Source organism: Gorilla gorilla, chromosome 1, assembly GCF_029281585.2.
Source record: "Gorilla gorilla gorilla isolate KB3781 chromosome 1, NHGRI_mGorGor1-v2.1_pri, whole genome shotgun sequence".
Classification (NCBI taxonomy): domain Eukaryota; kingdom Metazoa; phylum Chordata; class Mammalia; order Primates; family Hominidae; genus Gorilla; species Gorilla gorilla.
The window spans coordinates 98,653,784-98,714,731 of record NC_073224.2 but is presented as its reverse complement, the minus strand read 5'-3'; the positions used below and the strand labels follow the sequence as shown (position 1 = coordinate 98,714,731).

The 60,948-nt window shown below is 44.3% G+C and overlaps 1 protein-coding gene and 2 long non-coding RNA genes across 3 annotated transcripts; 1 reads left to right on the top strand and 2 right to left on the bottom strand.

Annotated features, from left to right (window-relative positions):
• Nucleotides 1-20,473: 20,473 nt before the first annotated feature.
• Nucleotides 20,474-21,872, bottom strand: SMIM42 (small integral membrane protein 42). The gene has a single exon (XM_055362986.2). It carries the CDS (start codon nucleotides 21,297-21,299, stop codon nucleotides 21,087-21,089), a length of 213 nt encoding a protein of 70 aa, XP_055218961.1. The 5' UTR covers nucleotides 21,300-21,872; the 3' UTR covers nucleotides 20,474-21,086.
• Nucleotides 21,873-25,298: 3,426 nt separating this feature from the next.
• Nucleotides 25,299-33,822, bottom strand: LOC109029191 (uncharacterized). The gene is made up of 3 exons (XR_010133585.1): nucleotides 33,680-33,822; nucleotides 26,331-26,409; nucleotides 25,299-25,617 (listed from the first exon to the last, which is right to left on the bottom strand). It is a non-coding gene; the product is annotated as an uncharacterized lncRNA (long non-coding RNA).
• Nucleotides 33,823-49,132: 15,310 nt separating this feature from the next.
• Nucleotides 49,133-56,158, top strand: LOC129526964 (uncharacterized). The gene is made up of 3 exons (XR_008671786.2): nucleotides 49,133-49,364; nucleotides 53,592-53,708; nucleotides 55,932-56,158. It is a non-coding gene; the product is annotated as an uncharacterized lncRNA (long non-coding RNA).
• The last annotated feature ends 4,790 nt before the right edge of the window (nucleotides 56,159-60,948 follow it).

Here is a 60,948-nt window from a genome sequence, read left to right as displayed (position 1 = left end):
TCTGCTTCCAGTCTTTGTGCCCCAGGGGTCTGTTCTCCACAGCAGGGCATTGGTAGCAATCCCCTACCTATTGTTAGTTTCATTATCAATACTAAAATTCATTAGGTTTTGTCTTAGTCTGTTTGAGCTGCTATAACAAAATACCAGAAGCTAGGTGTCTTATAAACAGTAGAAATTACTTCTCACAGTTCTGGAAGCTACAAAGTCCAAGACACTGATGGCAGCATCAGTGTTTTCACATGGTGGAAGGGAGATGGCAGCTCTATAGGGCCACTTTTTTTGTTGTTGTTTGAGATGGAGTCTCGCTCTGTCACCAGGCTGGAGTGCAGTGGCACGATCTCAGCTCACTGCAGCCTCTGCCTCCCGGGTTCAAGCGATTCTCCTGCCTCAGCCTCCCAATTAGCTGGGATTACAGGTGTGCACCACCATTCCCAGCTAATTTTTGTATTTTTAGTAGAGACGGGGTTTCACCATGTTGGCCAGGATGGTCTCAGTCTCTTGACCTTGTGATCCACCCACCTTGGCCTCCCAAAGTGCCGGGATTACAGGCGTGAGCCACCGCGTATAGGGCCTCTTTTATAAGAGCACTAATCCTATTCATGAGGGCTCCGACCTCATGACCTATTCATCTCCCAAAAGGCCTCTCCTAATACCATCACCTTGGAGTTAGGATTTCAACATAGAAACTTTGGGCAGACACAAGCATTCAAACCATAGAAGGCTTTAACAACAATAAAATACAACCTTTTTGTATGACAACAACGGAGTAATCCTTTTAAACTGTAAATCACATCACATCACTCCTCTGCTTCAGACCTTATGGTTTCCTATCCCACTTAGAATAAAATCCATACTTCTTTTGTTTCCTATAAGCCCTACCTTAGCTGGCCCCTGCCCACCTTCTCTCCATTCTTACTTTGTCACCTGCCATTCCAGCTTCACTGACCTTGCTGTCTGTGACATTCTATCATGGGATAAAATGCCAAACCCTCTTATGGAGATGCTCAGGTTGGGGGCTTGCAATAGGGAAAGAGTTAATATTTAATAAGTGAGCCAGGCATTTTCATATATGTGATTACATGCAATTTTCAGTATAATGGGCCTCTGAAGTTAGACCTTACAGGGAATTCCCCTATCCTCCATCCCCAGTACTCAGTGAGCCAGCTAGAAGAAAAGCTCAGCAAATAAACCTGAGAGGCTTCCAGCCTCAGGGCCCCTGAAGCTCCAACTTTCTCCTCCTCATAACCTAAAGGGCTATTAACAGTCTCTTCACTTATTAACACAATTTTTTTTGTAGACTGTCCCTTAGGTCTTGGCTACATGCCAAAAAAAAGCTTGAAATCCCAGATCCTCCTTTTGAAAGGACAGCCCCTCATCAGGGTACGAAAAGAAAAACAGACCTCATTGTTCAAGAATCAGTCTCTTTCTGATGGGAGGACACAGACCCTCACCTTTGGGCACGGGTTCCTCTCGCATTTAAAATCTTCAGAGGGGTAAAAGATCTTAAAGGCAAGTGTAGACCCACTGGGATTTTGGTAGACTGAAGAGAAAAAACAAACTAGTATTCAAGTTTAGGCCAATGGGCTGGTTACACATGTCTAATTCAGGTGTGTGGGGTCCATCAATAACACTGAAGCACTCTCAGGGCAGGGAAACACCTGCATGTCTTTTTATCTGTAACAAATTGGGGGTCTGAAATTTAAAGGACTAGAATTGCATTTTTAAAAGGGAATTGGATCAGTGATTTCTAATTTCTCTCTAAACACTAACATGTAGGATTCCATGATTCTGGTCTCTTTTAGGGATGTCAAAGTGGTGGCAACTAAGCCACTTGAATTTTCAGAAAAGTACAATTCCAAATGTCCTGCACCAATTTTCCATTCAGAACTCAGTTTCTGTATCTACAGTGTTGATGGCAAATCAGTGGCAAGAGCAAGGATCTAGATCTTTTGGCACTAAGGCTTTCCCTCCACAGCTTGATTTCTTCATAATACGGACTAGTCTGTTCTCATACTGCTATAAGGAAATACCTGTGCCTGGGTAATTTATAAAGAAAAGAGATTTAATTGGCTCATGGTTCTACAGGCTAGCTTCTGCTCTGCTTCTGGGGAGGCCTCAGGAAACTTACAATCATAGCAGAAGGTGAAGGGGAAGCAGGTATGTCTTACATGGCTGGAGCAGGAGGAAGCAAGAGAGGGGAAAGTGCCACACACTTTTAAACAACCAGATCTCGTGAGAACTCACTGTCATAAGAACAGCCCCCGGGGGGAAATCCACCCACATGATCCAATCACCTCCCACCAGGTCACACCTCCAACACTGGGGATTACAATTCAACCTCAGATTTGGGCAGCGACACAGATCCAAACTTTATCATTTGGTACTGACTTTGTGCAATATCTTTTGACTGTTTTTGAGCCTCCATAACTGTCTTTTAAAAAGACAACTAGGCTCATTCTTTTTTCTTTCTTTCTTTTTTTGAGACATGGTCTTGCTCTGTCACCCAGGCTTGAGTGCTGTGGCACTATCATGGCTCACTCACTGCAGCCTCGGCTCCCTCGGCCCAGGTGATCCTCCCACTTTAGCCTCCTGAGTACATGGGACTACAGGTATGTGCCACCATGCCTGGCTTGGCTCATTCTTATTTAAAGACTCAAATCAGGCATTATCTCCTATCTCCTCACAGAAGGTCTGCGCCCCACCATGCCAAATTAAGTGTCCCTCCTTTGTCGTCTCATAGTGCCACTCCCTATGGCCTCATGTGCCTCTGTTACTGTTTTTATACCCAGCACAGCTTACTAAGTTATTCACAATTTAAAGAGGAGTTGTAGTGCCAGCTGTCATCTACATCATGAAGTCATGCCCGTTTTTTTAAAAAAAATCTTGGCTGGGTGCAGTGGCTCACAGCTGTAATCCCAACACTTTGGGAGCCTGAGGTGGGCAGATCACTTGAGGTCAGGTGTTTAAGACCAGCCTGTACAACATGGTGAAACCCTGTCTCTACTAAAATACAAAAATCAGCCCAGCATAGTGGCATGCCTGTAATTCCAGCTACTGGGGAGGCTGTGGCAGGAGAATTGCTTGAAACTGGGAGGCAAAGTTTGCACTGAGCTGAAATGGTGCCACTGTACCCCAGCCTGGGCGACAGAGTGAGACTTCGCCTCAAAAAAAAAAAAAAAAAAATTCCTGTTTAAAAGAAAGAAGAAAATGCCCTACAGCTAAGGCCCAATTTCTCTCCTTTCCTCCACATCTAAGCTTTTGGAAAGCCATTGTCTTTACTTGCTCATTTCATTCTCTCCATTCTCGACACAGTACAATCTGCCTTCTGCTCATCTCAACCTTCCCAAAAAGATATTGTTCCAGTGGTCAAATTCAATGGTCACTTTTCAGTTATTTTCTTCTGTTATGGAATTTTTTAAACTTTTTTTTTTTTTTTTTGAGATGGAGTCTCACTCTGTCACCTGAGCTAGAGTGCAGTGGCGTGATCTTGGCTCACTGCAACCTCCGCCTCCCAGGTTCAAGCAATTCTCCTGCCTCAGCCTCCTGAGTAGCTGGGATTGCAGGTGCATGCCACCACACCCAGCTAATTTTTGTATTTTTAGTAGAAACGGGGTTTCACCATGTTGGCCAGGATGGTCTGGAACTCCTGACCTCGTGATCCGCCCGCCTTGGCCTCCCAAAGTGCTGGGATTACAGGCATGAGCCACCGTGCACAGCTAAACAAATTTTAAATCACAACTTTCATACAGATATAAAATGAACACGTCAAAAACTGCATTTGATCCATTAATTAATGAGGGTTCCAGTAACATATTCCAGCTGATTTCAAAGGAAAATTCAAAGTACCACGCTTATATAGGTCAACCAGGAATTTTGAAATGAATTTACAAATAGTCATAAAACTGGTTTATCCACAGGGCACTAATCAATTGCATTCCACTAGACACAACTAATTAGCATTTATTTGGGCAAAAATAATCTGCATTATTATCAGTTTCTCCAACTTAAAGAGTTGTAAAATAGCTCATAGACAATGTAAGGCAGAGATAACCCTGATGGGTAAATTAGACCGGACACTCAATAATCTTTTTCGGTCCATTTTAAAGTCTTTCCTGACAATTTTTCCTGACACTTCCTTGACCTATCTTCAGCATTTCACACTAATTACCATTCCTTCAAACTCCTCCTTTGCTCCGTGGTATCACCTCAGATTCTCCCCTCACCTCTCTATCCATTCTTAGCAGAAGTGGACTCCTCTTCTTCTGTCTGTCTCTCTCTTTTTTTTTTTTGAGATGGATTTTCGCTCTTGTTTCCCAGGCTGGAGTGCAATGGCACGGTCTTGGCTCACTGCAACCTCTGCCTCCCAGGTTCAAGAAATTCTCGTGCCTCAGCCTCCTGAGTAGCTGGGATTACAGGCATGTGCCACCATGCCTGGCTAATTTTTGTATTTTTAGTAGAGATGGGGCTTCACCATGTTGGTCACACTGGTCTTGAACTCCTGACTTCAGGTGATCCAACTGCCTTGGCCTCCCAAAGAGCTGAGATTACAGGTGTGAAACACCGCACTCAGCCAGTCTATCTCTTAAATATAAATATTTTCCAGTGTTTTCTCCTGGGCTCTCTCTCCTTGTACTCATACTTTTGAGGGTAATCTCATCTATTTTTCTGTCTTCAAACCACCAAAATCATGCTGATAACTCTTAAACTTCTATCTCCAGCACAGCTTCCTTCTGAGCTCAGAACCACATTTAATTTTTTTATATCCCTGCAGTACCTCAAAACAACATGCCTTACCTACAAAACACACTTTTTCTTCCCTGGGGTGATATGACCTTTTACCCAGGTCCTTTGTTTTCTGTTTTTTTTTTTTTTTTTTTTTTAAGAGACAGGGTCTTGTTCTGTCACCGAAGCTGGAGTGCAGTGGCCATTACAGCTCATGGCAGCCTCAAGTGAGCTCATGGCAGTCTCAAGTGATCCTCTAACCTCAGCCTCCTGAGTAGCTGGGAATGCAGGCATGAGCCACCATGCTCGGCTAATTTTTTTTTTTTTTAGAGACAGGGTCTTGCTATGTTGCCCAGGTTGGTGTTAAACTCTTGGTCTCAAATGATTCTCCTACTTCAGCTTCCCAAAGTGTTGGGATTACAGGTGTGAGCCACCATAACCACATATCCTTAATCTAAACTCTTCGCAGCAGGCTTATTTCTTTCCCCTTCCTCACCCCTCATGTCCAATCAGTCACCTTCTGGTACCTGCCAATTCTGTCTTCTTGCTCACACTTCAGCCTGGCTGCTTCTCTCCATTTCTATTATGGCTGCCTTGGTTCAGGCTTTCTTCACTTCTCGTCTGGATTAATACCAGAACCTCCTATCTGATCTTTCTGTCTCCAGCCTGACCCCATGTAATCCGTACTTGACTCTGCTGCTTCTGAAATAATCCTAAAATGCAAATCTGATATGATACTCTCATCTCTGAAATCATTCCATGGCTCTCTGTCAAGGTCGGGATAAAATTAAGCCCACTAACAAGTTGGTTGAAGGCCTCCTTAAACTGACCTCAGTACCCCTTTCTGTGGCCTCACCTCTTGTTGAATCCCTTCAGAGGGTTTTAGGAAGCCACCTGAGTCTACTTATGGTTCTCCATGATAGGGCCCATGCCATTTCTTGCCTTTCTCAGCTCCTTGGAATGGATCCTCGAAACACTTTTATCCACCCCCATTTATCTCTTCCTGACTCATGATCATCCTACAAAACTATATTGGGCTTCACCTCCTCCCAGATTTCCTTCTCTCCTGCTCCTGTCCGGATTGTCGGCTTGTCCTAGGTGCTACCCCCATCCTTGCACCCAAGTCACACACAAGTTTGTGGTTGTTGGCTTATCTCAGGAACAGCTGTGGTCCCTTGTTTTTCTCTTTCTATGCACTTAGCATACTGGGTTGTCACTGTCTACTTGCCTGGCTTCCTTATGAGAGTAGGAGCTCCTTGAAGGCAGGCACTGGGCTCAATATATACCCCCCTCTGCCCTCTTCAATGTTCTCCTTCTACACAGTTCCTGAGAATGTCTAAATCTCCTGAGGAGGCTTCACCCAAAGACCCTCAACCGTATATAGTATCTTAGGGGAGACCAGGAATTGCAAGAAGGGTATAATCGTAGGTGGAGGAGACAAACCTGTGATGGGTTGGTGATTCGAGAGGCTAGGTTCTTCTTTTAAAACTCATTCATTCATGCATTCGGTACTGGACACCGTGCTAAGTCTCTGGGGTATGGACAGAAGTAAATTATGGTTTCTGTCCTTTAGGAATGTGTAGTCCAATAGCAGAGACGTACCTGTATGCAAATAACTATAAACGTGATGTCATCGCTAAATACTAGGAGTCTGAACAAAGTGCTACCTTAGCAGGAAGAGGAAGCGATTACTTCTGATGGTCGAATTCAAAGTGAGGAGACTGTAACTTCCGAGAAGGATGAGAAGGGCAGCCGGCTTTTTCTCATGAAGAAAGGCATCCCGGGCAAAGGCACCGAGCTCTTGGTGTGGTTCTCCTGGGATAAGCCCACAGTCACAAACTTGTGCAGGAATGGGGGTACCGGGAAGCAGCCCGGTGTTCCAAGCCTTTTGAGATTCTCCGGACCTGCGCGCCGCCCGCTCGGCAGGCGGCTCGGCAGGCGCGGGCGGCGGGTGGGGGCGGGAGGCTCTGCCCCTTCGGTGGCTGCCGCGGCCTCCTCCGCGCTGCTCTCCACGCCTGGCTTATTATGCACGAGGCAGGCAATTTGCCTTCCTCCCCGGGGACCCATCTCGGAGACAAGAAGGTAGTTTGTTCTCTGTAATGGCTTCTGCTGGAGTGCGGCGGGGCCCAGGCGCGAGCGGGGGCACGGGCGGGGAGTTGGCAGCGAAGGATGCGCCCGGCGCCCCCCGGCGGCCGCCCGGAGCCCGAGGTCGGCGCGGGAGGAGCGCTGACTCCGCGGGCCGAGCCCTCCCCTGCCCTCCTCTGCTCCTCCGTAACTCCTGAGCTGTGGCCCGCCTTTCTGCTGCCTCCACGTCTCTACTCTTCCTTTCTGCCACCCCGTTTGCTTCTTAAAGGTTGTCCTTTGTTTCTGCCATTTCCCCGGTCTTTCAGCTTCATATTCGTTGGGTGCCCCCATCCATTTCTCCACATCACTCTCTTCTTAGTGCTGGGGACCTGGGGGTGAGGAAGGAGGCAGGAGGGATACAGGGATGACTAAAATAGCCATCTCTTCCTTCACGGAACTCAGCCTGGCGGAAACTTAGCTGGCTCGCTGCCTGTCCTAGGCCATCTCTCCTTTTCCTTCTGGTCTCTTCATCGTCTGTTTCTCAGTCGACCCTGGCCTCTGTCCCTATGCCCACAGAAAGACACCCCCATCACCCCTCCCATCGTTTCCGGGTGATGAAGATTGTCTGAGACAGATTCCTAGAATGAACAACCTTGTCTCCTGAGGTCTCGCCCGTTGCCTCCTCATTCACCAGAAATGTTTCCTTCCCTGAAGCAGAGAGAGGGAGAGAGAGACAGAGAGAGACAGAGATCCAAAGACAGCCAAGCTGGGCCAACATCTCCTGGGGAGTTCTTTGGAGTGTGGGGTGACTGATTCATCCAGTTGGCCGGTTGACTATCTTCCCAACTGTAAGATTCCCAGAATGGCTCAGAAAGAAACTGAGGATTGCACACAAAAATTTAAAAAATTGGCCAGTCGTGGTAGCTCACGCTTGTAATTCCAGCGCTTTGGGAGGCCGAGGCAGGCAGATCATGAGGTCAGGAGTTCGAGACCAGCCTGGCCAACACAGTGAAACCCCATCTCTACTAAAAATACAAAAATTAGCCAGGCATGGTGGCAGGCACCTGTAGTTCCAGCTACTTGGGAGGATGAGGCAGGAGAATCGCTTGAACCTGGGAAGCAGAGGTTGTAGTGAGCCGAAATCGTGCCATTGCACTCCAGCACGGGCAACAGAGCAAGACTCCGTCTCAAAAAAAAAAAAAGTAAAAAAATTTAAAAAGGGGGCCAAGGGCCGGGCACAGTGGCTCACTCCTGTCATCCCAACACATTTGGGAGGCCGAGGCTGGCAGATAATCTGAGGCGAAGAGTTCGAGACCAGCCTAGCCAACATGGAGAAACCCCATCTCTACTAAAAGTACAAACATTAGCCGGGCGTGGTGGCAGGCACCTGTAATCCCAGCTACTCTGGAGGCTGAGGTAGGAGAATCACTGGAACTCGGGAGGTGGAGGTTGCAGTGAGTCGAGACTGCAGTCTAGCCTGAGTGACAGAGCGAGACTCTATCTCAAAAAATGAACAAATAAATGAAAATTAAAAAGAACTGAGGAGACCTGGCCTGTCTCCCAGGGGTCCCGTGTAGAATTATTCCCAGCTCTCACCCCAACCCATACCCTCACCATCACACCAGGCCATGGATGATGTGTCCGTGCAGATGTCTGTATAGAGGTGTATGAGCACTGAATGGAGTGAGTGGCGGCATGCCATTTACATACAGATGACTGAGCTGTGGGCCCTTGGTTACTTACCTCATCTCTGGAGTCTCAGGTCTCTTTTCTGTAAAATAAGGAGGTTGTATTCCATGGACTCAGAAGTCTACAACTATGTTAATCTATGACTATGTTAGGGGTAGAGACCAAGGAGAATATCCCAACAAGAGAGTGTCCTCTGTGTCTTTGTGGACTTAGGAAGATTCTTTATAGAAGAGAGTGGCTGAGTAGGCCGGGGGTAGGAAAGGAAAAGGAGCAGGTAAGGCTTGGGGTAGGTGTGTATCTAACAGATCTGGGCAAGAGGCGTTGGGCTGGAATGTCAGGGGAGCCACAAGAAGAATATGGGGACTGGGCTGGGCGTTGATGTCCAGAGCTTCAGGACACCCCAGAGGTGATATGCTCAATGCGGAAGAAGTCGAAAGGCTCTCAGGGAGCAAGGAGCTGGGAGGGAGTGTCAGGCAGAATCAGAAGGACCTGTGCTGGTTGGAAGAAAGACATCTGAGGAGCAGTGACCAGGCCAAGACTTGACCAGGGACCACTAGACCAGGAGCCTCCAGGACACATGGCTTTCAATGTAGGGAAGAGCTGTATTGTGGGGGACCTTGTCCTCCTGTGCTGAATCTCCTCCAAACCTGTTGACATGTGAGGACCCTGTTCCTTGAGGTTTGCTGGAATTTTCAATAGTACAGGGAGTGTCCTCCAAAGAACTTGTGGGTTTATCCTCAAGGTATCCATGTCCTTTATCCCTTTTTAGGAGTGCAAAAGTGGCTCCTCACTGAAAGGCTGGCAGTCCCCAGGTATGTATGTTTGGGTGGGGGCATGTGTGTGCACAGTGACATCTGTGTTAGCGAATGGGCATATGTGTGGACTCGGCTGTGCCTGGATGGGAATTTGTGGGTGGGGGCCTGTGCAGGAATGGAGTTGCTGCTGAGGCTGAGTGGGGCTTGGGAACACCTGTGAAAGCTCAGCCCTTAGCTCTGGGGAAAGAGGGAGGAGCCAAGAGAAGACACAGGACCACAGCGAGAGAAGTGTTTCAAAGGGAGCCGGCCCAGGCAAGAGAGGAGAACGAATGGGCCCGACAAGGAGCTAGAATCTTTCCTCAGTTACAGATCTTAACGAGAACAAAGGAGCAGGGAGGAGGCGCGGCAGAGAGGGAGAGAGAGGAGGGTGAGCAGAAGCCCAATGGAGAAGGAGGACAGAGCGGGGAGGGAGAGCAGGAAGGACAGGGCCAGAGGAGATTGATCCAAGGAGAGGCCCGGTCAGTTCAGCTGTGGTTGTGAACCTGGTCTGTGCTGGGGGGGGGCTGCAGCTGGGGAAGGAGGAACCCATCCCTGCCCTTAGGTCCAGGGGTCCTGTAGGGAACCGCATACAACCCCAGGTAATTTCACTATGAGCTAAAGGTCGGTGTGTGGGGTTGCGAGAGCAGAGATGTGTTGCTAATCTTGCCTGGGGTTTCAGAGAAAGCCGGAGGGGAGGATGAGCGAGAGACTGAGATACATTATATAGATATAGTGAGAGAGGTAGTCTGGCAGGGAGCAATCTATTTTGAGGGACTAGAAGAGGCCAAGCTCTGGGCTAAAGAAAATGGCCCAAGAGATAAGTATTGATCACAAAGCCTCCTCACTGAAGCTCTCCCTGACCCCCTCAGTGGATGACATCAATCACTCCTGCCTTGGTGGCTCCTCCCAGAGGACTCTTACATATTCAGCTCTTCTCTTTGATGATACAGACTAAATTATGTCATGCCCAGTGCCAGGCATTCCGTTGGTGCTTACCAGACGCTCCATGAATAAATGAGTAAATGAACTAGTATGCCTTGCACCCAGGAAGAGCCCTCCCTCCAAGGAAGATGGTATTTTTTCCACTTAATTGATGAGGAAGCTGAGGCTGTCCTTCAGCTTTGGGAGGATTTAAAACTAAAATCTTAGCATCCCTGGGCTCCTCGAACAGTCTGTTTTTCTAAAAAAAAAAAAAAAAGAAAAGCTGAATATGCTTATAGGCTTGATTTATTTTTATTAGCTTCTATGTTGGTCAACATAAAATAATTATAAATTAAAAATTACTGTGAAGGCCTGGCACGGTGGCTCATGCCTGTAATCCCAGCACTTTGGGAGGCCGAAGCGGGCGGATCACCTGAGGTCAGGAGTTGGAGACCAGCTTGGCCAACATGGTGAAACCTCATCTCTACTAAAAATACAAAAATTAGCCAGGCGTGGTGCCACGCGACTGTAATCCTAACTACTCTGGAGGCTGAGGCAGGAGAATCACTTGAGCCCAGGAGGCAGAGGTTGCAGTGAGCCAAGATCCACCACTGCACTCCAGCCTGGGTGACAGAGTGAGACTCTGTCTCAAAAAAAAAAAAAAAAAAATTACAGTGAAAATTACTACCATTTAAATTTCTGTTTTAAAAGGTAGATTTGCAGGCTGTATATACCATCTTTCAGGTTTTCGCCCAGGAACATTTTTAAAAAATCTTACAAGGCAACAATAACAAAAATGGGGAGGATCAGGGAGAAGAGAGTAGGAGTGGAAAGAGTCTGGGCAGGAATCTAGGGCATGAGAGAAACCCGGTGAGAACTAGAATTCTGTCAGCTCCTAGATCAGAACCAGGAGCGGGGTTGGTCTCCTCCACCCTCTGCACTGCTTCTCCCCCAGGGGGAGCTGCAGAGAATCCCGTGCCGGGGCAGCGCAGCCCTGAGTGGTCTGTTTCTGGTTCTGGCTTCCCACAAAGCAAACAATTTTGAACCAGGCACCAGAGCCCCCTGCGTCTGTCATCCTTTAAGGGAGCCACTACTCAGTCCCGAGAAGTGTTTGTGCCTCAGTTAGAGCTCGCCCCAGTTCTTCCCGGCTCCTTAGTCTGCCCCAGCTTGCTGCCAGCTTGGCCCAGCCCCTCCCCTCTCGCAGTTCAGCAACCGCTGCCTTCCATATCCCCCACCCCCAGCCCCAACACACGCAGTCTGGAGGTTGCCATACTGGGAGAAGGGTAAGGCAGGGCACAATTTGTCTTCGTGTAATTATCTGTCAGGTACAGCTTGTGAAACCTCAGCCACCTCCCTGCAACCATGCAGGAAAATAAATTACACACGAGCACGCAGAGACACGGCGGCACCATCTTCCCCGGGGACCCCAGCGAGCTTGGGGGAAAAAACTCTGCTCAGCCGAGCCCAGGGTGCTGATACCTGCACTGGAGTCGGCCACCCATCTTCCCCTCTTCGAGACCCTGCCGCTGAAGCTTTCATCTTTCAGCGTGTTCCTTGCTGTGGAGGAGGGGAAGTCCATCTGGCTTCTAAGAAGTCATGAATGCCCAGAGAGAAAGAAAACAAACTCTTGGCTATTTCTGATGAGAGTTGTTGGAGGTGGGAGAGAGGCCTTAGGATTGCCTATAATTTCTAAAATGGACTGTAATGCAGCTACACATGCAATATACTGAGTCCCTGCTCTGTGATAGTGATAGTGATGACAGCCACTTTTTAGGAGCCAGCCTGTGGGTCCCAGGCACCACGCTGAGCACTTTACACATGCTTTCTTGTTGGACCCACACAATAAAACCCTGTGGAATGGATGTTTATCCTCATTGTGGTGATGAGGACTTAGAGGCTCAGAGACGTCGACTGACTTGCTCCCAGTCACACAGCTGGTTGTACCTATCTCGCAGTCCAGTTTTTCACCATTAGCAGATGGGGCTCTATGGGGGAGTGGTAGGGTGGTGGAGGTGGTGGTGAATGGGAGGCGGGGCCCTTGACTGCAGAGTGGGAGGGGGTGGGCTGGGGTAGCTGTTGCTCACTTCCTTGTGAGCTTCAGTTTCTTCTCCTGAGATCTTTTTGGATCTTTGTGAGAATTAAACGAAATAGCAACTCTTGGTACTTATTGGAGCTCAATAAATTAGGTGACTCATCCTTCAGACCTCCGTTGTCCCACTGCACAGAGAGGAGCTTGGTTCTGGGAGCTTGGTTGGCCCCTGAGGACTCAGAGGAGCATTTTGGGTCAGGGGGTCCTGACTTTTTCTGTGTCCAGGTCCCCTTTGGCAGTCTGGTGAAGCCTGTGGACTCCTTACAGTGTTTCCAAATACAGAAGCTGAAATATATAGGATTACAAAGGAAGCCAATCTTACTGAAATACATTATTGAAAGCATCAAAAAACAAATTTGTGACATAGTAATCTACTGCCTTCTTTAATAATGCATTCAATAACCAGATCTAGTGGCAGACCTAATAACTACTATAATTTCCAAGTTGTGATGAGTATAAACAATATTTCAAGAGACTACAACAACTGATAGAATATGGAAACATTTTGATTTCTATTAGTGACAGAGACACAGGTATTGCTAATACTATTGGGGCTTGTAATAAACACCTACTAAGTTCACTCAGAGGTTAGTGAAAATCTAGTCATCCTCCCATCCAAGTACTAAGAACCCTCAAAACGTATCCATGGATCCCAGGTTAAGAGTAGAAGTAACTGGTTGAAATCCATGTTAATGTAAATTTTTAAAGTACAAGCTAGAGGTATTTTTTAAAGGAATAGATAATTGGGGAGATCAAGTAAAGCCTTTCTTCGGACAGAGGGGATTTGACAGTACGAGTGCCTACCTTTTGCTTTGTTCTACCCCAAAGAGATTTTTGGAATATACAGGGCATTTTTATGGACCTGGGACCATTTTTATGGACCAGGCCGGTGAACTGTTCAAGAGCCCTAAGGAGTAAGCATTGGAAGCAGGGCGCAAACCCTTTAGTGCCCCTGACTCCGATCCTCTGTGAGCTCTGCCTCCCTGGGCAGGGTGTCTCAGGTCCCCCTCTTCCTCTGCCCACTCGGTTGAGCCCTGCTCCCCTACTCCTGCACGCTGTGCGGTTCCTCCTGTGTGGCTCACTGTGACACAGCTGTGAGGAAACCTTGCTTGAGATATTTGTCTGGGTGGCAGTGGGGAGCTGGCCTCAGAGGAGCTGTGGCAGCCCCTTCAAGCTGCAGAGAAAGGCAGGGTTACCATTCATTTGGGACCAAAAAAACAGTGGCATTTACTGGGGATGAGGGAGTGGGGGTCAGAGGCCCTCTTGATTCTCCTCTGGCAGATTGGGTAAATTGGGTTGAACAAAGCCACTCCCGCAGTTCAGCACCCGCTGCCTTCCAGCTGTGCTTCCAGTGACCAGAGCTGCCCACATGATCTCACTGGGAATTGAGGTGGTGTCTTCTGGGGTCAGACAGTGGAAAGAATGCAAACCTTAGACTCAGCAGATCTGGCTGCACCTCTGACTTGCTTTGAAACCTTCAGCAGGTTACTTTACTTCTCTCAGCCTGTTCTTGTAGAAAGAAGACTAGCTTCCTCTCAGTATTCTTAGGAGGACTTGGGATAATGTAGGTAAAATCATTTTTAAACTCTAAAGTGTTAAATAGGCACTCATTAACAGGAAAGTACAGTTTTTCCCAAATCACATTTGTATGGCTGTCTTCTAGAACCATTTCACTCAGATTGAGCATTAATTGAATCAAGGAGACCAACTAAACTCCAAGGAACATGCTCTTGCTAAATCACTGCTCCTTTCTGAACCCAAGCCAGGCATATTGGTTTTTCTGCATATATTAAAAAGGATCTACCGATGTATGAAAAGGATGTAACTATTTAGCTTTTGCTGCCTGAGACAGTTACAGTAAGAAATACTGAAGGGCACTTTAGACTTCACAAAGATCCTTTCTGTCTCTTTCCTTAGCTCCTTACAATCCTATGAGATGTGTGTATTTTTTTTTCCTCTCCATTTTACACAGGAGGAAACTGAAGCTCACTTACACAGGGAATTAGTGACCAGGTCAGTCTAGGAGTCCATCTTCTGACTCCTTCCAGTATCTAATTAGAATTAAGACAGACTCATTTGGCTGGGGGGCATTGGCTCATGCCTGTAATCCCAGCACTTTGGGAGGCCGAGGTGAGTGGATCGCTTGAGGTCAGGAGTTTGAGACCAGCCTGGCCAACATGGCAAAACCCTGTCTCTTACCAAAAATGCCAAAAATTAGCCTGGCATGGTAGCACGTGCCTGTAATCCCAGCTACTCAAGAGGCGGAGGCAGGAGAATCGCTTGAACCCGGGAGGTAAATGTTGCAGTGAGCCGAGATCGCACCACTGCACTTCAGCCTGGGCAACAGAAAGAGACTCCGTCTCAAAAAAAAAAAAAAAAAAAAAAGACAGCCTCATTCGGGAGATTCGGGGGGTGGAGGTAGCAGTGATTAAAAAAAAAAAAAAAGCCTAGGCAGGCATTACAATATGAAAATCATTCTTGCTTAAAGGAAGACTGGTAACTGGGACTCTGCATGGATGTGTCCCCTATTCCCCTATTCTTGGTGTTTATCATCCCCATGGCCGGGTCAGCTGCCCCATTTACTCACGGTTGGAAAATGTTACAGCTCCTAAAACAGCTGTTTAAGGGACACATCATCTGAAGTGACTTTTCCTGTTCTGGAAGTGCCCATTTTAAGAGCTTAATTTGGTTTTTGTCCTGAGCCCACTCTGCTGTTCTATTTGTGTGGGGTTTCTGCCCTCAGATGGTGAGAGAGGTGAGCTACAGGTGTGCTAACAGGTTCTGGGAACTCAGCTGTTGCCGATGGGCACCTTACTGTGATGTGTCTAGTTGGACTGTCACTCACTGTGTGGTGCTCTTGACACAGGGGTCTTCCCCAGGTACAGATGGGACCTTGTGTACCCAGATCTTGGCTTCCGGCAGGAAAGCATCTTTGTACTCCCCAAAGTTTTGTTTCCCAGACACTAGATCTTGACTGAATGCCAGAGAAAGCCAAGAACTGCTCTGAGCTGATGTTGGAGAAAGCAGTGTTTCAAAAACCTTGCCTAGGCATTTTATATGGGGTGTCTTTTTAAAGCCTCAGCTATCCTGTGAAGTAAGTGTTGTGTCCATTTTACAGATAAAGAGATGGATAAGATAAGGAAATTTAAACTAAAGAGTTTAAAGCAGTGGTTCTCAAACTTTTTAAGTCTGCCTTTACAATCTTAAAAATTATGGAGGATCCCAGGCCAGGCGTGGTGGCTTACGCCTGTAATCACAGCACTTTGGGAGGCTGGGCAGGTGGATCATGAGGTCAGGAGTTCGAGACCAGCCTGTCCAATATGGTGAAACCTCGTCTCTACTAAAAAATACAAAAATTAGCCAGGCGTGGTGGCGTGCACCTGTGGTCCCAGCTACTTGGGAGGCTGAGGCAGGAGAATCACTTGAACCCAGGAGGCGGAGGTTGCAGTGAGCTGAGATCATGCCACTGCACTCCAGCCTGGGCAACAGAGTGAGACTCCATCTCAAAAAAAAAAAAAAATTATGGAGGACCCCAAGGAACTTCAGTTTGTTAGAAACTAACACTAAACTTTTAAAAAATACTTATTTTATGTAAAAATAACTATGATAAACTTATTACATATTAACAGAAATAACATATTTGGAAAGAAGAATAACAGTGTTTTACATGTTTGCAAATCCCTTTAAAATTCAACATGTAGTCTTTCAAAAGCTCTTCTGTACACTCATGAAAGAGAGTGAAAAAAATTAATATTTTTATTAAAATAGTTTCCACTTCATGGATCCCTTGAAAGCGTCTTGGGGTATCCTTAGGGATCCCAGAACCATACATTGAGAACCACTGGCTTAGGTAATTTGCTGTGGATGCACAGCTGGTATGAATGAAGGGTGGAGCCAGCATTCCACTCCCAGTTTCTCTGAAACACACCTCCACACTCAGGCCTCCCGGACTTACCCCTGGGCACCAGAGGCCGCTGTAAAGTGAGAGTGAAGTTCTGGGTGGGCCAAGGAGCTTCTGGCTCTGGCACTCCATGAGTCTGTCTGGATGATGGCAGCTCTGGGCAGTGCTGATTCTATGGCTGCTGCCCCTGCCCACTTAGGGAATCCACAGTTTTTGAGCTTCAGTGGGCTGGAACAGTTAGAGAGCATCTCACAATCGCTTGAGAAGACAGCTCTGTGACTCCCAAACTTTTCTAGGTTTCTCACCCCACCCCCAATTTGTGGCATCACCTGTTTCAGCTACTGACCCAGCCAGCTGATGCTCCAAGTTAGGAAGATGGGAGTCAGCAAAGGTCCTTATTGGTATCGCCTGCTTTTTGACAAAGTTCTGAAGATGGACCCCTTTGAATTCAACTTCTACCTCTCCACACACACTCTTAAAAAACCGTTGAACAGGCTGGGCGCAGTGTCTCATTCTTGTAATCCCAGCATTTTGGGGGGCCAAGGTGGGTGGATCGCCTGAGATCAGGAGTTCAAGACCAGCCTGGCCAACATGGCAAAACCCCATCTGTACTAAAAATACAAAAATTAACCAGGCGTTTTGGTGCACGCCTGTAATCCCAGCTACTTGGGAGGCTGAGACATTAGAATCACTGGAACCCAGGAGGTGGAGGTTGCAGTGAGCCCAGATGGCACCACTGTACTCCAGCCTGGGCAACAGAGTGAGACTCTGTCTCAAAAAACAAAAACAAAACAAAACAAAAAACGAAAAACTGAGCAGAGAAATGTTTACAAAAGGGCAGTTCAGGTGGAAAATATACAACAGGCAAAGTCAGAGAAACAGGAAAGAACCAGGAACTATGGAACATTTTATTATAAAACTATAGCATTTTAACTTATCTTCTTGACTTAATTTCTCCCTATTTCTTACCAAAGGGTAATTAGGGAACTTTGGAAAGTTTTTGATAAAACTTTGGAAACCTTTATGATAAAACTATAGCATTGTAGCCTATCTTCTTAATTTTTCCCTATTCCTATTCATCAACCATGCCAGATTAACCTTGAGTGTTTATTTCATGTGTCACTTTCCTTCCCTGGCTCCCTCTAGCTTGAAATTGAACACCTTAGCCTGATATTCAAGGTCTCTACCATGGGCGAGTGCTATTTTCTCACCTGACTCCCCATTGTTTCCCTGCATGCGTCATGCAGCTGTCTCACTGCCCCCCTGTCATGCCTCATGAACTCCCTTCCACTCTTAAGTCTATGCTAGCTGTTTCCCTAACATTGCAGCTGCTTCTGGATGCTTTCCCTAGCCCACAAGGACCCTTCAGGCTTTAGAATGCCAACACCCCATCCTTGGCCTGTCTCAGAAATCACCTGTGGCTGCTGTTAGTCCAAGGGAAGCCCTTAGCCACATCTGGAACTAAAGCTCCTCAAAGAAGGAATTAACATCTCATTGCTTTTCACCACTTTCTCTCTGCCACTCACTGCTCACTGGCTGCTTTATGATGGTCAGTGCTTGTTGACTTGATGCCTACAGGTGCAGGAGCTGGAGCTGCCGACAGACCTCTCGGAGGGTGTTGGAGAAAAGCCATAGGAGGCAAGGGAGGCAGACACAAGGCACCCCTGGCAGAGCATCTCCCTAAAGAGAATACTATAAATTAATGCCAGCAGCATTTTAGAGCAAAATGATTTCTGATAGAGAAAGAAGAGCTTCCTCGAAGCTGAAAATGTCTTATTCCATGATGAATGCAGGGAGCAGCATGGGAGGGGAAAAGAATTCGGGCTCTGCTATGAGCCTTTGAACAGATAACCAGCCTCCCTGATGCTCTGAGCCTCAATTTTCCTTGTATAGGAGGGATAATGCCCTTTTCACAGCATAGCTAGGTAGCAAAAAGATACCATATGTTAAGAACCAGTGTATAATTGATGCTTAATATATAACACATGTTTTTAAAATTCTGAAATTTCCAGCCCTGGAGATCTTCTGGAAAAGAGATTCCCATTATTGTGGATGACTTGATTATAGGCCTTTATGGAGGTGGAGGGAGGGACTGACTATCCAGCTGAGTCCCTTTGCCTTTGCGGGTGCTACAAGGACCAGGTTTGCTGATCTTTTGCTGCCATCTGATGGCCATAAGCTTACAGTGCAGCCTGGCCGGTTTGTCATTAAGTCTGAATAATAGAAACAGAAGAATGTAGGCGGGGCTTGAGGAGTTTGGGGAGTAACTAAATCCTGGAGGATGGAAGGAAATGGCTTTGAGTTCCATGGGAGGAGGGGAACTCTGAGTCTCTGGGAAGTGTGAAACAATCTGGGCCAGGAGTCTTTTTTTTTTTTTTTTTTTTCTTGAGACGGAGTCTTGCTCTGTTGCCAGGCTGGAGTGCAGCGGTGCGATTTCGGCTCACTGCAACCTCCGCCTCCCGGGTTCAAGAGATTCTCCTGCCTCAGCCTCCAGAGTAGCTGGGATTACAGGCATGCACCACCACGCCCAGCTAATTTTTGTATTTTTAGTAGAGACTGGGTTTCACCATGTTGGCCAGGATGGTCTCAATCTCTTGACCTCATGATCCACCCACCTCGGCCTCCCAGAGTGCTGGGGTTACAGGCATAAGCCACCGCGCCCGCCTGGCCAGGAGTCTTTTAATACATGCACCTAACTAGTAAGTGCAGAAATGCACCAGCTGGAAGGAGCCTTAGAGATCTATCCCCATCCCCCCTCCACAGCTCAGTCACCAGTGATTACTGCCCACCAGGGTTCTGTGAGAAACAGTCCCACCTATGTCTCCAGCCTCATAATGCTTTATTTTTGTGTTCAATTTCTGTGTTCCAGCCTCATAATGCTTTATTTTTGTGTTCAATTTCTGTGTTCCAGAACTGCTGACCATCTTTCTATCCCATTGACTTCTCCCTTCACAGGCCTTGGCCGGTGCTGTCTCTCTATCCGGGGGGCCTGGCCCTTCTTTTGCCCCTCACCTGTTTCTCATCCACTCACCCTTCAGTTCTCAGCCCAAGCATTACTTCCTCAGGTAAACTCTCTGTCTAGGTCAGATTCCTTTCATATATACTCTCATAAAGCCAGATTCCTTTTTCAGAGCACTTTTCTCCATTTATAATTAAAAAATCATGTATGCAATTATTTCGTTAACATCTGTCTCTCTCACTGTGCTGTATGGGCTCTAGGAGAGAGAAGATGGGCACCTTTCTGCTATTCTTGTATCCCAGCATCCAGGACAGGGTCTGGTGCACAGTGAGAGCTCAGTAAATATCTGCTGGGTGAATAGAGGCATCTGTATGATAGGAAAGAAAGATTTGAAGAGTGTTAGGAGTGCTGAAGATCTTTCTGCCAATTCTAAGACATGCACAGACCTTTGGTGGAACTCCTCCCCAACAAGGAAAGGCATGGAACCCATGCCCACTCATGTCAAGACACCACTCCCCATCCCACCCCTAGCATGCACTATTTTCCAAGCACACCATGCTTGGGAGGAATGCTGGTGGCTTTTAATAAAGAGGGCCTCAGCTGTCAGAGGCAACCGGGCTATGTCTTTCTCAGTCATGAGGCTTTTCAGTTTCGTCCGCCAGCTACTTGGTGGTTTGTTTCTGCCAAAGCTGGTCAACCACAGAAACAAATACCCACCACCACCATTGGCAACAGGCACTCCAGGAGGCAGGTGAGAGCCCTCACTGGGGTGGACTCCCCTTGGGTCTGGTAGCAACCCTAGCCTCTCTACAGCACCAAAGGACCAAGCTTCCAAATTTCTATGGGCTAAAGTGGAGGTGAAAGAGTGACCCATGCTTTGAGATGCAGAGTGCATGGCCACATACCCCGAGTGACTTATTCTTCCAGTGGCCAAACACAGTTCCATGATTGTAAGCAATGGGGGAAAGGTTTAGAGGGAAGGGGCCCTGGTTTAAGACTTCCAGAGTCAAATGCATGTGAGGGTTGAAGCAAGGGGACACCTGATATGATGCTTCTAAAAGGAAGGGTTAACAATAGACTGGGCAAAGAGGTTCTTCTCCTAGAAAAATATTCATTCATTTCAGGCAAGTAGTAAAATTCTCCCTAGGGTTACCCAAACCGAATTGAATAAGAGTTTGGTTTTTCAAAAAAACTGCCTCTTTAATTTGGATTTCATTTGAAAAAGGAGTTAACTTGCTCCAAATTCTGAAAGGACAAAAAAAGAAAAAGAAAAATTATCATTTTAGGATATGATATTTTAAAATTTTGTCAACCCACTAAGTTGGAGGGTGAGAGAGAAGAGGAGATAAAAATGTATGGTACTTCAAATCATTTCTTAATAAAAAAAAATACATTTTACTCCCAGCATTAAGTGAAGAGGAGGAAGGAGTGTACCTACAATTCAGCATAGAGTGAGCCATTTCATTTTAAGGATCTTCTGGAAATGAGCTTCCAGAATAGCTTCATTATATAACTTGAGATGCTGTGAGCTCCCAATAATTTCAATATCCCACAGTCAGCACATGCCCAATTTATAGAGGAAAATTTAGGCTTTGTAATCAATTTTTACTTTTCCATGTACTTGTTTCTTTCCTCTGTTAGTGCAGAAATCAAGAGCCATTTACTATTTCAGTCTTGAAGATCCACAAAAAAAAAAAAAAAAAAAAAAAAGACATTCAAACTCAGAAGCTGGGACAAGCCAAAGAACCGCAGGAGGAGTGCATTATAAGAGGGATGGTGGCAGAGGAAGGAAATGAGGCCTGGGGGGACATCTGGCAATGGAGGAACAGGGTGGCTAAAGCAGCTCTGGCCCCCCTGGCTCTGGGCTCTGAGACAGCTCCAGTGGCCGTGCCTCTTGTACAATCAGGTCTTCACCTCAGTGGAGTCCCCACCAAGAGATCCAGATCTTTATGGCAGCCATGTTGCCTCCTTTCTTGGGTGTGTCTCTCTGTTCTTGTTGCTTTTGTCTTTGGTTACTTTCCAGACCAGGATGAGTAGAGTGACCAGAGTCATCAGGGGTGTAAAGAAGAAGAGAACATTTACCAGGCAAGCAGGATTAGATACGGCAGTGGTGAGTGTACCCTTGTCCCATAAGAAAGCTGGAAGTTGTGGGGAGGACATAAGCTTCCAAAAAGAGCCGAGATAGGTACGTGGTGCAAGCCGACTGCCCACACCACCATAAGAATTGGGCTTGCTCTTGTTATATCCTAGGAGTGAATATGGTACAGCGACCAAACATCTACTGATTCCGTTCTTCACATGGAGCTATTCTCCTTCGGATGTAATGGAAAAGGCATAGACGTTTGCTCAGCAAGGCCAAACAACCGCTTCCAATACAAACACGATGATAGTTCCGTTAGCAAAACTGCTGCGTGGTCGGCGGGGCTTCTGAGGCTTTGTGATGTCACTGGAGGGTGAGACCAGGGCCTGAGCCAAAGGTTCCAGGCCGGAAACCTGTGCTCTCTGAGCACCATCTCCCCTCACGTATGGCCTCCAGATTGAAAAGGGGGTTCCCCAGTTGCCTGTGATGATGCCCCTTCAGTTCTCTTTTATTCTTTTTTTTGTCCTCTTTTTAAAAACCTTTTTGATTTTAAAATAATTTTAGACATACAGGAAGTTGCAAAGATACTAAAAAAAGGTCCTGTGTACTCTTCACTTAATGTTGCCCTATAGTACACAATCAAAACCAGTGAATTGACATTGGTACAATGTGTAGTCTATGCCGTTTTATCATACCTGTAGATTCTTGCAGCCACCGCTGCAATCAAGATAACAGAACTATTTTATCACCACAAAGATCTGGCCGGGCCCAGTGGCTCACGCCTGTAATCCCAGCACTTTGGCAGGCGGAGGTGGGTGGATCACCTGAGGTCAGGAGTTTGAGACCCGTCTGGCCAACATGGTGAAACCCCATCTCTACTAAAAATACAAAAAAATTAGCCGGACGTGGTGGCAGGCGACTGTAATCCCAGCTACTCGGAAGGCTGAGGCAGGGGAATTGCTTGAACCAGGGAGGTGGAGGTTGCAGTGAGCCAAGATGGCGCCACTGCACTACTGGGCAACAGAGTGAGACTCCGTTTCAAAAAAAAAAAAAAAAGATCAGCTGATGTCCATATTCTGTCACTTCAATACAAAAGTAGAAACCTTACCTTCTTGTAAGTCCCTTGTTTTTTCCACTTATGATATAATTGTATTAAATATTTCATCTATATACATTGAGATCCACATTCAGGCCATGTTATACTTTTTGCTTCAGCCATCAAACAATTTAGAAAACTCAGGAAGATAAGGAAAGTCTGTGTATTTACACAATTTAAAGTTATTCAGCTTGGGTCATTTCTTTTTTTATTTTTTATTTTTTTTTATGAAGTCTCATTCTTCTCCCCCAGGCTGGAGTGCGATGGCGCAATCTTGGCTCACTGCAACCTCCACCTCCCGGATTCAAGGGATTCTCCTGCCTCAGCCTGCCAAGTAGCTGGGATTACAGGCATCCGCCACCATGCCCAGTTAATTTTTGTATTTTTAGTAGAGACAGGGTTTCATCGTGTTGGCCAGGCTGGTCTTGAACTCCTGACCTCAAGTGATCCACCCACCTCGGCCTCCCAAAGTGCTGGGATTACAGGTGTGAGCCACCGCACCGAGCTTGGGTCATTTCTACAGTTCTGTTTTCAAGTTCATGGATTCTTTCTTCTGTCCCCTTTGTTCTGCCATTGAACTCATCCAATGGATTTTTTTTTACTTTGGTGGTTGTATTTTTCAGTTCTAAAATTTCCATTTAGCTTCTATTCAATAAGATATTCTATTTTTTGTGCCAAGAGTATTCATATCTTTGTCAGATAATTCCAATATCTGTGTCATCTCGGTGTTGCCATCTGCTGATTTTTTTTTTCATTCAAGTTGAGATTTTCCTGGTTCTTGGTATGATGTGTGATTTTTTAATTGTACACTGGACATTTTGGGTGTTATGAGACTGTGGATCTTATTTAAATCTTCTGTTTTAGCAGGCTTCCTCTGACACCATGCCTGTTAAGGGAGGGAGTTTCATTTTGCTAATGCCAAGCAAGGGTGAAGGTCCAGGTTCCCCACTCAGCCTCCTTTGACTACCCAGAGTGGGGAAAAAGGTGCTTTACTGGTGGATATGGGATTCCAGACTTCCCAGATGGCCTCCTCTGACTTCGTCCTGGCAGAGTTGGAAGGGTGCCTTGTTACTGCTGCTGGATAGAGAGCTTGTTACCTCTGGATAGGGATGAAAGTCCCAGCTCCCCACTCCATATTCTCTGATAACACCCTGGTGAGGGGTGGAGTCTGGGGAGGGTACCTCCTTACAGCTAATTAAAGGTGGAAGTTTAGGCTCCCCACTTGGCCTTTGCTAACAGGGGTGGTGGTAGGGCTGTGATATTTTTCCATGGTGTTTGGCTAGAGTAGGAAAGTTATTCTCTAAAAGTTTCTGCCTTGCTGAATTGCCTTCCTAGTGCTTTGGCTAAAGAGAACAAGCAGGCTTTTCTTGGGACCTTATTTTGTGCATGCTCTTTGGCATTTCTGGGCTGCTTCTCTAGCACCTAGTTCAGGATTTGCGAGGCAAAAAGAAAATCCACAAACTCACTGCCATTCAATTCTTGGGTTCCAAAATCAAGGTTCCAAGGTTGCTAGTCAGTCTGCTTCTTTTTCTGCACCTTTCTGTCTTTTTATGTTAGTTGTATATATAACGTCCAGGGGCTTTAGCTGTGTTTAGTTTAGCAGGAGGAATGGGAAGAAGTGAATCTACTCCAAGTGCATCCACTCTTCTTTGTGTAGAATCCCTTGGTGCTATACCAAGGGTCAGGCAAATGATGGCAGTGCAGGAGTCACAGGAATTGAAGTCCAAGGACTCAGATCAGAGTCTGGGCACTAGTACTTTACATGCTAGTGACCTTTGTTAGGTCATTTAGTGTCTCTGAGCCTCCATTTACTCATCTGAAATGGAATTATAGTGATAATACCAAATTTATAGGTTTTTATGAGAATAAAATGAGCTGATAAATGCATAATAACTTTCAAACCATAAAATTCCATACAAGTGTAAGTTATTTTAAATACGATCTAGGATGGAGGTGAAGGGAAGTGAAGAGGGGGTTTCTGGAAAAAATAAGGTAGTTCAACTTTTCTCAAGTCAGTTCTCTCACTCTCTTATAAACATGCAAAGATCTATAAGTAAATTGCCCCCCACCCCCAATTCCAAGATATCTATGTCAATTCCCTAGAGCATGGGAATGTCAAAAGATGTGATTAAATTAAGGATCTCGAGAGGAGAAGTTTATCCTGGGTGATCCAAGTGGGGCCTAAATATAATCACATATATCCTTCTAAGAGAAAGGAGAAAGGGGTTTTGAGAGAGACAGAACGCAAAGGAGAAGGAGACAGAGCAGAGAGAGAGACACGGCCACAAGCCAAGGAATGACAACAGTCACCAAAAACTGGGAGGGGCAAGGAGTGGATTCTCCCCTATAGCCTCTGGAGGGAGCCTGGTATTTATATCTTGATTTCAGACTTTTAGCCTTCAGAGCTGTGAGAGAATGAATTTCTGTTGCCTTGAACCACCAAATTTGTGGTAATCTATTATGGCAGCCCCAGGAAGTTAATACGGGAACCTTAGAGAGGTCATCTATTCCCACTCCTTCACCTAATAGATGAGGAAACTGAGGCATAAAGAAGGGAAGTGACTAAAGTCACACAATTTTTGGCACACTAACAGGGTCTTGCTCTGTTGCCCAGGCTGGAGTGCAGTGGCATGGCCTCAACCTTCTAGGTTCAGGTGATCCTCCCACCTCGGCTTCCTTTGTAGGTGCTACCTACAGCTAGCACCACCACACCCAGCTATTTTTGTTTTGTTTTGTTTTGTTTTGTTTTGTATTTTTTGCAGAGACAGAGTTTCACCATGTTGCCCAGGCTGTTCTCAAACTCCTGGGCTCAAGCTATCTGCCCACTTCAGCCTCCCAAAGTGTTGGTATTACAGGCATAAGCCACTGTGCCCAGCCTGTGTCTTCTTTTTAAAACATCTTTATTGAGATATATAATTCACATACCGCACAATTCACCCATATGAAGTGCACAATTTGATGTTTTTTTATTATATCCAGGGGATTATGAAAACATCGCTATAATCTTATTTTGGAATATTTTCACCACCTACCCCAAGAAACCCCATACTTGTCAGCAGTTTTGTCTGAGTCCTTTCTGGTTCCCTGTTTCAGGCATATTGGTTTCTTCTCCCCAACCAGACTTGGCTTCGCAGTGCCTTGTCTTTTGTATTCCTCTCTCATTCCCTAGTCAGCTGCTTCTCATGAGGCCATGGTTTGACTGGTTGCCCCAAACTCCCTTTACACGAGGAGTTCATCATTCTTTCTGGCTGGCACTGAAGATTCTTTGTTGGGGCTCTGGCCCTGGTAGTTGGACTGCTGACCTGTGGGAAAACCCCACAACACATCATCCCCTGAACCAACCCTCAAAGGTATCAAGGTTGACTTGTTCTTCATTTATGTCTAAAGAGAAAGAGTCTGGAAACTGAGTCACACTGAAGGGCCAGACAGCTTTGGCTCCCTCTAGTATCTTCAGAGCAAGCTCCACTGGCTCACCCACCACTCCACTGAGGAAAAGCTGACCACTGGTGAGGGCTGGCTGGCACCTCTGGATGACCTAGAGGGCTGTATCTGGAAGCCTAAGTAGAAAAAAAGAAATAGAACATGCCATTGGGGGAACACTTTCTCTACATTGCTGGTGTTTTCTTTCTTGGGGCAGAAACCTTATTAAACAAACACTCTTGGCCTCTCTAGGCTCTGGCTGTCACTCTTGGCCCCAGGATGCAGAAAGCACCCCATGCACCTGCTGCTTTCTGTACATTTCCCAGGGCTATGTCCCCAGGAGTGAGAGACCTGTGTTTTCCATCGATAATTATGTTGGGTGGTGAGTCAGTCCACCATGTTTTTTTTTAATCAGTTATAAAGGTGAGTTTTGCTATCTGCCTCATTTCTTTGTCTCCGCTGGTCCAAAACTTGGATGAGAAAAAGAGACACGTTTTATATTAAGGTGGAAAATGGAGACATTACGTACCAACCACTTAAACCTCAAATACCTGAGTCCTCCATGGACTCTGAACCAGGCCCTGAGTTTTCTCACCTTGATGATGGCAACAGAGTTCCAAGAGCCTCCCAGCTTCCAGTGTCTCTCATCCCTTGAGAGCATTTAGTTTACATTTCTAATGTGGAAGAGAAGAGATTAAAGTTTACCGAACCTCCACTAAGATGATTTCCTAGGTGCTTTGACATGGTGTTTTATTTATAACAACAACTCTGAGAGATAGTAACAGCAATAATTTACTGCATTCTTTCTTTCTTTTCTCTTTTTTTTCTTTTTTGAGATGGAGTTTCACTCTTGTTGCCCAGGCTGGAGTGCAATGACACGATCTCAGCTCACTGCAACCTCTGCTGCTCTGGTTCAAGTGCCTCAGCCTCCTGAGTAGCTGGGATTACAGGTGCCTGCCACCACTCCCGACCAGTTTTTTTAAAAAATTATATTTATTTATTATTATTTTTTTTTTTTGAGACGGAGTCTCGCTCTGTCACCCAGGCTGGAGTTCAGTGGCACGATCTCGGCTCACTGCAAGCTCCGCCTCCCGGGTTCACGCCATTCTCCTGCCTCAGCCTTCCCAGTAGCTGGGACTACAGGAGACCGCCACCATGCCCGGCTAAATTTTTTGTATTTTTAGTAGAGATGGGGTTTCGCCGCGTTAGCCAGGATGGTCTCCATCTCCTGATCTCATGATCCGCCCATCTCGGCCTCCCAAAGTGCTGGGATTACAGGCGTGAGCCACCGCACCAGGCCTCCCGACCAGTTTTTGTATTTTTAGTAGAGAAGGGGTTTCATCATGTTGGTCAGGCTGTTCTCGAACTCCTGACTGTAGGCGATCCACCTGCCTTGGCCTCCCAAAGTGTTGGGATTACAGGCGTGAGCCACTGGCATTATTTCTTTTCTTACACTAGCTACTGGGCTGTTATACCTGCATCAGCTCGCTTTGTCCTTTCGGCTAATTGAGGCTCAATGAGACTGAGTAATTTGCTCAAGTTCATGCAGAAATTAGTGCTAGAATCAAGAATTTAATTTATGATTAAAAAAAATTTTTCCAGCACAGTGCTTTTTTTATTCTCATGCTTCTTCTGTTGTAGTACTGTTCATGTATCTCTGAGAAATCTAGAGTCATTAGCTTTTTTCTAATTTTTATTTAAAAAATTTTTAAAGTAAAAATAATATATTTTTAAGGTATACAACATAGTTTTTTTATATACATAGTGAAATGAGTACCACCGTCAAACAAATTAACATGTCCACTTCCTCACATACTTATCTTTCCTTTTTTTTTTTAAGTGGTAAGAGCCCATGAAATCTACTCTCTTAGCAATTTCCCAGTTTATAGTACAGTATTATTAATTATCACCAATGTATATCTTGTGCCATTGCAAACTCATTCTTAGGGGCTTGTAGTGCCTTCTACTAATTACCTGTTCAATTACTTCAGCCAGTGGTTTGTGTTTTTTTGGTTGTTTTTGTTTGCTTCTTTTTTGAGACAGAGTCTCGCTCTGTCGCCTAGGCTGAAGTGCAGTGGCGTGATCTCGGCTCACTGCAACCCCCACCTCCCGGATTAAAGCTATTCTCCTGCCTTAGCCTTCTGGGTATCTGGGACAACAGGCTTGCACCACCACGCCTGGCAAATTTTTGTATTTTTAGCAGAGATGGGGGTTTCACCATGTTGGCCAGGCTGGCCTTGAACTCCTGACCTCAAGTGATCCACCCACCTCAGCCTCCCAAAGTGCTGGGATTACAGGCGTGAGCCACCGCACTGGGCCACAGCCAGTGTTTTCACTTGACTCCCACATACCTCTTTGCCCTGCCCTCTTTCCTTTTTCTATCTCAGAAGAATTCCTCCCACCTGGGACACCTTCCCTTCCTGTTCTTAAAGACAAAACTTAAAGAACAGGAAGGGAGGTGTCCCAGGTGGGAGCAATGAAGAAGTCAACGAAGACTGAGAAGCTGCTACTTTCTGATCACCCTAAATCAATGTTCTCCCAGTCCATAAGGCTGTTCGTTTGTTCTTTCATTAATTCATTAATTTATTTATCCCAAAGCATGTATTGAGCTTGTTTTTTTAAAAAATTAATTAATTTTTTTTGTTGTTGTTGTTGCCGAGGAGAAAGAGCCAGGAGCTCTGGAAGAAGCAATGATAAATCAGAGGTGAAATTTTGGGGAGATTACATAATAGTATATGGCTGGGTTGTCAGGTTGAGGCAGGGATGATATCATAATCCTTCACTAGTGTAGCAACACTTGAGGAATAAGGCAGGCAAACAAATATGTAATGAATGCCACATTTTAAAAATTATTGCCAGCTGCGTGTACATGATCTCACTTAATGTCCAGAGTGTCCCTCCTTCTGGCTGTGTTCTGGGTCCCATCCCTTTGGCCTAAGGGATTCTTGCTTTCTCTCTTTCAGAGTCTCTTTCTCTCTCTCTTTCTCTCTTTCCTATGTTTGTAATGTCTTTCTTTCTGATGGCTCTTTCTCCTCAGCATAGAAATGTTTATTTATTTATTTATATATAAATTTTTATGATACTTTAAGTTCTAGGGTACATGTGCACAACGTGCACGTTTGTTGCATATGTATACATGTGCCATGTTGGTGTGCTGCACCCATTAACTCGTCATTTACATTAGGTATATCTCCTAATGCTATCCCTCCCCCCTCCCCCCACCCCACAACAGGCCCTGGTGTGTGATGTTCCCCTTCCTGTGTCCAAGTGTTCTCATTGTTCAATTTCCACCTATGAGTGAGAACATGCGGTGTTTGGTTTTTTGTCCTTGTGATAGTTTGCTGAGAATGATGGTTTCCAGCTTCATCCATGTCCCTACAAAGGACATGAACTCATCCTTTTTTATGGCTGCATAGTATTCCATGGTGTATATGTGCCACATTTTCTTAATCCAGTCTATCATTGTTGGACATTTGGGTTGGTTCCAAGTCTTTGCTATTGCGAATAGTGCCTCAATAAACATACGTGTGCATGTGTCTTTATAGCAGCATGATTTATAATCCTTTGGGTATATACCCAGTAATGGGATGGCTGGGTCAAATGGTATTTCTAGTTCTAGATCCCTGAGGAATCGCCACACTGTCTTCCACAATGGTTGAACTAGTTTACAGTCCCACCAACAGTGTAAAAGTGTTCCTATTTCTCCACATCCTCTCCAGCACCTGTTGTTTCCTGACTTTTTAATGATCGCTATTCTAACTGGTGTGAGATGGTATCTCATTGTGGTTTTGATTTGCATTTCTCTGATGGCCAGTGATGATGAGCACTTTTTCATGTGTCTGTTGGCTGCATAAATGTCTTCTTTTGAGAAGTGTCTGTTCATATCCTTCACCCACTTGTTGATGGGGTTGTTTGTTTTTTTCTTGTAAATTTGTTTGAGTTCATTGTAGATTCTGGATATTAGCCCTTTGTCAGATGAGTAGATTGCAAAAATTTTCTCCCATTCTGTAGGTTGCCTGTTCACTCCGGTGGTAATTTCTTTTGCTGTGCAGAAGCTCTTTAGTTTAATTAGATCCCAATTGTCAATTTTGGCTTTTGTTGCCATTGCTTTTGGTGTTTTAGACATGAAGTCCTTGCCGATGCCTATGTCCTGAATGGTATTGCCTAGGTTTTCTTCTAGGGTTTTTATGGTTTTAGGTCTAATATTTAAGTCTTTAATCCATCTTAAATTAATTTTTGTATAAGGTATAAGGAAGGAATCCATTTTCAGCTTTCTACATATGGCTAGCCAGTTTTCCCAGCACCTTTATTGTTATAATATTTTTGAGCACTTACTATATGCCAGGCAGAGATACCATATGTGGTTAGTTGAGTAATAACCCCCCAAAGATGTCCACATCCTAGTCCCCAGAATCTGTGAATAAGTTACCTGATATAATAAAAGGGACTCTGCTGATATGATTAGGGATCCTGAAATGAGGAGACTGTCCTGGATTATTTGGGTAGGCCCAGTGAATTCACAAGGGTTCTTTAAAAAATCATACATAAAGCAATGTGACAACAGAAGCAGAGAGAGGGAAGGGGTAGTGGGAGAGAGAGAGATGGAGAGAGAGATTGGAAAATGGTAAACTGCTGGCTTTGAAGACTGATGAAGGGATGCAAACCAAGGAATATAAGAAGACTCTAGAAGCTAGAAAAAGAAAGGAAATAGATTCTCCCCTAGAGTCGCCCCGAGAAATGCATCCCTGCCAACCCATTTTAGAACTCCTGATCTCCAGAACTATAAGGCAGTAAATTTGTATTATTTTAAGTCAATAAGTTTGTAATAATTTGTTACAGCAGCAATAGGAAACTAATACACCATGCTAAGTCTCTCTTATTTAAAAACCAAACCAAACCAAACCAAAACACTGAACAACAACTCCCTTGCTCCTGTGTTCTCTCCTACTTTCCATCAAAGCCAAGCTTCCTGAAAAGTGCTGCCTCCATCCCCTCCCTTCCACATGCTCTGAAACCCACTTTGATTTTTCTTCCATCCTCACCACTCAATTTTTCCCAGGGCCAACAACAAACAACTTCATCCCATATATAAGAGCACTTTCCAATTCTACCTTGACATAGCAGAATTGATCAATTCCTCATTCTCTAAACCTCTTTCTCCTCTTCGCTTCAGTGGTGGCATGCCCACACAATTTTTCTCCTATTTCAGCTCCTCCTCTGCCTCCTGCCTCCAGTTCTCCTTCTGTATGTTTGGTGTTTCCCTAGTGTCCACCCTCAGTCTTTTTAACTTTTGAGATCCTCTCTGGGTTATCTCGTCCATTCTCATGATCTCAATGACAGCCTATGTTCCAATGGCTCTCTAATATATATCTCTACTCAGATTTCACTCCTAACTCCAGACTCATATAGGGAACTTCCCATTGTCTTGTCTAGTTGAATCTTCCCACAAGCATCTGTAACCCATCACACCCAAACCCACCCTAATTATCTTCTCATTCAAACCTGCTTCTCCTCCATACCCTACCTCTAAAACAAAGAACCTGGGATTCATGACTGCTCTTTCTTCGTGACTCTCTGCACTGATTCAGTTTCAATGTCCTGTCAATTCCACTTCTGAGACACCCCCCATACCCATCTCTTCCTCCTTATCCTCATTGCTTCTACCTTAGTTCAAGCTTTCACTTCCTGGTCCTCATCAGTTCTTGCCTGGGTCACCACAACAGTTTACCAATGGTCTTCTTACTTCTAGTAGTCTTATTCTGTTATCATCCATACTATTCAATGTTAATGGAATAATACACATAAATAAGTCAGGCCACTTCTCTCCTCAAAATCCATCATTTGGGTCCCTGTTGCCTTTAATATAAGTCCAAATGCCACCACAGGGCTTATAAACTCTACATTCATGACATGCTTTTCTGTCCACTGCCTAGTCTGTTTTCCTGTCCTACTTTCTCGGGCATCTTATATTCCTTTACAAAAGACACTTTACATCAATAGCAAGTTCCAGGTAATGAAGTGGTGAAGAGCAGTGACTCTGGACTCAAACTTTCTGGTTTGAGTCTTGGCTTCATCACTTGTTAAGAAAACTGCGACTTTGTTCAATTTATGTAGTTAGCCCTTCCACGCCTCAGTTTCCTCATATATGAAAGGGGGCATAGGCCCTATTTCAAAGATTTGTGGTTGAGCTCTTAATGTAGCATCCATCCCAGGATAAGTGCTCAGCAAGGGCTTATGTCTATGATCGCCTGGCTTCTGTACCTGGTGTTCACTCTGTCTGCAATTCTGCATCACCTCCCTCCACCCTTCTCTGCTCGGTCACCCCAACTTTAAGACCAAGCCAGTGTTGTTTTCCTTGGGAAGCTTCCCCTGACCTCCTCCACTTTCTGGCCATAAATGTATAACACTGTCATAGTGCTTAGTGCTGAAACTGTTTCCGTCTTCTCACTAGATCGTGAGCAACTTGAGAGCAGGAATTATATCTTTAAGTATCCACAGAAACTTGCATATAAATATTCCTCAATATGTATTCATTGGGTGAACAGATGAGTGCAATATTCTAGATTAATTAATGTTTTATTTAATCCTGGAACTTTTTTTTTTAGACAAAAATGCTGCCCCTATTTTAAAGAACAAAATAGGTAACCCAGGGTAGATAATATGGGGAGAATTTTATGTCTGGAGCTACTTCCTGGGAATGATATTCTGTTTCATCCCAGGGTTCTGAAGGCCAAGAGGCATTTTTTTTCTGGGGCACAACTGTTGCTTTCTGTTCCATTGTGGAGGTGTGGAGAAGAAGAGAAAGAGAAGGAATGACAGGCCCTAGCCCCTGAGAACTGCACCTTAGTGTCCAAGCATAGGAATATCCTTACTTTGGGGAAGTTTTCATCACTCACTGTGTCCCTAGTAGCATGAAGGGCCCCAGCTGCATGTACATTAAAGCCCTCTTGGCCCTTCGAGGTCAGTTAATATTAATAGTATTTTGTTGAACAAATAAATGGTGGAATGTTGCATCCAAAGGCTGTTGTGTAGTAGTACAAGAAGCCATAATTTCCCTTTCATTATAGTCAGTTGGTGGGAAGGGAGCTCCTACTGGCTGAGTTAGGCTTTTTTTTTTTTTAAGATGGAGTCTTGCTCTGTCACCAGGCTGAAGTGCGGTGGCACAATCTCCAGTCACTGCAACCTCCACCCCCCAGGTTCCGGCGATTCTGTTGCCTTAGCCTCCCGAGTAGGTGGGACTACAGGCGTACACCACCAAGCCTAGGTAATTTTTGTATTTTTAGTAGAGACGGGGTTTCACCATGTTGACCAGGATGGTCTTGATCTCTTACCTTGTGATCCGCCTGCCTCGGCCTCCCAAAGTGCTGGGATTACAGGTGTGAGCCACCCCACCCGCCCAAGTCAGGCTTTTAATTAACCAAGGAAAGCCTTGTGAGGAATGGAGCAAAAAGTTCAGGATAATACACCATCCTTAGCTGTCTCATAGTTTTCTCTTTTGCAAGCCTTTACAGGATGGGGTTGACCAAATAAATCTGATTTATAGAAGTACAGATTCAAACATAGCCCTTGAGATATTCAAATATTTTTCTGCAAACATAATCTGATATGTGCAGCAGGAATAAAGGGCAGTGGCTCTCGAGGAGGAGGGGGCTGCAGGGATGGTGGTGTTATCAATAGGAGTCCAGGCTTTTTCCAAACACACACAAGCTCCCTCTTCCTCAAAACCATAAAAAAAATTCGTTCACAAGTTTAGTCAACTAATATTGTGTGCCTTTTGTACACAAGGTACTTTGGGTGCAAACATGAACAAAACGGGCTCACACTGTCTCAGCCCTCACGGGGCTTAGTCTAGTCCGGGAAGACAGACTAATTTGAAACATAATTGGGAAGCGCTGTGATGAGGAAGGCACAGGGAGCTTTGGAAGAAGAAGATTAGTCTCCTACCTTAGGCCTGGCAGTGTCTGGACTCCTTCCTGATAGTGGTGCTATCTACACTGAGACCTAAAGAATGAGGAGGAGCTAGCCACAGAAAGATGGGGAAAAGACAGAAAGGGTTGAGGTGAGTGACAGGTGTGCTGGGCAAAGGAAACAGCATCTGTGTAGCAGAATGTTATGTATCTGGAACCCCGGAATTGTCAATTATGACCTCAAACTGAGGACAAACAGGAGCATTCACATAACTATGAAGCAGGACTAATCACCAATCCCACCATGGGCAGGACAGCAGAGATCGTCACTATGCTAACTGCCAGGAATAGGAATCCACACACTTCCGCCCACTGCATCCTGGCCTGAAGTGCTACCAGTGTCTGTTGGAGACATGCACACATGCAACAAGTAATGTGAAGTGGCTTTATTATAATACAGACAGGCAGCAAGGGACAAAAGAAGCCTAGGATCCATTGTGAGGCAGTCCTCAAGGCTCAAGACAGCTGTCTGGGAAGGATAGAGTCTTGACTGTACATGCCCCCCACACAACACAGCTGAGAGGCCCTGAAAGGCAATTCCCCCTGAGTTACATATCTCAGGGGTCATGTGATTCACTGGGCAAAGCTGAGAAGGGCATCCTGCTTCTAGAGGAGAGAGGAATAAAGCCTGGGCTGTCCCAGGCAACTTCTCTCTAGCTCCAGATGTTACTTTTTCTAGGAGGGACAGAAACGAGGCTTGGGCTGTTTCAGGCAGTTACTGCCTATTTTGGGTTTGTTTGTTTGTTTGTTTGAGAAGGTGTCTTGCTCTGTTGCCTAAGCCGGAGTGCAATGGTATGATCTCAGCTCACTGCAACCTCCGCCTCCTGGGTTCAAGCTATTCTCCTGCCTCAGCCTCCTGAATAGCTGGGATTACAAGTGCCTGCCACCATACCTGGCTAACTTTTGTATTTTTAGTAGAAACAGGGTTTTACCATGTTGGCCAGGCTGGTCTCGAACTCCTGATCTCAGGTGATCTGCCTTCCTCGGCCTCCCAAAGTGCTAGGGTTACAGGCATGAACCACCATGCCAGGCCTATTTTGGGTATTACGTTTTCAGCATATTCTACAGTTTTTTTGAGAACTGCAAGCAAGAAAGGGGGTGAGAATTAGGTCAGTCCAAGGCCCCCTGGAGGACTGTCCTGCAGTCACCCCCCACCAACCCAGATATCCCTCTTAGCAAAGCTAGTGCGTTTCGTATGTCCACAGACTTCCCCAGATCTGGAGGTAGAGGTTTGCCTTGTCAGGTCGATGTGACACCTTCACTGACACAATCTTGGTGCAACATCACTGAGTGAGCCAGAGTACATTTTATTAAGCCCAGGAGTATTATGACAACAAGCAGGGTGGCTGTACCTGCCTGAGCAGTGACCTACCCAAGGTTCCAGTGATCCAGATAAGAATTCATTAAAGAGGCCAAAGAAGGATTCTTCAGTTGTCCCCACTGTCTGCAGCAAGGTGGGGCTGCATTCGGATCTCCCCCACCTGTGTCTCCACAATAACTATCTATCTATCTATCTAGAGCAGGAAGTATTGGCAATGACATTCCTCCTGACTGGTCTAAAAGGAAGCCTAGAAGAATTCTGTTGTCCAAAACAACTTTCTTGAATAAGTTGAAGGATATCTGCTGGGCTGCTATGGCAGGGGCAGGGGCAGGGGCAGGGTCAGTGGAAGAAACAATATCTTTCATGGTCAGGGACAGATTTTTTTTTTTTTCAGCTCTGACTCCTATGTATGGTACCAAAGCTCTCATAAAGGACATAATTCCAGAGTCAGCTCCTCCTCCTAGCAGGTCCCTAGGTAGCCTGGTATACAAGTTTAGGCTGCTGGCCCAACAGTTCATCTCACCCCAGGGAGTGCTGTCTAGGGGCAACTCCAGCAGGCCCAATGTATGGAATCCCCTCATCCATCAGCTTTTCAGGCATGACATTGCCTCTCCCATATTTGGGTCACCTCCAGCTGCCCTCAGAGAAAGATGTAGCCCTCGGGTGCACACAGCATCTATTCCCCCGTTTCGTTGTTCAGTGACCTGTTCATAGTACGGAGGCATTGGCGTTCACCAGCTAGGCCTCATTAATCACATAGTTGTATGAGCTGAGTTCTCCCATTCGATATTGCTCATGAAGCCCTACACAAAGGACTAGCATTTGTTCAGTCCTTGTTTTTGTCATCACTGCTGGGACATTTCTGATCCAAGTAGTCAAAGGACTATGTTGCGTCAAAGCACCAGCCCACCAAGGTTTTGTTAGGTGTGGTTGTGACACTTTGAGTCAGTTAAGTTGTAACGGGCACCTCTAGCCCCCTCTTAAGTGGCAAGTGCCAGATCCTCACTCAGTAACCAGGCCTTGGATTCTGTTAGTGTATGTTGTGGCCTTAGGAATGCTGGTGTACTTTACCATTGGCAGGATGAGACGGTCTGTGTGGTCTGTAACAGAACAAAGTCTGGGATGGAGGATCCAGCACTTAGTCAGGCAACCTGCAGTGGTCACAGCTTGGGAATGCCTAATGAAAGTGTTATGCTCCAGGCTTCTACTGCCATGTCCTCATGGAAGAAGTAGATTGACAGGTTACTTCCCCTTCCCCTTCCCTGAGGTCCAGGTAGTTCCTGCCTAACAGATAGGGGTTGGGCTGAGGTGGTGTAGTGATCCAGTCTGTCCCAGTTCCCAAGCTACCACCTCTGTAGGCACCATTACCCTTGTTGCTTGACCCAGGCCTTGCAGCGTCAGTTATCTAGCCCATGTAGGGAAATTACGTCAGGTACAAATTTGACATCTGATAACACTACCCACCTGACTGGAGAGATCAGACATTCCCAGTGCCAGTAGAGGAACCCTAACACCTGGTACTCCTTGATTCTGTCTCCCACTCCTGTAGTATCCCATAGAAGGGAGGCAGCAGGGGAAGTATCACCTCAAGATTAGAGTTGGGGAGGCCCTGTTCAGGGTGCCAAAATGGCCTGAATCTCGAATTTACCTCCAGAATATGCACTCTTAAGGGAAAACAGAAAAAGAATGGTTGGGAATACTGAGATTAGGATTTTCCAGGCATAGCCTAATCAGGTGGTTGCCTGGTTCACCTCCATCTCCACCAAGCTCAGTGTTTTCCCAACATGTGCTGCAGTGCCATGTTTCTTTTGCATTGGAGTGTAGAATTTAGTGTCCATACTGCTCTAGTCAGATGCAGGTATTCCACACCAGCAGGCTGTCTTGATGTCCTTTTTTCATTGCTGTCTGAGCCAGCTAGTGATTCCAGTGTTCAATAGCTCCATTGGCCTGCACATAACAGGGTGCATGGAAAGTCCATGATACTCCCTAAGAGTGTGCCCATCACGTTCCCTGGGCAGTGAAGGATGTTCCTTGGTCAGAGTAAAGTCCCATAAAGTGTCCAAAAATATGACATAATTTCCTCTCAAGGGGGTCTATGGTAGTCCCAGCATTCACATGAGTGACATATATGTCTCCCTTCCAAGCAGCAAGCTGCTGCCATAGTCCTATTCCCCATACAAGGAATCCATTAATAGTCCAGTCACTTAGTTGCCATTCCTCTGACTGAATGCCTAAGTTGTTGGCAACAGCACATAAATTCGTGAAAATATAGCAAGATACGATGGTAGAGGTGTCCTGGATGGCCATCATCATTTCCTGTAGTTTGACCCATTGGGCAGAACATTCATGTTCAGTCTCAGTCAATATATGACCATCCCTTGGCCAGATGGCAGCCACAACCTCGTGGACCTGTCTTCTTGTTTTGCAGCTCCATCAGTAAACCTGCCATGCCATCAGTAGGCAAGTCTCTGAGTCTTGGGCCCTGGATGGCCTCAGAGGGAGCCAAGCCAGCCATTCTGGAGCATTCAGTATGGCTAGCTTGGCTCCTTCTGATAAGCCAGCCATTTGTTTATGGAGCATACTGGTCCCCTGGGGTCCTGGCTGGGCTCAATCTTGAATGTACCATTTGTATTTGATAACTGATATCTGCCATGCACATCCAATTTTATAGTTGGGGTTTGTGAGCCCTCAAGTGGGAATGGCCACTTCAGGTTACAGTGTCACATGTGTCTTTCAGGCTGTAAGATGTTCAGTCCCCAAGAATGCCCAATAGCAAGCAAGGGGTTGAATTCAGAAGAGACATATCTGGTGGCTGCCTCAGGCAACTTATGTGTTTATTTATTTATTTATTTTTTGAGACAAAGTCTCGCTCTGTTGCCCAGGCCGGAGTGCAGTGGTGCGATCTCAGTTCACTGCAACCTCTGCCTCCTGGGTTCAAGTGATTCTCCTGCCTCAGCCTCCTGAGTAGCTGGGACTACAGGCACACGCCACCACACCCGGCTAATTTTTGTATTTTTAGTAGAGACGGTGTTTCACCATGTTGGCCAGGATGGTCTCGATCTCCTGACCTCGTGATCCATCTGCCTCGGCCTCCCAAAGTGCTGGGATTACAGGCGTGAGCCACTATGCCTGGCACAACTTATGTATTTAAAATGAGAGGCTGGTATAACCCAATGGCAGTTTTCTGTTGGCACAGACTCCAGTCAGCAGGCATGGGGGTTGTGGACCTCTAACTCCACTAAGCTAGCAGGCTGTCAAGGTTTTAAAGTCAATGCCTGGGCCACAACTTTTTGAATGGCTTCCAAGGCCTGCCATTGCAAAGGGCTCTTTGTTCAAAGTGGGGAATTTGTTGGTCACTTTGACTAAGGGGGCCAGAAGGACACTTAGGTAAGGTACATACTGTTGTCAGTATCCAAAGAGGTTGACCAGCTATTGGGCCTCCTTTTTATTAGTGGATACCATGAGGGTTAAACATTTTTGCTTGACTTTATCTGGGCTTTGGCTTCCAGCCCAGATGGCCTTGGCATTCAGCCTGGGACAGTTCATTGTGAGTCTCCATGCCCCAAAGGCATTTCTGACTGGCCAAACTGGGCAGTTACACTGTGAAAGCGTAGCTTATAACATTTTTATCTGTAGCAAGTTTTGAATTAGCTAAGTAATGTCCTGTTCTCCATTTAATATGTAACACTGCTTTTTTTTTTTTTAGTAACCCAATGGGTCCTGAGTAGCTTAGGTGGCAGGCAGGAGTGCCTATACCCCACTGTTAATGGCTTGAATTCTTAGCTGTGAAAGGACATACCCCCTCAGGCAGTGGTGATATTTTGTTCCACAAGCAGCCAGAATGTCAGTGCCTACAATACACTTAGTGATGGAATCATGATCACGGGCACCTGAAATGGCCCAAAGGGCCCCACCCACAAGCAGATAAGCACCACAAGCAAATAGGCACCATGAGCTACCATATTCATTTCCAAACTTCCTGATGTCATCAGTTTAACTTTTTTTCCCCTAAGGGGACCTGGAAATATTGTAATGTGGGCCCCAGGGCACAAGAACCCCAGAAAAGTCCGAATCCTTTTCCTTCCCCCTTTTATCCTGACAGGAATATGGAGCCATTGGTACTCAGTGGGGACCCAGAGACCTTGGCTCCATTTCTAACTGCACCATTCAGCCTGAGACATTTGGGTCTGCAATGTCCTTTATCAAACACACCGCCCAGGCTGCGTAAGACTTCCCTGGCCTTCCTCCATATCCATCCTTTAGATAGGCGGTCTCCCCATCTGTGAAGACCCACCCTGTGTGTGTTGGTTCCCTCTCAGATGTTCCAGGGACTGTCTGAGGACCTCTTTCCCATTCTCTCTCAAGTGCCTCAGGGTCCATCAGAATACCCGCTTCTTGAGCTCTCTGGCTTGGGAATGAGCGATTACGTAAGTGCCCAACACCCAGGGAATTGTACACTGCTCTATCCTGTTTCTACATTCCATACCCTCTCCTCGGTCTATGCAGCCAGCTCACTCCCATCTGCAGGGGAGGTGGGGAGACTATGTTTCGCTTATCATCCTTCCCTCCCCATGACTCATCCAGCTGCATGTCCAGTCAGTTCCTGAATGCTCAGGCTGACATCTCTGCCTTGGGTCAGATACAGGGGGATATCACCGTCGCACTTCACCAGAAAGCCATGGTTCTGTCAGATCAGACCCTGCTCATAGCATCAATTTTGTGAGGCAGGTTCACTAATAACCAATCCCAAGAGAAGACTCCCACTACAAGCAGGACAGCAGAGATCGACACTATGCCAATCGACAGAAATAGGAGCCCACACACTTCTGCCCACTACATCCTGGCCTGAAGGTCTACCAATGTCTGCTGGAGATACACTCACATGCAACAAATTTTGTGAGGTGGGATTATTGCTTATAGGCAAGCAGCAAGGGAAAAAAGAAGCCTAGGATCCATTGTGAGGCAGCCCTCAAGGCTCAAGGAAGCTTCCTGGGCAGGATTGAGTGTTGCCCGTACATGCCCCATGTGCACCACAAGTGAGGGGCCCCAAAAGGCAGCCCACTATGAGTTATATACCTCAGGGGTCATGTGACTCACTGGACAAAGCTGGGAAGGGCATCCTGCTTCCAGGGGAGAGAGGTACAAAGCCTGGGCTGTCCCTGGCAGCTCCTCTCTAACTCCAGATGTTACATTCCCTAGAAGGGACAGGAACAAGGAGGCCCAGTCTATTTCAAGCGGTTCCTTCCTTTCTCAGGATATTGTATTCCCAGCACATTTTACAGTTTTTCTTGAGAATTACAAGCAAGAAAGAGAGGAGAACTGGGTTTGTCCAAGGCCACTTGGAATATATTGTCCTGCGCTAACATCCTAGAGGTGCCATTAAAAGTGGAAAGTTAGTTCTGCTACCCCGAACCATACTACAGCTCCCCATCCTTAACATCTCCTAGATTTAAAACCATCCCCTAGAAGATAATATGGAGGTAAAAAGAGAAAGGGCACTGATGGAGTCGTGTGTACCCAGCCACGGAAATGAGTGATGTGACTTTTGTTCTCACCTCCTCCAAGTGAGGGGTCTCCAAGAGAATCACTCATAGAAATTGGTGGGCTGGCAAGAAGAGACTGATATCTCAATCTCTGGTTGGATATCTGCTGATGAGCTTGTTGATCTGTACTCTGTGATCACTAGAGCAGGGAGAGAAGGATGACAGGGAAAGAGCTATCACTCTTACCACTTGGTTTAGCAAGGATGTGTGAGTCAAATGAACAGTGTGGAAATCGGTGTGAGTTTACTGTGAGTTAAATGAACAGTGTGAAACTCAACAGGGTGTGGGCCATCTTGCCGGTTCTCTTTCCAAGAGAATTGGCTGCCAAGCCAGAGAACCTAGTTATACCACCAAGAGCAGGGCTGAGGGGTTGTGGGAAATAGTTATGAGGCGGGAGAATAGGGTCTGAAGGCAAGGAACCTAAGGCGGTTTCATGCCGACTTCCTTAGAACTAAATTGAAAGGAAAGCCTTAACTTTCCAAGCCTAAGTAACAAAAGGACCAGAAGCTGCTCCCTTTAAAAACTCCCACCTTTTCCGCAGGGCAGATGGGAAACTGAAAGTACCTCTGATTGGTTGCTTTTTGCAATCAATCAGATGTTTGCATAGGAGTGTAACTTTGTAACTTCACGTCAGCCTCTGATTGGTTGTTTTCCACAACCAATCAGACTGATTGTGGGCCACCACTTCATTTACATGGGGTGAACACCAAGTGGCCGATGGGAAACCTCTAGGGGGTATTTGGACCCAAGAAAATGCTACATCAGGGCCCTTGAGCCTCTGCTCAGCCTGCTCCCACACTGTGGAGTGTACTTCCACTTTCAATAAATCTCTGCTTTTGTTGCTTCCTTCTTTCCTTGCTTTGCTGTGCGTTTTGTCCAATCCTTTGTTGAAAACGCCAAAATTCTGGACAACTTGCAGTCAAGACCCTCTACCAGTAACAGTTTTAAGCTGCAGCAGATCTCCCATCAAGGAATTGTGTACTGGGGAGAGCTCCCAGGGAACTAACCCATGTGCCTATTAAGAACTAGCATTTGGGTACCTTCCAAATGGAAGGTATTCGTGACCAATCAGCCTTCAACTGAGAGGTGGAGAGAACCAACAGACAATTGCAATTAAATGCCCAGTTAGGCAAAATGACTTTTGGCCCTCACTTCCCAGCCCTCCCTGATTTTTCCTCGGGGTCCCAACACAATAAGTATTTTTGGGAAAGACAGACTTCTATTAAAGGACAGAATACACCGCTTCCCCAAACCAAGTTCCACTGCTCAAGTCTGGCTGGTGCTGAGGGGAAGGAAGGAAGTTTTGCAAATCTCACTGCAAAACTTGAAATGAGATGTAAGATTTTAAGTGGACTGCATTAGACTGGACTTCTAATAATTAAGTAAACAGAAAACTACAGAATCCGTCAGGGCTGGAAGAACTGAGAGTATGGTTGAAGGCACTGGTTAAAACCTCATTGAGAATATGTTCAGCAGAGTTCAGAATGTTCATTAAGTTGTTTCTACATGCAAAAAGTCTTTGAAGTAAGAGGCAGCCTGGTTTGTTAAACTGCTAGTTTCTGAAGATGACTGGAACACAGAGGGAGAGAAGGAAGTCTGGAAGACTAGGAAGAAGTCAGGCAATGACAGCCTTGTTAAGGTGTTCGGACTTTATTCTGTGGGCCAAGAGAAGCCATGAAATATTTTAATGATCAAATTTGCATCTTAGAATGATTCCACAGCCGGTAGGGTAGGGACTAGAAACAGGGAAATCATTTAAGCAAGAGAAAATGGTATGGCAGTGGAGATAGAGAAATGGCAGTGTGGATGGAGAAAAGTGGGAAGATATGTAGGTGGAGAATTGTCAGGAATTGCTTACTGATGAGACGTGGGCTCGAGGGAAAGGCTAAGGAAGCTTTTCTTTCCCTACCTCTCCTTCCAACTGGCCCTAGAATTGCTGTCCGGTTTGCAGTCCCTGCTCACACTTCATTCAGTGGTGAAGGAATGCCCAGCTGCTGTCCCATGGGGGTCTGGAGGTCTATGGGCACCAACAGTACCATTTCCACAGTCTTTCCAGCAGCGATAGGAGGCAGGCTGTGCCTCGAGTGTCATCTGGTTTGGAGGCCGAGGTCCCCACGTTTAAGTGACTTGCTTAAGACCCCACAGCTGGTTTGTTACAGAGTCCAAATTTCACTCTCAGCTTTAGGGCTCTTTTAATAACACTTCATTGCTGCATCCCGAAGTTAAGCAAAAGAAACAAAATAAAGATCAAAAGGAAAGCACTGTTTCAAATGCATAGCCTGGAGCATAGCAAAATATGTAATTAAAGACCCGTGCCCTGATGTCGGGGAGCCTCGATGTGCGCATGCGTCCCAGGCTGAGGCCGCCGGAAGAGGTCAGGCGGTTCGCCGGCGTTCCAAGTTGGAGGCCAGCCCAGGACAAGGAGGGGAAGTGCGCATGTGCTCCAAATCATTTCCCGGCCGAGGAAATTGGCTAAGACCGTTAGCTAGTGGGAATCGGAAGAGAATGGGTCACTCGGGCTGTGCGCGGGGCACTATGGGTGTTGTAGTTTTTGCAGGGTGGTAGCAGTTTGTTCTTTTAAGAGGAAATCTTCGCGACCAGTTGAGTCACGAAGATTTTTGAGAAAATCTTTTGAGAAAAAGTTGCTTGCACGGGGGAATCGAGTATGGACTAGCTACGTGGGTGTGGCTTAATTCTGCTGTTTCTCTTTTGGATGAGACATTGAATGAAGTGTGAGCAGGGACTGGAAACCCGGCAGCATTTCTAGGGTCACTTTCTGCCTTGCCTTCGTTAACGCTCAGTTCCTCCCACATCTTTGGCTTCCCTCTATAAAACCTACAGATTCCCTTTATTATTTCATACTGGCTCCGACTAGTCGTAAATACTCTGTTTCTGTCCTCTTTCTCACACGCAGTTCCTGGAATCTTCATCCTTCTCTCCCTCGCGAGTACCTTTTCTTGTTTTTGTCCTAGACAGAGCTCCTCTAACGCTCTGCCCTTGCCCCAGGAGTCATGCCAAGGACCCTAAGAAAAGGATCCCACAGTAAATGTTTTTAGGCACGAGCAGATCGGAACCATCCTACTTCATTTCACTTATTTCTGCTTCTCTTCTGATCCTTGTCTCTTCTGGTTCCACCTCTATGTTCTACCTCTCTGTAGCCTCTTTGCTTCTTTGAAGTCTGGTGGCCTTAGATAGTAACTCTCAGACCTGCCATTTTGTCTCTGGCCTCCACAGCCTGTCATTTAACAGAGGACCTAACCCTGGGTTGACTTCTAGGTCAGAGAGTGGGAAGTGAAAGAAACTGGAAAAAGAGAGGAAACTGGTGTATTAGGTTTGAAGAAGTCGTCAGGGAGGTATATGGTGAAAGAGGGGGAAGAGAGAGTAAAACTTCTTGTGCCCTCAAAAACTCTTTAGTGCTGGCTGTGTGCAGGGGTCTGTGAGCTCTGTGGTGGGGATGCATTAGTTAGAATCCTAGATGCTGAGAGTTCAGTTGTAGAGAACACAGATATACAGGTGAGCAACATTGCAGAATGACATCGGTTTATCTTTTACCTTTCTGTGTGTGCTTCTGCTCCTTCCCACACCAACCCCAGCTAATTCCAAAGTATTTTGCTTCTTCACATCTTTCTCTATTATACACTCCACTTCCCATTCTTAAGGCCCCTTTCCCGTTGTTCTGACCCAAGCTATTTCTTTTGTATATCATGTTAAGGTCATATTTTAGTCTAGCTCTCAAAAACACCATGGTTGTATTTTCAAAGAACTTCCAGAATCTGCTTATTATCTCTTTCAAAGCATGAAATATGCAATAAAACCAATACTATTTTTCATTTTAAAAATATGTAGAGTAATAGTTGAAAGTGGAGAGTGATAATGGATGAATGAAAGTTGACCAGAACCCAGGAGTTTGAGACCAGCCTGGGCAAAATGGTGAAACCCCATCTGTACAAAAAATACAAAAACTAGCCAGACACGGTGGTGACTGGACCTGTGGTCCCAGCTACTCGGGAGGCTGAGGTGGGAGGATCGCTTGAGTCTGGGAGGTGCAGACTGCAGAGAGAGCCATAATCATGCCACTGTACTCCAGCCTTGGCGACAGAGTGAGATACTGTCTCCAAAAAAAAAAAAAAAAAAAAAAAAGAAGGAAGGAAGGAAGTTGGAAAGTTGGCTATACCTCATTTTGGTTTTCTTTCTTTGTTTTGAATTCTCAAAAATGTTGGATTCCCATAATACTAATATACATTTGAGACATGTATTTTTTTTTCTTTTTTTACTCAGGTTTGGTTAGCAGGACATTTCCAGGGTATCACAGTATACTGAAATATTACAAGAAAGGTCCATAAATGCTGTACATCCTCCAATCTGTAAATTGTTCAGCAACAGGAAGACAGTGAAAGATAAAGACAGCAACTCACCAAGAAGAATGTGTCAGTGATTTCCCCTAAGATGTGATTGTTCCACAGAAGCATTCTTCAGGGGAGTGGGTCTGTGCAGGTAGTAAGTAGGAAGATCTTCACTTAGTGTGCCGTCCTTCCTCAGCTTCAAGAGAATCCACTTGAAGGAGAAGTCCCATATATTATGTCCAATGCTGTGAAGCATCTTTTGGTGCCTTCATTTCATCCAACACCAAAATCCTCAATGGTGAAGAAATCTATAAATGTAGTACTGACCTTGAGAAAAAGTTGAGCACAACTGCACCCTCATGCAGCACTGGAGAAACCTATACATGTAAAGAAGGACAGTTTTCATTTGACTCTCAGAGCTGATTGTGTATTGGCAAACATATTTTTCTGCCATTGCTTAGGGATAAGAAATCTAACAGAAACATCAAATAAAATACTGAAGAGAGAAAAAAAATACTTTTTTTTTAAGGCCTTCTAGAAGGGGCAATTGAGCATACTCCACATATGTTGGCTAGTTTACCAGGAAAAAATAAAAGGAGCCAATTTGAGCAGTGGACTCTAGGTGACAGTTCTGTTTGGGCTTGAATACTCTGTCAATATCTCCCACTACGATTCTCTTGCCATTTTTTTTTTTACTCAACCTCCACTATTTGGCCTAAACATCACCTCTGTCAGTCTCAGAGTCACACTCTCCCTCCTGTATTCTCAAATTTTCACATAGTTGTATGTGTGATTATAACATCATGGTTTCAGCTGGTTTCATCCTCTGGTCTGTTTACCCACCTCTTTTGATCATCGCCTTTTGTCTGGGCCATAAGTGAAAGTAAAAAGGACATTAGGTGAGTAGGAAAGGAGATTTGTTCACAATGCCTTTCACCTTGGCATTTGCCTTGGCTTCTGACCTTCTTTACTCTGGGATGCTTTTCGTGACCTCTCACACCCCACGATGGGTTAAGGGGTCTTTCCTCAAGTTGGTTTGCCCCAACTTTAGTAGTTAATTATGCTGTATTATGTCAGGCTTAGGTGTATATCCACCTTACTAGTTGTAATCTCCATGCAGACATGGAATATGTCCTATTCAGCATTGTGTTCCTAGTACCTGGCATACAGTCAGTGCTCAGTAAATACTTGTTGAAAGAATAGATGAGTGAATGTAAAGCTCTTGTTTTTGCTAAACGCCTTTAAACCTTCTTACTTCCCTCTTCCCCATCATTTTTTCACAGCTCTGTGCTTCCCGTCCCCCATTAGTCCCCATCATTTTTCCACAGATCTGAGTTTTTCCCCCACCATTTATGTTCATACATTTTGCTTAGTTAAACCCAGCTTGCTTGTCACTGGCTACATGGAAAGGTACTGGATGTGGATGATTGCTTGTAGTATCAAAATCTGTCGGAAGTGTCTGTATATTTTTCTTCCAGCCTTAGGCTTATTTTATGAAATTAAAATAAATATGAAGACTCTGTAGGTCTTGAGTTAGTATCACTTGAAAATGGAATTTCTCTGGTAGAATAGTTTCTTGCTTGTTGCTGATATTGAACTGTAGGCCATTTTTGTAAGGATGATCAACTCTGAGTCATCCTTACATCCTGTGAAGAGAATAGACTTGTGAAGAGGCTCATCTTTCTTTAGTAGGGCAGTAGTGTTTTCATTTGATTATATTTAATGTTGGGAATTCATACTACTTCCTAGCATATCATGACACCACAGTGTGAAGTCCCCATTTAGGAGGCACTAGAAATCTTCCTCATTTCACTGCCTGTTCAATTTCTGCCACCCTTTAAGCTATATTAATTATGACATGTCTTCCCGGATAGATGTAGGTGCCCTGGAGCAAGGCACACCAAAAAACCACTCCTTGTTCATCTGCCTAATTCACTGTAAAAGCATATTCTTTATGATGGCCTCAATATTGCCAGTATTTTCTCTTTTCATATTAATGTCTGAAAAATGGCTCTGGGATTCAGAAGCTGGAATTTAGATTCTTTGTCACTAAATAGTTTCCCTCTGTTCATTTCATTTTCACTTGAATTCCCTCATACTGGGAATTCCCTGGGGTTACACACCAACCTTCCTTTGACTCTCCCCAGGTGGCTCATACAACTCTATCTGAGGAAAAGATTGTTGGGAAAAGAAACTGTACAGCAGAAGGGGAAGCAAGAAAGGGAAGAACAATTTTACTCAAAATGGTACTTCTGAGTTTAGTTTTCTTTTCAGAGATGCTATGAAGTCAAGCGTACATTTTTCCTTTTGCCAATTATTCATTCGTTTTATCCTCTTTCTTTTGGGTCTAAGGATTCTTTCTAGGCCCAGTGAAAACTTTTCCTAGATGATGTGTCCATTTGAAACATAGCATGTGCAGAGAATCCTGATAAGGTGCAAGAACACGATCAGGATTGTTGTGAACAAGCTTTGGCAGGGGGAGGGGTGTGTGTGTTGGAAGCAGTGTGCAGGGGGAGATGTAGAAGGTCAGCTTTGGTTCCCTTTTTTTTTTCCGATCAAAATGAATATGAGGAGGATGTTTAGTCCATTAGGAGAGTCTAGAGAGGAAAGGAATAACGGAGGGTGAGGGAGAGGTAGAAGGGACTACGAGGAGGTCCATTTTACCTGGACTATGTATTTACTGTACCTGGGGAGCATTACTGAAATGCATAAAGTTGCCTGTTAGGAAAGGGGTCCTGGCTGGTCTCCCTCCCACTGGAGGCACTTTGACCACAATTTTATAGATTGTGAAACAAATAACTTGTTCAAAATCTCACTGCTGTTAGTGACAGAGGAGATGAAAGAACCAAGGTTTGAGCGTTGTTTGACTAAAAAGCTCTTACTCTTTTCCTTATGTTCTGTTGGCTAAGGTATGGTGGGGTTAGGGTGGGGTGGAGTCACTGGAATTTCTGGTACATTCCTGGAGTTCCTCATTAGTAGGGAGGGGTTGTTGGGATGCAGATGTGAACATGGACATGCTAAATGAGGACGAATTATACTGCTGTCTCCTGTCCTTTTTCTTCTTGTGTTGTGACCCTTGATCACTCAGTCAGACATACCAGTGGTTACATACACACACTACAGCACCTTGACAGCATGGACAAACATCGAGGCAAGGGAGGCATATTTGGGCAGAGTGGGAAATGATCTTGGTCCTTGGGAGTCTTTGGGGATTCTGCTGCTTTTCCTCAAGTACCCCATTTTTTTCTGATCATTTGTGTGTTTGGGGTGAGGTGGCTGGTACCTAAATAGGCTGGTGCCTAAATAAGATGGGATATAGTGTTCTGGAACCTATGACTTCATCTGCTGCTTGATGTAGGCAGATCTACTCAGGAAATTCCCCCTTCACCTTCATTGAATCTATATTTTCATCCTCAAAATCCTGGACTACCTCCTTCTCTTTCCACTAAGAGTCTTTGCAGACAGTCTACTGGGATGGTTAAAGAGAATCAGCCAACAGCTTGACTTGTTTCATTTGGTTCTTGGGTGAGCAAACCCCACAGGAAACCCACTCTTTCTCTTGACTTCATAGTGACGTGGAACAAACTTGCTTGCTCTGCTTTATCAGGCTTGGGTGATTGATTATAAATTGAGGTCTCTTACCCTTGGATTATGACAGCAATATATGTATATTATAGACATTTCAGAAAAATCATAAAATTATGAAACAAAAGTCACCTGTTTTTATCTTTACCTAGAGAAAACACTGTTAACATTTTAGAAATTGTTAACATTTTAGAAATTTCCCTTCTAATAGTTTTATCTGCACATATATAAAAACATATTAATATATACAGCTACATTTAATAAGATGTAAATTAAGAAGTTTAAACAAGGCTGGGGAGAAGGAACCAAAGTGTTCCTAATAGTTGTCTTCTTTTAGTGCTTTTTTCCTTATATAAACACTTAACATCAAATGGGACTGATAAAACAGGGTTGTAAAAATTGTAAAGCTACACTATAGATAGAATAGTAGAGCTTCAATAAGTAGAGCACAATTGCCTTAAGGCAGCACTGTTGTCCATGGTTATGTTTCCTGTACCTGTTGCTGGGTGGCTGTTGGGAGTGTCTTATCAATCTGGCACAGGATGGGCAGCAACAGTCAAGGAATGAAGCAAGACATTGTTGAGTCAGGCCTGAGGGTTGAGTGAGGCTATGCACAATATGATTAGTCCCAAATTTAGAAGTTAGAATGGCTATAGAATATAAAGCACTATCTAAGAGAAGTATAATGCAAGCCATGTGTGTAATTGAAATTTTTCTAGTAGCTATATTAGAAAGGTAAAAAGAACGAGGTACAATTTTATTTTTATTTTTTTAGACAGGATCTCACTGGGTTGCATAGGCTGGTCTCAAACTCCTGGACTCAGGCTCAAGTAATACTTGCCTCAGCCTCACAAAATTCTGGAATTACAGGTATGGGCCACTGTGCCTGGCAATAATTAATTTTAATAATATATTTAACCCAGCATATCCAAACTAATTTCTACATGTAATCAGTAGTTTAAAAATTATTAATGAGGGCCAGGTGCGGTAGCTAATGCCTGTAATCCCAGCAATTTGGCAGGCTGAGGCAGGCGGATCACAAGGTCAGGAGTTCGAGACCAGCCTGACCAATATGGTGAAACCCTGTCTCTAATAAAAATACAAAAAAAATTAGCTGGCCATGGTGGCATGCGCCTGTAGTCCCAGCTACTCAGGAGGCTGAGGCAGAAGAATCTCTTGAACCCGGGAGGCGGAGGTTGCAGTGAGCGGAGATTGTGCCACTGCACTCCAGCCTGGATGTCAAGAGCAAGACTCCATCTCAAAAAAAAAATTATTAATGAGGTGTCTTACATTACTTTATATATGTAAGTTTTCAAAATCTGCTATGTATTCTACACTTACAACACATGTCAATGCAGGCTAGTCATATTCCTGGTGCCAATGGCTGCCATATTTGATAATGCAGATCTGAAGAAAGTTGTACAAGTGGCTAATGGCTACGATACTGAGTAGTGCAGATCTAAAGAAAGTTGAAGTTTGTAGTGGAAAAAGGGATAGTGTAAGTGGTTTGGCACTAAGGTTGTGAATCATGTAAAGATGTTGCACATCTTTTAATGTGCTGCCAAAGTAGGAAGCATGAGTTGTGCTTGTGAAAGGAAAATATCTTGGACCCCAAAATCACTAAGAGAAACTCCAGCTGGAAGCTGCTTAGGGCAAACCCGCCTCCCATTCTATTCAAAGTTACCCCTCTGCTCACTAAGATAGATGCATATCTGATTTGCCTCCTTTGGAAAGGCTAATCAGAAACTCAAAATGTAACTGTGTCTCACCTGTCTGTGACCTGGAAGCTCCTTCCCAACTTCAGTCTTCCGGACTTTGCTTCAAGTTGTCCTGCCTTTCCAGAATGAACCAATGTACTTCTTACACATATTGATTGATGTCTTATGTCTCCCTAAAATGTATAAAACCAATCTGTGCCCTGACCATTTGGGGCACATGTCATCAGGACTTTCTGAGGCTGTGTTATGGGCGTGTGTCCTCAACCTTGGCAAAATAAGCTTTCTAAATTAACTGAGACTTGTCTAAGATTTTCTGGGTTCACAGGCTTGTGATTTACAATGGACCATAAGGTGTAGGAATAAATAATTTGAGACAGTGTTGATGGCAAGCACAAACTGAGTGGCTTAAAACAATGAAATTTCTCAAATTTACAGTTCTAGAGGTGAGAAGTCTGAAATGAGCCTCACTGTGCTAAAATCAAGGCATCAGTAGGACATGTTGTCACAGGGTGAACCTCAAAACTGGGGCTCAGCCTGGGAGGCCACATGGCTTCTTGGCTTCACACAGAAACGAATTCAAGATTGAGCCAACAGAGTAAAGTGAAAGCAAATTTATTGAAAAGTAATGGAATAAAAAGTGTGGTTACCCCATAGGCAGAGTAGCCCTGAGAGCTGCTGGTTGGCTATTTCCACGGTTATTTTTGATCATAGCTAAACAAGGGGTGGACTCTTTATGAATTTTCTGGGAAAGGAAAGGGGCACGGAATTCCTGGAATGAGGGTTCCTTCCGTTTTTCGACCATATCTTTCCACCATAACTTTGGGATGTTGCCTGGCATTTGTAAACTGTCTTGGCAGCTGGTGGAAGTGTCTTTTAGCATGCCGATACATTATAATTAACATATAATGAGGAATGAGGACGACTAGAGGCCGCTTTCGTCACCATCTTGGTTCTGGCTGATTTTGGCTGGCTTCGTTACTGTATGTTGTTTTATCGGTGGGGTTATTGTGACCTGTGTCTTAAAAACCAAGTCCTGCTGAACTCCTATTTCAATGTGATTGTTACCAAGTTAGTGAAGAGGAGATTTGGGTCAGGGAGGTATGGCAGGGAACCCGATCCCACAGGCCTTGTGGGCCATTGTAAGGGCTCTGAGTAAGATCTGAGCCACTGGAAGGGCCTCAGCATATGAATAATGTGATGTGACACATTTAGTTTCTTTTTTTTAATTTTTTTTTTGAGACAAGGTCTCACTCTGTCACCCAGGCTGGAGGGTAGTGGCATGATCATAGCTCACTGCAGCCTCAATCTACCCAGATTAAACAGTCCTCTTGCCTCAGCCTCCTGAGTAGCTGGGACCAAAGACACGCATCACCATGCCCAGCTAATTTTTAAATTTTTTGTAGAGATAGTGTTTTGCTTTGTTACCCAGGCTGGTCTTGAACTACTGGGCTCAAGTGATCCTCCCGCTCAGCCTCCCAAAATGCTAAGATTACAGGCATGAACCCTATGTGTGACCTGACATATTTTAAAGGGCTCTCTCTGTGTTACGATTAAGAACTGTAGGATGCAAAGGTAGGGCAGAGAGGGAGACCAGTGAGGAAGCTCTTGTAATAGCCTGAGTGAAAACAAGAAAAAGGAAACCTGGTGATAGGGGCCCAGGTAGTTGTAGTAGAGGTGGTGAGCGGTGGTAGCATGTTGTTGGATATATTTTAAAGGTGGAGTTGATAGATTTCCTCATGGGATGGATGTGAGCTGGAGAAAAGAAAGGACGACATAACGATTCTGTTTTTTGCTTCAACAACTGTAGGAAAGGAGGTGCCAGTGATTAAGAAGAGAAAACTGGTATAGGGTAGGCCTGGCTCCTCTCCAGCGCATAATAATGTAGTAAATATGTGCACCACTGTGATCAATCCAAGTACCACAACTCTGTGAGGGGGCATTAATGGACTCCATTTTCCAATGAGGAAATTCAGATTCAGGAAGGTAAGGGTCTTGTGCAAGTTAACACAGCCAGTATAAATTAAATTTGGTGCTGAAACAAGGACTTACTGGCTGGTCCTGTAGTTCTCACAAGCTCTCAGGCTTGCCTCAGCTTTTCACAGTTGATAGCACCACAATAAAGATACAAACAGGCCTCTAATGTCCTCTTATTGTTCATGACCTGACCTAACTACCTTATTTTACTTATCTATTTATTTATTTGGAGATGGAGTTTCACTCTTGTTGCCCAGGCTGGAGTGCAATGGTGCGATCTCAGCTCATTGCAACCTCTGTCTCCTGGATTCAAGCAATTCTCCTGCCTCAACCTCCCGAGTAGCTGGGATTACAGGCATGCACCACCATGCCTGGCTAATTTTGTATTTTTAGTAGAGACGGGGTTTTGGCATGTTGGTCAGGCTGGTCTAGAACTCCTGACCGCAGGTGACCCACCTGCCTTGGCCTCCCAAAGTGCTGGGATTACAGGTGTGAGCCACCTCACCCGGCAGACCCAACTACTTTAGCTCCTCCCACATATCTTACCAATTTGCTGCAAATTATCTTTTCTCACCTTGTGATTCATAGTCCCTTCTGGCCCCCTCAGACCTGATTCTAGGCACTACTTGCCAGATAATAATCTTTTACCTTGTCATGGTTTCTTACAGACTACGCTTCTTTGGAATCTACTGGGGTTTCTTGATTGGTAACTGGATATTTTAAAACACAGACTTAATAGGGAGCATGTGTCTCTGCTTTTACAGTTTGCATGTATAATTTAAATCTGGGTTTTTATATTCATATACAACCTTGGGAAAAGTTTTTTAAAAAGATTAGTTTGTATACATATTTTATTCATATAGCAATTTTGCTGGGTCTGAGCTTTGAATGAGGGTGATATCTTTATGATCATTTTAGCTTCTCATAGATTTAACTTGACAGTATAAAGCTTAAAAAATCAGGCAGTTACCAAACAATTATATTAGGTGATAATTCTTAACTACAGAAAAAGATGAATCGCTAGGTTTTTTTTATATGGAATTTTTTCTCTAGAGATGAGTATTTGCTACCAGATAGTTAGCAACTTGGCAGAGAAGCAATAAGGTGACACAACCCAAAGAGAAGATAAAACTTTGCAATTGGAGGTGAATCTGAAAGGCAAGCTAGAATAGCCTGAAATAGCAATGTGAATCTGAAACTAACATTTGATATTCATTAGGTTAATTTTCACTGAACTTCCTGAGATATACTCTTTATTCAATGAGATAAACTTGTGCAATTTTTGACTTATGAATAGTTGAATGCAATTATTACTTGGCGCTTAAGACCAATAATTACATTATTACTTGGTCTTAAACACCAAGTAATAATTGCATTCAACTATTCCTTCATTCAATAATGCTAGGCACTATTCTGAGTGTTGGAAGATATAGCAGTGGACAAAACTGATAAAACATCTCTGCCTTCATGAAGACTAATGAGGAGACATGTGCCCAGTGACAAAGTTTAGGGTCAAGAACAGGTGAGTCCGGGGAAAGAAGAGGACTTGTTTGACTGTGGTTGGGATTCTGTGGTGGAAAGCTTTAAAGAAATGGTGAGGGACAGGGAGGCAGTTAAAATGAGAGTTCTGGGGGTGAGACAGGATGTCAAGATGGAAGGTCCCCAGCCTCCAGAGTAGAGCTCAGGCTAAGCACTTCCTCTTCCCAGGGGAAAAAGAACTTAAGATCTAGTCAGTGGAAAACAACTTAAGATCTACTCAGTGTTCATTAGGTATTTATTGCATTTTAAAAAGTTAATTTTTTTCTTCATGCCCAGAGAACTTATTTTATACAAATTTTTGTTTTATGAAGGACTTAAACAGAATTTTCTATCAAAGACTGCTGAAAGATTGAATTGTAGAAATATTGGAGGCTAGTTGTGTTATAGTGTGAGGGAGCTGTTTAAAGATACCAAATATAGGGTGGGGATAAATGAATACTTTTTTGAATGGAAAAGAATAGATTTTTTGTGCTCTTAGTAGTCAGAAGAACACAGGATTTTCAATACAGATTAGTTCCGTGATCTTTCCCCTTCTTTGAAAGAAGCAGCAAAAAACATGCAGGGCAAGTCATGACACAGAAGGCATTGGTGTTGTGTCAGTGCTTCTTCAATAATTTTGCCAGGTGCCCCAAGTTCATAGATTACATTAAATTCTTTCAGTATTCAGTTGGAAAAGAGAGGGGTTTCAAATGGAAGAAAATTCTTACAAAACTTTATAGGTTAAAGTAAGTTATACTGCAAAGCAAGCCTTTAAATAGAGAAATATAAAGGTAACATAATTTGGAAGAAAATAATGCAAGCTATTGTTAGCATTAGATTAAAAAAATGAAGTACTAACAATAATATTTAAAAAACAAAAGCCTCTACATTTAAAAAAATCTCCAAAGGCTAATTGTACATAGACAAGATTATAGCTGTAATCTACGAAGTCATGCAATTTTAAAGTAAGGACTCAAAATTACACAGGCTACCTTGTTCAAAGTTACCAGCCACATACCAGGACAGGAATGAATCTCAGATTCATTACAGCTGATTTTCTGGAGACGCTTAATTTTAAGCTGCCGCAGCTGAAACAATGCCAGAAACCATTAGGAATTACATGTCTTGAAAGCCAAACAATAAACATAGTTTTATTATTGGGCAAATCCATGCTTAAACAAAGTAAGGAGAGCAGAGCTAGAAAGAGAAAAGAGGCAGGATCTTGGTAGAAGATTGAGTAGCCCTAAAAGAAGGGGAGGGAATTTTTATATATTTATTTGGGGAGCTAGATAAAAGGAATTGACCTGCTGAGCACAGGCTTAAAAGATTTTGAATTTTTAGCATCTAAAGATGAATACTAAGAAAAACGAGGGTACAGATGATTAGTGTATAAAACCAAGAAGAATATGGACCAAGCCTGGAATATTTTTAAGGGAGTATTTGCATTCTGAGGATTTGTAACCTAAGTGAGAACCATCTGACTAAGTCTTTGGCTCACAATAGCTATTGGCTCATCTGGGCAACTCCTCTCATACTTCCATTGAAGCCAAAGTGTATTAGGTCCACAGTTTAACATATTTTAAAAGTAGGGCTTAATTGGAAAACATTTACTGAGTACTTGAGATGTGCTTGACCCTGTGCTTAGCACTGAAGATATTGAGATAAATGGAGAAGTCTCCATACTCCAGGAACTCACAGACTAGTTAGGGAGACAGGATGGTAGATAGTGGCAGTGTGATGAGAGCTGTAATAGAGGCATACACATGATTCTATGGAAAAACAGAACTATCACTTAGCTAAGATTGGGTGAGGACTGGGGTTGATGAGAGAGGTTCCTGGATTAAATGGCGTGAGACTGATGAGTGACTTGAAATTAGCCTGCAGATGGGAATGGGTAGGTTGGAGAAGCTGGAATGTGTTACTAAGAGAAATTGGATTAAGACTCAGCTAAAAAATACCAAGTATCTACTATGTTCCAGGTGATTTATACACATTATCTAATCTCTTACATAAGACTCATATGAGATTCTGATTTCATAAATGAGAAAGCTGAGGCTCAAAGAGATTAAATGGCTTGCCCATAAAGTGGAAAAAAAACATGTTTTAAAGTCCTCTTTTAGTCCACAGTGTCTCCACTTTTAAAAAAGATATAGTTAAAGCTAATCTTCTAGCCCAGTTTCTCTTAGTGTCACTATGAAAAATAAAACTCTGTCATTATTGTTTGCAGGGATGTCTGGCCTCACTTTGGATAATCTGGACCTTTTCTGCTGCAAGCATACCGCTAGATAGAAAAGAGGAGCTGTGAAACATCTCCACATTTCCCTTCCCTAGTGGGAAGCTTATTGTTTCAGAGTCAAGAACTTGGTTCCAGGCTACAATCCCATGGCTACCATTCTCTAACTGTTACTTTGCACTTCTAAGATGTGTTTTTTTAAAATATGATTAATAATGGTGCCTAACTTGTCAGGCTGTTGTGAGAATCAAAAGAGAAAAATAAATGTAAGCTGCTTAATGTATTGCTGGCACATAGAAACTGCTCGAGAAATATTGGCGATTAAAGTGTTATACACTTTAAAGTGAACAGGCAAATTCACTTCCCTAAACTCAAGTTTCACTCATTGATTTGAACCTTGGTTGACATTTCATCTTCTCTGAAGCCTACACTGTGGTTGTAGGCTGTGGATGAAACAGAAACTGACCACAGGGGTCAGGGCCAGGGCTCTGCCAGAGAAGCCAGCTAGATAGAAACTCAATTTTGATGCCACTGTGGAATACTATAGGCACATTTCTATTTGAGATGTGGGTGACTACCTAGTCAAGAGCTGAGAGAGGGATGAGACAATGAAGTAAAGAAGTGGAGGGAAAAAGAATGTGGAGAGGGAAGGAGAAATGGGATGACCTGGCTGGATACAGATGCAGATGAAGGGCAGATAGAAAGAGAGAAGAATGAGATAGGTAAATGAGAGTGGAAGAGGGATAGGGAGAGAGAGAAGAAGGAGGAGGAGGAGGAAGAAGAGGAAGAAGAGGAGAAGGAGGAGGAGGAAGAGGAGGACGAGGATGAGAGTGTGATGGGGGAGAAGGAATCCAGAGGAATGAAAGATCCAAGAGATAAGGCAACATACAGTTTTTAAAAAATCTCTGCAGGTGTAGCTAGGTGTCTGTTACATGAAACTTACTCTTCAGAGGCATTTGCTTTGTAAATTTGTGAGTCATGGAGTAGAAAAAGGAAGTTGACAAAATGACAAGTGCTTCCTTTCTCTCCTTGAAATAAAAATTGGAGATTCTGAGAAGGCACCCATTAAAACCAGTTTTTCTCCATTTTTTGGCTTCTCTATGAGCTTTGTTCCATTTCACTGGTGGTTATTGTCCTGATATGTCTTAGATTTCCATCTTGTTTGAACCATAGATCATGAAAGGTGAGCCCATGAAATTAAACTTTTGTTAAAAAGTGGAAGAACTTCAGAATTGGAAGACCCCCTCCATGCAGTAATCTCTTCAACAGCATATTTGGCAGATGATCATCCAGGTCCAGTATGGGTATCACTACTGGCAGAGTTCACAAAAATCAGACCATCCTTTATTGGGTAAGTCTAACAGCTATACAATTTTCAGTTGCACTAAAGTTTGCCTTTTGGTAACTTTCACACATTGAGCTTAATGTCACCAGCCAAAGCAACTGAAAAGTGATTTCCCGTTTCTTCCTGACAGATCTTTAAATACTGGCTAGTCTTTTAAATTGTTCTTCCTTTTGATGATTTAAGACCTTTCCTCATTCTGTAGGGCCTCTTCTAGGAAGGTTGTAATTGTAAATGTTCTTCTTCAGTCAAAGTGCTCAAAACAATACAATATGAAACATCATAGTGGACAATTCATGGCAACAAGGCGGAGTAAGATAATAGAGACTGCCCACCCATCCCAATGCATACTTCAAAGACTTGTAAATACTGAGTGAAATGTAATCTAAAGATTTAAAACAACACAGCTGAGCTCAAGGGAGCCTTCCTATAACAAAGAGAAGTATTAAATAGTGAGCAGACAGAGCAGCAGCTCACGGTGTCTTGGTACTGGTTTTGCCTAGGTGCTGGGGACTGAGTTTCTAATGTCCATGAAGGGACAGAAGACTTTACCTTGGGATAGTGGGAGGTGACACTCTGCAAAAGAGGTCCCCTAAAACTATATCCTCTAATAAGTGTAAAGTCTATTACAAAGGGACAAAAAACCTTTGCCCACTGGTCCTGGGAAGTGATGAGAAAAATTGCTAGGGCTCTGAGTTAATGAAAAAGAAAAAAAAAAAAAGGATCTGGGAGAAATGAAAACCCCAGGCCTGTAATATGCACTGGTTTGGGGGCCTCAGTATTTTGTTGTTTTCATATGGCATGAACCAAAAGCTGAGAAACACAAGAACAGGTCCAGAGCCATTGTCATTCCTAGGGCCCTGGCAGAAGCAAATGCAAAATAGTTCTACATGGACTTTTTCATAACCTAAAGGATGATACTTCCACAAGGGAAGATAATGATAAAACATTAATAAAAATATCTATGAAGATGAGGACACAATAGAAAGCACAAGTTACATTGGGAAAAAGAGTCAACAGATACAACAAGATAATTCACATCCCAATAATTAAGGGTAATAAAGCAATATGAAAGAGGTAAGTATGCTTAAAATGTTTATTGACCAAAAGAAAGGAACAGAAACCATAGTGAAAAAGAAGACAGTATGATAAAAATAACAGAAAGATGTTTAAAAAATCATATTTTCAAGAAGTGAAAAATATTGACAAATCAATGGACAAGTTAAAAATAAATAACAGATCAGGGATAGTTGATGGTAAATTTAACAAAGTAGAAGATAGCTCTGAAGAAACTACTCAAAAATGCATTGAGTGATTATCCTAGTCCATTTTTTTGTTGCTATAACAGAATGCTTGAGACTGTCAAATTTATACAGAAAAGAGGTTTATTTAGCTCACTGTTCTACAGTCTGGGAAGTTCAAAATTGGGTGGCTGCATCTGAGCTTCTGGTGAGTGCTTTGTGCTGGGTCAAAACATGGTGGAGACATGGAAGGGGAACTGGGCATGTGCAAAAATGGGCAAAACATGATAGGCAACCTTGCCTTATATGAACCTCCTCTTGCAGGAACGAATCTATTTCCACGAGAACTAACCTAGTCTCATCAGAAAGACATGAATCCATCTTAATGATTTTATAATTCTAAAATTATGTCTTAAAGGTGCTACCTCAAAACACTGCCACATTGGGGACCAAGTCTCAACATGAGTTTTGGTGGGGACAAGCCATATTCAACCCATAGCAGAGATAAACATAAGGAAATTATACAGTGAAGCTAAAGAGACGTAGAAGATAAAATGGCAAAGCAACCATTAAAACAATGAGAAAAATCACAAAACTAAAGAAAATTTTGGGGTTTAATTCTAAAAAGTACAACTACTCTTGGGTTAATATATGAAAACATTTTTGGTTGGGGTCATTACAAACAAGGTAGTTGTGAACATTCTTGTGCATATCTCCTGACACACGTAGACATGCATTTATGTATGTACTCAGGAGTGGAATTGCTAGGTCAGACTTCAAATAAACAATCTAATGATGCACCTTAGAGAACTACAAAAGCAAGAACAAACCAAAGTCAAAATTAGTAGAAGGAAACAAACAGTAATAATCGGAGCAGAAATAAATGAAATTGAGACTAAAAATCATACAAAAATCAATGAAATGAAAAGTTGTTTCTTTTAAAACGTTAAACAAAATTGGCAAAACTTTAGCTAGACTACCTATGAAAAAAAGAAAATACCCAAATAAATAAAATCAGAGGTGTGAAATTGCTAGGTCAAATCTAGACTAGATTGCTGTTTGATATATATAGTTTTTATTTCAGTTTATGGTGTATAGTAGGTCTCTATCCACTGTGGATCTACAGAAGTGGTGTGAGACTCTTTGATCCAATTTTAGATTCTCTGACTCTGCTATATGACCTTAGCCTATAGGGCACATTTCTTCTTTGGTTACCTGTAGAACATATAAAGAGTATATCTACAGTGTTCATAGCTCCCTAGGCTTCTATCTTATCCAGCAATGCTTGCTATGCTTTTGATATTGTCATGTTACCCCAAATACTGCGTCTACATGCAGAAACATTCTCCACATATCCTCCCCCTACAAACATGCTTGCACTCACTATCTATATGTTTTAGATTTGATTCTCCTAGGAAAGGAAGTTTCCTGTTTCTTCAGGGCTGAAGCTCTGCTTTCCCTCACTCTATCCTACTTCCTTCATCTCAAAAATATGTATTGAGTGCCTAAATTCTCCCAGGAACTATTCTAGGTGCCGAAGACTGCAGTGAACAAAACCAAGAAAGTTTCCTGTAGAGTCTTTTTTTTTTTTTTTTTTTTTTTGAGACAGAGTCTCACTCAGTCACCCAGGCTGGAGTGCAGTGGCGAGATCTCGGCTCACTGCAAGCTCCACCTCCCGGGTTCACGCCATTCTCCTGCCTCAGCCTCCCCAATAGCTGGGACTACAGGCACCCGCCACCACGCCCGGCTAATATTTTGTATTTTTAGTAGAGACGGGGTTTCACCGTGTTAGCCAGGATGGTCTCGATCTCCTAACCTCGTGATCCGCCTGCCTCAGCCTCCCAAAGTGCTGGGATTACAGGCTGAGCCACTGTGCCCAGCTTCTTGTAGAGTCTATACCAGGATTAAATAAGAAAATGGCTATAAAGCACTTACAATAGTTGCAGATGTAGGATATATGCTTGGAAATTTATCTGTTTAACAAATGTTTATTGAGTTCTTCTTCTTTTTTTTTTTTTTTTTTTTTTTGAGGTGGAGTCTTGCTTTGTCACCCACGCTGGAGGGCATTGGTGCGTTCTCTGCTCACTGCAACCTCCATCTCTCAGGTTCAAGCAATTCTCCTGCCTCAGCCTCCCGAGTAGCTGGGATTATAGGCACATGCCACCAGCTTGGTTAATTTTTGTATTTTTAGTAGAGACAGGGTTTCACCATATTGGCCAGGCTGGTCTCAAACTCCTGACCTCTGGTGATCTACCTGCCTCAGCCACCCAAAGTGCTGGGATTATAGGCGTGAGGCACCATGCCCGGAAGAGTATCTATAATGTTCTAATCAGTGCAGTAGGCACTGGGAACAGAGTATTAAGACCAGAGGCAAGAGATCAGTAAATAAACATGCAACATAAATGAGCCACTTAATTTCAGATAGTGA

Coding starts and splice junctions, on each gene's coding strand:
- SMIM42 (XM_055362986.2), bottom strand. CDS start 21,299: ATGTCCTCCCCACAACTTCCAGCTTTCTTATGGGACAAGGGTACACTC.